The 70,414-nt window shown below is 42.1% G+C and overlaps 4 protein-coding genes and 1 long non-coding RNA gene across 11 annotated transcripts in view; 3 read left to right on the forward strand and 2 right to left on the reverse strand.

Moving 5' to 3' along the window:
* The first annotated feature begins 605 nt into the window (after positions 1 to 605).
* Positions 606 to 19,466, forward strand: LOC139423023 (transcription initiation factor TFIID subunit 1-like). Of its 3 annotated transcripts, none has more exons than XM_071174587.1 (39): positions 606 to 854; positions 1,110 to 1,224; positions 1,502 to 1,625; positions 1,799 to 1,915; positions 2,081 to 2,206; positions 2,408 to 2,649; positions 2,743 to 2,964; positions 3,209 to 3,451; positions 4,252 to 4,453; positions 4,667 to 4,777; positions 4,949 to 5,116; positions 5,253 to 5,383; positions 5,495 to 5,602; positions 5,758 to 5,931; positions 6,072 to 6,245; positions 6,436 to 6,540; positions 6,670 to 6,870; positions 7,019 to 7,160; positions 9,655 to 9,785; positions 9,893 to 9,973; positions 10,074 to 10,223; positions 10,425 to 10,550; positions 10,657 to 10,832; positions 10,935 to 11,158; positions 11,257 to 11,464; positions 11,562 to 11,733; positions 12,048 to 12,259; positions 12,461 to 12,569; positions 12,705 to 12,803; positions 12,988 to 13,165; positions 13,268 to 13,335; positions 13,492 to 13,614; positions 13,839 to 13,931; positions 14,131 to 14,283; positions 15,525 to 15,641; positions 17,217 to 17,312; positions 17,433 to 17,649; positions 18,220 to 18,394; positions 18,518 to 19,466. In XM_071174587.1, the coding sequence occupies exons 2-39, from the start codon at positions 1,111 to 1,113 to the stop codon at positions 18,723 to 18,725; spliced, it is 5,820 nt and encodes a 1,939-aa protein (XP_071030688.1). In that variant the 5' UTR covers positions 606 to 854; position 1,110; the 3' UTR covers positions 18,726 to 19,466. The 3 variants fall into 3 exon arrangements, with proteins under 3 accessions (XP_071030688.1, XP_071030690.1, XP_071030691.1); XM_071174589.1 differs by having other exon boundaries at positions 628 to 854; positions 11,562 to 11,727; XM_071174590.1 differs by having other exon boundaries at positions 628 to 854; positions 11,287 to 11,464.
* A 1,256-nt stretch (positions 19,467 to 20,722) lies between these two features.
* LOC139421976 (uncharacterized) lies at positions 20,723 to 30,527 on the forward strand. Its single transcript, XM_071173119.1, has 9 exons — positions 20,723 to 20,829; positions 21,247 to 21,355; positions 24,892 to 25,074; positions 25,692 to 25,782; positions 27,659 to 27,735; positions 27,861 to 27,932; positions 28,110 to 28,181; positions 28,649 to 28,802; positions 28,996 to 30,527. Exons 1-9 carry the CDS (start codon positions 20,754 to 20,756, stop codon positions 29,107 to 29,109), a joined length of 948 nt encoding a protein of 315 aa, XP_071029220.1. The 5' UTR covers positions 20,723 to 20,753; the 3' UTR covers positions 29,110 to 30,527.
* Positions 30,528 to 33,273: 2,746 nt separating this feature from the next.
* On the reverse strand, positions 33,274 to 40,934 carry LOC139423024 (zinc finger protein 711-like). 4 transcript variants are annotated; one of them, XM_071174593.1, is made up of 8 exons: positions 39,928 to 40,181; positions 39,354 to 39,448; positions 38,802 to 39,248; positions 38,237 to 38,395; positions 37,999 to 38,136; positions 37,729 to 37,863; positions 37,427 to 37,570; positions 33,274 to 37,332 (listed from the first exon to the last, which is right to left on the reverse strand). In XM_071174593.1, the coding sequence occupies exons 2-8, from the start codon at positions 39,430 to 39,432 to the stop codon at positions 36,155 to 36,157; spliced, it is 2,280 nt and encodes a 759-aa protein (XP_071030694.1). In that variant the 5' UTR covers positions 39,433 to 39,448; positions 39,928 to 40,181; the 3' UTR covers positions 33,274 to 36,154. The 4 variants fall into 4 exon arrangements, with proteins under 4 accessions (XP_071030694.1, XP_071030692.1, XP_071030693.1 ...); XM_071174591.1 differs by lacking the exon at positions 39,928 to 40,181 and adding an exon at positions 40,710 to 40,888 and having other exon boundaries at positions 35,302 to 37,332; XM_071174592.1 differs by lacking the exon at positions 39,928 to 40,181 and adding an exon at positions 40,710 to 40,934 and having other exon boundaries at positions 35,383 to 37,332; positions 39,354 to 39,444.
* A 6,843-nt stretch (positions 40,935 to 47,777) lies between these two features.
* Positions 47,778 to 66,371, reverse strand: LOC139423026 (ribose-phosphate pyrophosphokinase 1-like). Of its 2 annotated transcripts, none has more exons than XM_071174598.1 (7): positions 66,015 to 66,371; positions 63,876 to 64,059; positions 59,462 to 59,560; positions 59,108 to 59,232; positions 58,623 to 58,796; positions 58,240 to 58,399; positions 47,778 to 52,249 (listed from the first exon to the last, which is right to left on the reverse strand). In XM_071174598.1, exons 1-7 carry the CDS (start codon positions 66,134 to 66,136, stop codon positions 52,157 to 52,159), a joined length of 957 nt encoding a protein of 318 aa, XP_071030699.1. In that variant the 5' UTR covers positions 66,137 to 66,371; the 3' UTR covers positions 47,778 to 52,156. The 2 variants fall into 2 exon arrangements, with proteins under 2 accessions (XP_071030699.1, XP_071030697.1); XM_071174596.1 differs by having other exon boundaries at positions 63,870 to 64,059.
* Positions 65,587 to 70,414, forward strand: part of LOC139423027 (uncharacterized) — a 10,248-nt gene continuing 5,420 nt past the window's right edge. The window contains exons 1-2 of the long non-coding RNA XR_011635788.1: positions 65,587 to 65,713; positions 69,657 to 69,716. This is a non-coding gene — a long non-coding RNA (uncharacterized lncRNA). The remainder of the gene's footprint in view (positions 65,714 to 69,656; positions 69,717 to 70,414) is intronic.

Here is a 70,414-nt window from a genome sequence, read left to right on the forward strand (position 1 = left end):
TGTGTAGTTCTAGTAGTTAGCTATACCACTACATGGCAACAAAAAAAAAGTTATTAACCTACTGAAAACACTACCAAGATTTGAATTTAGTTCAACTATAACCAAGCTACTGCAAAATGTAGTTAAATGGCTATTTGAACTATGTTAATCTAGTTCACTACTCCCCAACACTGCTAACACCTAATTAATTGGATGACCATGATAAATGTAGCAAGACAACCCAAGCCATGGATGTTCACCGAAATTCTCAGACCAGTGAGTTTGGTTACTTAAGGCCTATGGGCTAGGAGTCAGGTCAGGTAACATCAGGTAACACCAACTTGTTTCATCACGTATTAAACAACACTAGTCTTGTTATTGAGATAACATCGCGTGGCCAGTGTGCTACTGTGCCAGTGTGCTACTGCACTTTCACACAGTCTGTGGTTGCATTGAATGGCCTTGTGCAAAAATAATGAAAAATAGCTCATGAAATACACTATCCTGTAGGTGGCGACAAAGTAGGCGTCAACGGTAAAAAAATAAATAATAATAATAATAATAAAGCGGGAGGGCCATCCGTCACTTGCCATCCTTCATGGAGCGGAAATGAACTATGCGCACGCGCATTGCTCAATGTTGGTTGGTGTTGTCTGCATCGACTACATTTGAAAACAATGAAGCCCATATATTTTCTTTCGAAATAACGGGTCGGTGAGATACCCACCCTTTTACAGCGTGTGGATACTGGCGTAGTGAACGGAGGTCGCATAGGGTACTAACGTTAATTTGCCAAACTAGCGGCAAATTGGGTCCGAGGATATTATCAAACTGGCCTTAATCCGAGGACAACTGGCCTTCCCAACTGTGTAAAAGTAACGCAAGTTAATAAGATCAAACCTTCAACATACCTATTTATTTAGTTTGTATGTTTTGCTGTCTGTCATTCCATCCCGTTTGTTTTGATTATCATGGGTGGGTTTGCCACCCCCTTTGTCACAAAATCAGGATTGGTATTTTAAAATGTCTAGTTTCACTTTTGTTCAGTTAACTGCATTTAATCTACTTTGAGGACTATATAAACAAGAGAGAATAGATTAATCACACATTGACATTCATTGCTCTCTCAGGATGTCGGACTCAGACAGTGATGAAGACCAAGACCGCCCCTTCTCTCTCACTGGCTTTCTCTTCGGGAACATCAATGAAGATGGTCAGCTGGAGGGAGACAGTGTGCTGGACACTGTGAGTGACTATATTTTGTTAAAAGAATAAAGCATTCTGCATAGTGTGGAAATAAACACAACTGTTTTGAACACACACTAAAATATGCCTAACAACAGGACTGAGATGTACATTTGCTGAATATGGGTTTTGTATTATTATGTTGCTCACTTGTCCACTATGTCTTTGGTGCAATGTTACTTATTAAGTCAACAGACATTTTCACACCTGGTATATTCCAATACACTTTGGCATATCAAATGCGATGTTTGTTTGACAATTTCCTTCCACTTCCCAGGAGTCCAAGAAGCACCTGGCTGGCCTGGGCTCTCTGGGCCTGGGCAACCTCATCACAGAGATCACAGCCAGTGAGGAGGACGATCCTGACGAGGATGGAGACACAGGTGGCACAAATGCAGAGGGTAAGACGAAGGGCATGAAGTAAGGCTGTGGGTGGGGTAGTACCGTGGCTGGGAACTGTTATTTAACTGGCTCAACATGACAGTCAATATGCTCCTTAGTTGTGTTTGTAAGTTGTGTGTCTGTAAATACTGTGATAAATGAGTGACTGTTTCATGTCCTTTTTCTTATGCAGGATGGGTGAAGAACGATGCCGATGCAGTTGATTATTCTGACATCAACGAGGTGGCTGAAGATGAGACTAAGAAGTATCGTCAGGCCATGGGCAGCCTGCAGCCTACCAGGAGAACAGGTGCAGTAATACCCATGCATACCCATGTATATACTGTACACAGCCATCTAGGAGTGCACGTACCCTAGTGTACCAGAACAGATAAATGCATGGTATTTAATTTCCACCCTCTTTATCAGAGACTTTGCATGGCCGATAACTGGACACTTTCTCTCTCTGTCTCAGATGATGAGGATGACTATGATGCGGATTGTGAGGATATTGATGCCAAGCTTATGCCCCCTCCACCTCCTCCAAGTCTCCCCACGCCTGGTGGCAAGAAAGAGGATTCCTCTCCTACGGCTGCAAGTGGTAAGGAATGGATGAGGAAGGGCCAAAAGTGCCAGTGAAAAGATACGTTGTACTTATATTGAACAAGCATGATTCTTCACAATCTGAAAAGAAGTACATGGATATTGATGTATTTAATGTCAAGAATACATGCTAGTAATTTAGCACTCAGAGTCAGAGGGGCTCTAACCCCAGCGTCTGCTATTGTTGGTTTCTCCACAGTTGGGGATGAAGGAGACGGGATCATCCTGCCCTCCATCATCGCTCCCTCCTCTCTAGTAGACAAAGTGGACTTCAGCAGCTCCTCAGATTCTGAGTCAGAGACGGACCGCCCCTCCACAGGCTCTGGGTCTGGGGGTCCTCCAACCTGCCTCAGCCTGCCCCTGGCTGGCATCATGCAGAAGGATGCTGCCAAAGCCCTGCCTGGCGTCACACAGCTCTTCCCAGAGTTCAGGCCTGGAAGGGTGAGCTGTCCTCCTTGGACACACTGTATAGGTCACCAAATATCAGAGAGCATAAATTAACGTCTATCCATCCACTCCTCTGATCCCATCCAGGTGCTGCGGTTCCTTCGACTGTTTGGCCCTGGGAAGAACATGCCGTCGGTGTGGCGGAGTGCACGACGAAAGAGGAAGAGGAAGCACCGCGACCCCCAGCCAGAGACACCCCCACCAGAGGGCGCTGAGCCCATGGAGCAGCAGGGACCAGAGAAGAAGTCTGGCTGGGACTATGAATACGCCCCACCTCCACCCCCAGAACAGTGCCTGTCTGATGATGAGGTCAGTGTGCATCAATCTCTTAGTCAGAGATATGTAGAACTGTGAAAACTTGTTTGAAATCCCTGTGAAACTGTGTGGTTATTTACCTGTATATTTTTCACAGCTTATTTATGAGAGCTTACAAGGTTTAGTAATGGGATTCAGTCGCAGTATAATTCTGAATGGGTTTTCTCTCCTTAGAAAATGAAATACTCAAAAAGATAATCTCAATAATTAATTCCTTGTCCCTCTCTCCTTCCCCCAGATCACAATGATGGCCCCAGTAGAGTCCAAGTTCTCCCAGACCGCTGGAGACGGGGACAAGGTGACAGAGTCCAGGCCTAAGGTGGCAGAGTGGCGCTATGGTCCGGCCCAGCTCTGGTACGACATGATGGGGGTCCCTGAGGATGGAAGTGGTTTCCACTATGGCTTCAAACTGAAGGAGGAGGAGGAAGATGAGCAGGAGAGGCCAGAACCACCACCACCATTTTCACAACCTCCCAAAGAGGTTGACAACTCATTCACTTCACTGATGCTTTAGGATTAGAGCTGAACTCACTCATTTTGCCTCGCTTTTCCACATCCTCATTAAGAAATGCTAGAAGCAATGAGTTTTAAGTGGGTGTGTTATGTTCAATACCGTTTTGTGTTCCTCTTTTCTTGAAATATCCCAAACAGCCACCATACGTGTGATGAATGGCTTAGCAACCGCGTGGCGCAGCATGACAACGTGAATGTGATTGGTCAAGAATCCCAAGCTCAGAGCATTTCCTGCATTCTAGAGTATCAGAATCTTTAATGAAAGTTGTGTTTGTGATGCTAAAGTTCGCACACGAATGTGAGGATGTTTGAGTTGGGAAAAAACCAAGTCGTGTATAACAAACAAGTCTCATTCTTTCAAAATAACATTGCCGTCGATATTCGTCTCATTCATTGTCTCATGATATGTCGCAGCTGTGCTCCAAATCAATGATTATTTGGGTGCTGCCAGCCGTGGGCATGTGGGCAGAATTTAAATCTAAACCCAGCCCAAGGAAAACTGACGTACCCTAGATTCCTTAAATCTTGCAAATTATGACCATAGTTCTTACACTTTTTAATAAATGTTGCAACTAGTACAATTTTTTAAGAACACTATCGTTGCCACATAGGCCGTTTTCAACCAGAGAAGTTGGTTTTTGAGTTCAGCTCCTTTTTGATTCTCAATCTTCCATTTCTAGCTACACCTTCTTCCAACTCTTAGTTAGAAGAGAACCGACAACATTCTATAAAGACTTACCATGTTCTTTGTGGGGTTTTTTTGTGTAGGAGGGAAGTGGTGACGAAAAGGATGAACAGGCCCTGGAGAACGAGCTCTTTCTGATGGTCACCCAGCTTCAGTGGGAGGACGACATCATCTGGAACGGAGAGGACGTGAAACACAAAGGCACTAAGACCCAGCGAGCCAGTCTGGCAGGGTGGCTGCCTTCCAGCATGACGCGTAATGCCAATGCCTACAACGCACAGCAGGGTGAGAGACCCACCCACTCCACTCCAGTACCAATAAACACAGACTGACCTGCATACTGGAGATTCCTACCTCATTGAAATCCCATCACCAAAGCATAAACCCCAACCGTGCAGGGGTTTTAGGACTACAGTGGCAAATATAAACTGATATAATTGTTGTGTATTTGTCTGCTTTGGGTTATCTAGGTATTCATGATGTCTATCTACACTACAGGTCTGTGTAGGAGTAACTCTCAGCTGGTGCCCCCCACTCCTCCACCCATGCCCAAAGCCCCCTCCATCGGCTCTGGCTCCAAGAGAGACAAACACCACCATGACCATTATGGTACGAGGAGGCTAGTTTACCTGGTATCTGTTGTCGAGTGTAATTGACTGTTATAATGATGAACAATGTGAGATTACAACATATTCTTTCTTATCTCTGTTAGTTGTCATGGTGAACGTACCACTAAAGAGTACATCTATCACTACTGATTCCCTATTGGTCTCGCCACAGCCTCTCATGAAGATGACGCCCCCTGGTTCTCCATCTTCCCCATTGACAATGAGGAGCTGGTGTACGGGCGCTGGGAAGACAACATCATCTGGGACGACCAGGCCATGGACCGCATGCTCTCACCCCCTGTCCTCACCCTGGACCCCAACGATGAGAACATAATTTTAGGTACTGCCCCTTTCTTAGTGAACTGTGTGTCCACCATTTGTCAGTCAGTTTCAACATATTATGAAATATCTTGATGGTCTGTAACCTTTTGAATGCTTTGATCTATCCACAAATCTCTGAACTTGGCCTCTTGCAGAAATCCCAGATGAGAAGGAGTCTGAGCGTACGTCCCACTCCCCGTCCAAGGAGAACAAGAAGGAGTCGGCACTGAAGAAGAGTCGCATCCTGCTGGGGAAGACTGGGGTCATAAAGGAGGAGCCTCAACAGGTACTACAGGACTGAAACAGAGAACATAACGTAGATCTGTATCTTAAATGTAATTCTGCAGTCCCTGAACTAGCCTGTTAACTCCTTTTCTGTTTGGTCTGCTGCCTACAGAACATGTCCCAACCTGAGGTGAAGGACCCATGGAACCTGTCCAACGATGAGTTCTATTACCCCAAGCAGCAGGGCCTGAGGGGCACCTTCGGTGGCAACATCATTCAGGTGGGCACTAGATTCTCTCCTGTGAGCTCTCTTCCTTTACAGATTGATCAGCAGTTAAAGAGGAGAATCTTAACTATAGCGTAGGATAAACTTAGCTATGTACTGAATGTTCACAGTAGTTGTATGTAACCTTCTCTGTCTATCTTTCCCTCCAGCACTCCATCTCTGCAGTGGAGCTGAGGCAGCCGTTCTTCCCTACTCACATGGGACCCATGAAGCTGCGTGGGTTCCACCGACCCTCCCTGAAGAAGTACTCGTTTGGGACGTTGTCCCAGCCCGGTCCCCACGCAGCACAGCCCCTACTCAAACAGATCAAGAAGAAGGCCAAGGTGAGGCCCCAGAACTTACCTCATCCACCTCCATCCTTCTCTATGTCTTAACACAAGTCATCAGGAATGCGTCTGTCTGTGTGTGTTGATAACCCTGTTTGTGTGTGATTTGCGTTAAATGTATTTTTCTGTGCCCATAGATGCGAGAGCAGGAACGCCAGGCTTCTGGTGGCGGTGACATGTTCTTCATGCGGACAGCTCAGGATCTGACAGGGAAAGACGGAGACCTGATTCTGGCAGAGTACAGCGAGGAATACCCTCCGCTCATCATGCAAGTCGGCATGGCAACCAAGATCAAGAACTACTACAAGAGAGTGAGTCACTGCACTAGTCTTTCAACTACCATTTCCCTTGTATCAACATTGATTAGCATTTACTAAAAACAGAACCACCTCAGTGGTTATTTTCCTTCCTCTATTGTCTATGAGTTGTGTTTTGTTATTAACATATGTGTAAATGCACTTTAAAATCGAATAAACGTGAAACATGGCTGTTTCTCCTCAGAAACCAGGCAAGGACCCTGGAGCTCCAGACTGTAAGTACGGAGAGACGGTGTACTGCCACACCTCTCCCTTCCTGGGCTCCCTGCACCCCGGGCAGCTGCTCCCGGTCAGTACCATGTTCATTACAGTAATTTACATGACAATTTATTGATGTTTGAAAAATAATTTGCTCTGAATGAACCTGATACCCAGAAAGAGAAAATGTAGAGCTCTGTCATGTCTTTCTTTCTTTTAGGCTTTTGAGAACAACCTTTTCCGCGCCCCCATCTACCTCCACAAGATGCCAGAGACAGATTTCCTGGTGCTGCGTACACGGCAGGGCTACTTCATCAGAGAGCTGGTGGACATCTTTGTGGTTGGACAGCAGTGTCCGCTCTATGAGGTCCCTGGACCCAACTCCAAACGAGCCAACACCCATATCAGAGACTTCCTGCAGGTATACCTTGCGATACACACACACACACAGCATCTGCAAATCCACACACACTCTCTCTCTCTCACACACACACACATTGTCACACACAAGAGAAAGCACACTTAAAGAATGCATTCTTGCCGATACTCATGTCTCCTCTTCTGTGCAGGTGTTTATCTATCGACTGTTCTGGAAGAGTAAAGATCGCCCCAGGAGAATCCGCATGGAGGACATAAAGAAAGCCTTCCCCTCACATTCAGAAAGCAGCATCCGCAAACGCCTAAAACTCTGTGCTGACTTCAAGCGTACAGGTAGAAACAGCTAACCTTACTTACCCTAGCCTCATCGAGAATCAGGCTTCCCTAAAACGGGAAGCCTGGGGAAGTTTTAATGGCAGAAAAATGGATAAATATGGGTGGAGACTTGCAATCAGTGACGCTACGCAACACGTCAAACAAATCAAATGCCTAGTGTTGTAGGTGTAACAGTGCGTGAGGATGGTTGGGAAATTGCAGATTAAAACCCATCAAAATATGTTGATGTATGTTGATTTTGTGCATAGAGCACATTTCTGGCAAAACAGACAAACAACAAGTACCACCAACGGGCATGTGGGGCGAGGGTTCATGAAATGTAACATCCAATCAAAGTCTTGCTACTGGGAGCCAGCGGACCATTCAAACCGCTTTTGCAATAAAAAGTCTTCAGACCTCCAAGGGAGGCGTGAAAGCGATGGATTTTGGACGAATGTCAACCCCAATGACTATGCGTACCCCAATACTACCGTATAGCCTCATGTTTGTCAGTAGTACAGTATGACACACTGTCCTTCATTGTTTGAAGGACAAACAATCCTGATTTCCTCTTAAAGGGATACTGCGAAATGTTTAGGTCATTTTTCTATGTACGCAGAGTCAGACAAACTGATGGATACCATTTTGTATCTCTGTGCTGAGTGATTACCCAAAATGTCTGCTATTTTTCTGTTTTTAAACAACTGACTGATGTCGGTTCAATTATTTGAATTCCATTTCGTTCTGTTTTTTTCTGTGAGCTGGATATGCAGTTTCTGAAGAAAGAAATCGGACCAAGCCCAAACTATGCAGTGTAGTAAGGAGTTGTAGTTTCCAACAGGCCAATATTCTGCATAGTTTAGTGCAGAAAACGTGGTAATTAACTACAATTACCATAATCCATTGCGCGTCCATCTATGTGTCTGGTCTGTGTGGAGCAGACAGGGGGACAGAGAGAAGAGAGAACTCGCGATCATCAGGGATAGAAAGCAGTTGCTTTGCTATTTATTAATTATTTTTTTATTTAACTACTCAAGTCCATTAAGAACAAATTCTTATTTACAATGACGACCTAGGAACAGTGGGTTAACTGACTTGTTCAGGGGCAGAACAACAGATTTATACCTTGTCAGCTCGGGGATTCGATCTAGCAACCTTTCGGATACTGGCCCAACGCTCTAACCATGCTATCTGAAAATACATGGTCTAAGTGATTGATAGTTGGTATTCAGCAGTCATAAAAGTATGCCTTATTTACGTTGAAGAACTACTAATTATAGGTATTTTGTCAGACAGCATAGGCAGCAGCTCGAAAGAGATGAAATGAAATAATAAAGTAATGAAGTAAAGCAAATATTTAATTAAAGTAATGTGAATAAATGATGGTTAATAAGTGATAAGCAGTAATGGGTAGTCACTACCTTCATTGGAGTTTTAGTAATTGTTTTATTCTGTTACAGCATTCAACCCACATTATGCATAGTAAAAAAAAAATTATGAAAACGAAAACCGGGATTATTTTTTAATCGAACCGAAACTGAACCGACCTCAAAAAGCACTAATCGCTTAGCACTACTCTGTGTGCAGTTTGGATATTATTGAAGTTATCATATTGTTAGCAATTGCTGGAAGTCTCCCGGTACAGTAGCCAGCTCCTCTCAAAATGCTACTGATAATCATCAACGAGATCCTCATTCTCTGTTCCATTGTCGCATAGAGATGTATAGAGATCGCAATATTGTATCTGTCTCTTTTGCACTGCCCAACGGGACAGAGAATGAGGAAGTGGATAGAATCTTGTTTCTTAAGATTATCAGTCAAATTAACACAATATTGATTACTAGGTATAGCTTTCTAAGACTATAAATGATCAACCACCCAGCTTTGGAGTGGTTAGGTCAATTTCTCTGCTTTTAAGAGGAGCTGCCTACTGTAACTGGAGACTTCCAGCAATTGCGATATGCTGATTTAAACTTTCCCCAAACTGCGCGCAGAGACATAAAAATAGTATCCATGAGTTCGTCTGACTCTGGGTAAGTAGAGAAACAACCTAAATCTCAATCTCGCAGTATCCCTTTGACGTTTCTACTCCCGTGTGATCTCAGCGAAGTGTTGAAGTGTAAGAAAGAGCAGTGACTCTGATGCTTAGCTGTGTGAGCTCAGAGATGGTGTGCCTTTGACTGACATGCGTCAGGAAAGAGAGATGTCAGAATATTCTGGATGTGGAGTTTACTGTGGAAGTAAGGTGTGGTCTGAGGAAAGCATCAGTAAGGTACCAGAGGTTTTCATGGTCCTTCGTTAATATCTGCTGTTCTGCTCCTGCAACACCTCGGCTTTTGAGCCTACAAGACGCTTCAGTTGATGAAATAAAAATAAATATCCAAAGGGTATAAGATCTTTGGAGAGGGGGAATTCTCATGTGACATGCGTCCATTAATCTTACAAAGCTGTAATTTGGGTAATAAGGGTGGAGTTAAGAGAATGTGGTTAATATTTGTTATATGATTTCCAGGGATGGACTCTAACTGGTGGGTGCTGAAGCCTGACTTCAGGCTGCCTACTGAGGAGGAGATCAGGGCCATGGTGTCTCCAGAGCAGTGTTGTGCCTACTACAGCATGCTGGTGGCAGAGCAGAGACTGAAGGTAAGACTGACAGTACCTAAACAAAGAGCCTATCTGTCATATTGGTATTCGTTTTGGCACTGTGTGAACTATACCATAACTTTTCTCTCTCTCTCTCTCTCCACCAGGATGCTGGATATGGTGAAAAGTCCTTCTTTGCTCCAGAGGAAGAGAACGAGGAAGACTTCCAGATGAAGATTGATGATGAGGTTCAGCGCTACTCTGCTTCCTTTTCATAAAACATTGATTTTGATGTTGAAAAAAAGGATGATCCGTGATCTCACCAGTGTTCTCTGTGGTCCACCCTAGGTCCGCACGGCCCCTTGGAACACGACTCGAGCCTTCATCGCTGCCATGAAGGGGAAGTGTCTGCTGGAGGTCATGGGGGTGGCCGACCCCACAGGTTGTGGAGAGGGATTCTCCTACGTCAAAGTGCCCAACAAGCCCACTCAACAAAAGGTACTTCCTCTTTGTTTTACCCCAGTGCACTGAAACACTTCTGCCAGATCCGTACTCAGATCAGGGGGCCATAATTCCAGTCATGCGTTCGTAGCCTTTCTGACAAAAATATTTTCTGTTATAACCATTCAAATGTTTTTTGATGATTATTTAATAATTTATTACTGAGCTAAAGGTTATTTTGTTATTTGTCGTGTTTAGGCCCAGGATGACCGGGAGCCACAACCCGCTAAGAAGACTGTGACAGGGACAGACGCTGATCTGAGAAGACTATCACTAAAAAACGCCAAGCAGCTGCTGCGCAAGTTTGGTGTTCCAGAGGAGGAGGTATTATTACATAATAATAATGTCTTCAGTTCCCTCATTTCTACCACCAACCTAAGTATGAAGGTCAGATCAATCTCTTAAACCTGTGTGTATATGTGCGTTTCAGATAAAGAAGCTGTCTCGTTGGGAGGTGATTGACGTGGTGAGGACCATGTCTACAGAGCAGGCACGCTCTGGCGAGGGGCCCATGAGCAAATTTGCCCGCGGGTCCCGCTTCTCTGTAGCCGAACACCAGGAGCGCTACAAGGAGGAGTGCCAGAGGATCTTTGACTTGCAAAACAAGTGAGGCCATCTCATCCTCCATTCCCCCTTTATCCAGATAATCATAATCCACCCATTTCCTATAGGGATGATGTGATGTTCTACCCTCTACTTGTTCCCCAGAGTATTAGAGTCCACAGAGGTCCTGTCCACAGACACAGACAGCAGCTCAGCGGAGGACAGTGACTTTGAGGAGATGGGGAAGAACATTGAGAACATGCTGCAGAACAAGAAGACCAGCTCCCAACTGTCCAGAGAGAGGGAGGAGCAGGAAAGGAAGGAGCTGCAGAGGATGCTGATGGGAGAGGAGAGCGACCACAAGGGACGCAAAGCACGCAAGGGCTTCTGTAAGTGGCGTGTGTGTGCATGTGCGTTTCAGGCTTTTTTCATGTGTGTTTACTGGAGTGTGTGTACAAGTCAAATCTCTCTCTGTGTGTCCCTACAGCTAGTGCTTTGTCCACGGGCTCCCATAAAGATGACGACACGTCCTCGGTCACCAGCCTGAACTCGTCCGCTACGGGACGGCGCCTCAAAATCTACCGCACCTTCAGAGACGAGGACGGCAAGGAGTATGTCCGCTGTGAGACTGTCCGCAAACCCTCCGTCATAGACGCCTACACCAGAATCAGAACCACCAAGGACGACGACTTCATGTAAGTTCGTCCGTGTGTGTGTGTTTAATATGGGTGTTTGGTCTGTGTGTAGTGTACCCAACCTCACACGGTCTTTGTCTGCCTTCTGCCAATGTAGAAAGAAGTTTGCGCTGTTTGACGAGCAACATAGAGAGGAGATGAGGAAGGAGCGCCGGCGGATCCAGGAGCAGCTGAGGAGGCTGAAGAGGAACCAGGAGAAGGACAGGTTCAAGAGCCCCCCTGAGAAGAAGGCCAAGAAGATCAAGGAGAGGCCAGACCTCAAGGTAAAAGTAAGCTTGCCAGCCCATAATGATTCATCTCCAAGACTATCCTCACCTGCTTTTCCATAACCTGCCGTCTGTTTTCCTGCTGACCTGCTGTCTCGAAAATAGGATAATTTAGTTCAAGATAAACCTTCCTCACTTTTTTCACACTTTTCTTTATTAGCAATATATTATATTGCTTATAATAAGCATGATAACGTAGTGTTTGGTGTACTACGGTGAAGGTAGCATGATGTGATGCAGTGACTTGCAGTCCACATTGTTATGTACAGTGTTTGTCTGGTTGTTAACTACATCTCTTCTTACCCCCTCTGCCCTAGCTGAAGTGCGGAGCTTGCGGTGCCATCGGGCACATGCGAACCAACAAGTTCTGCCCACTGTACTACCAGACCAATGCTCCGCCCTCCAACCCGGTTGCCATGACGGAGGAGCAGGAGGAGGAGCTGGAGAAGACTGTCATCCACAATGACAACGAGGAACTCATTAAAGTGGAGGGAACCAAGATCGTTCTGGGCAAGCAGCTCATCGAGAGGTACACACCACACGCACACTGACAGGAGAGGGGGATAGTTCTAATTTCTTTCTAAATCACGACTGAATATCAGTGGTCTTTTCCACTTTCTTTGCGGACTAAAAGCTCCTATAGTGTTCATTATGCTCTCAACGTCTGTCTAAATGTTAGGGATATTACCTTGTGCTGCTGTGTAAAGGACCATGTTGTCTCCTCTCACAGTGCTGATGAGGTGCGCAGGAAGTCCCTGGTGCTGAAGTTCCCCAAACAGCAGCTTCCCCCCAAGAAGAAGAGACGTGTTGGGAACAATGTACACTGCGACTACCTAAATGTGAGCCTGGTTGCCAGTTACCATATTTTGCATTGGTTGCGTGTGACTATTCAGTTAAAGCGAGCTCTGGAGAATATATTTATATAGTTATGCCTTAGCTCTCTGTGGTTTTTGTTTTGTTTCATCCTCTCACAGAGGCCCCACAAATCCATCCACCGCAGACGCACTGACCCCATGGTCACCCTGTCCTCAGTCCTGGAGAGTATTATCAACGACATGCGGGATCACCCCAATGTAAGACACACACACCCACACACCTACAGCACACTGCAAGACCCACACACACCCACAACCCACTGCTTACAGACAGACAGTGCCTACACTCCTCCGACCACTATATACGTTTCTCTCTCTCTCACAAACACACACACATACACTTTTTTCTCTCTAATTGGGTTGTCTTTACCTCTTGTCACAGACATACCCCTTCCACACACCAGTCAATGCCAAGGTGGTGAAGGACTACTATAAGATCATCCCTCGTCCCATGGATCTGCAGACGCTACGGGAGAATGTGCGCAAGCGTGTGTACCCCTCCCGGGAAGAGTTCAGAGAGAACGTGGAGCTCATTGTCAAGAACAGCGCCACATACAACGGTACAACTCTAAACCACTTGAAGCCTTAGAGAATGACTCATATTTTACTGTGACCGACTGTTCTGTAACTTATTGAGACTGTAATTGTTGCGGTGTATTCAGGTGCCAAGCATCCAATAACCCAGGTGGCTCAGACTATGCTGGACCTTTGTGATGAGAAACTGAAAGAGGTATGTGTGAATGTTCACGCTGATGGATTCTGGATGGGTTTTAGACACCGTCTCATTTCTGGAGGAGGAGGATCATGTTCAGCAACTCTTGGAAGACAATGGAAGTGGCCTTCAATAGTACGTAATTAAACGGGTACATTCCTTTGTCCTGTGCAGAAGGAAGACAGGCTGGTGAGACTGGAGAAAGCCATTAACCCCCTGCTGGACGATGATGACCAGGTGGCCTTTTCCTTCATCCTGGACAACATCGTCACTCAGAAGATGATGGCCGTGCCTGACGTGAGTGGAGCTCCACCCAATCATCAGGGTGTCTGCTTTCTTTCGGGCGCTCTGGATGTCACTGAGACTATCTGCTATTTGTATTTTCTTTGTGACTGAAGTCATTTCAATGAGCAGTTACTTCTTTGCTCTTAAATGTACAAAAATATTGAGAATTCTGCCAGTAGTTCAATCAAGCGCACAGTGTGATAACTGTCCTTACTCTGCCTCTGTCTCCTCTTCAGTCTTGGCCGTTCCACCATCCAGTCAACAAGAAGTTTGTTCCAGATTACTACAAAGTGATAGTCCAACCCATGGACCTAGAGAATGTCCGCAAGGTGAGTTATGGGAAGGAGACTTCAGTGTTAGCCTTGAGGAAAACCACAACAAGACCCCTTTTGGATCCCTATGATGCCAAGATGGATCAAACCTATATGTAGTTGATGGTAATATTTGTATTATACAGGTAGATGGTCATATGTATAATATAACCATTAGTGTTATTTAAAAGTCTCCCTGTGTGCTGTGGTCCAACAGAACATATCCAAACACAAGTACCAGAACCGGGATGTGTTCCTGTTTGATGTCAGCCTGGTCCACACCAACAGTGTCAAGTACAACGGACCAGACAGCCCTTACACCAATACGGCCCTGGAGATAGTCAACGTATGCAAGCAGACCCTGGCAGAGGTGTGTGTATGAAAGATAAACTATAAGAGAAGGTCATAATGAAACTACACTGAACAAAAAATGTAAATGCAACATGTAAAGTGTTGGTTTCATGAGATGAAACAAAAGATCCCAGAAATGTTCCATGCTTAATTCGCTCAAATTTTGTGCACGTATTTGTTTACATCTCTGTTAGTGGACATTTCTTAGGCGTGGCATATCAAGAAGCTGATTAAACATCATGATCATTGCACAGGGCTACCTTGTGCTGGGGGCAATAAAAGGCCACCCTAAAATGTGCAGTTTTGTCGCACAACAGAATGCATCAGATGTCTCAAGTTTTGAGGGAGCGTTCAATTGGCATGCTGACCACAGGAATGTCCACCAGGGCTGTTTCCAGAGAATGTAATGTTAATTTCTCTACCATAAGCTGCCTCCAATGTCGTTTTAGAGAATTTGGCAGTACGTCCAACCGGCCTCAACCGCAGACCGCGTCTATGGCGTCGTGTGGACAAGCAGTTTGCTGATGTCAACGTTGTGAACAGAGTGCCCCATAGTGGCGGTGGGGTTGTGGTATGGGCAGGCATAAGATACAGACAACGAACACAACCGCATTTTATCGATTTGAATACACAGGGATACCGTGACGAGATCCTGAAGCCCATTGTCGTGCCATTCATCCGCCGCCATCACCTCATGTTTCAGCATGATAATGCACGGCCCCATTTCGCAAGGATCTAAACACAATTCCTAGAAGCTGAAAATATCCCAGTTCTTGCTGAGGATCGACGTGTACGACAGCGTGTTCCAGTTCCCGCCAATATCCAGCAACTTTGCACAGCCATTGAAGAGGAGTGGGACAACATTCCACAGGCCAGAATCAACATTCTGGTCAACTCAATGTGAAGGAGATGTCACGCTGCATGAGGCAAATTAATGGTGGTCACACCAGATACTGACTGGTTTTCTGTTCCACGCCCCTACTTAAATTATAATTTTTTTAAGGTATCTGTGACCGATTCCCAGTTATGTGAAACCCATAGATTAGGGCCTAATGAATTTATTTCAGTTGATTGATTTCCTTATATGAACTGTAACTCAGTCAAATCTTTGATATTGTTTCATGTTGTTTATATTTTTGTTCAGTATAATTAATTGACATCTTTATGCCTTGTCAGATAATGAATCATATTTATGGCTTCATTATGTTGCCTCTGCCAAGGATAGTTTGATAATTTGACTGTTGCTTGATATCTCCCCAGTATGATGAGCACCTGACCCAGCTGGAGAAGGACATCTCCACAGCTAAAGAGGCAGCTCTGGATGCAGCAGACCTGGATAGCCTGGACCCCATGACTCCTGGAACCTACACACCACAGGTAGCAATGTTCCTGTCCCATGTATGGCCCAGAAACAACCCAGATACTAACAGTAAGACCTTAGAGTCACCACTTAAAGTACCTCAACACGCCCTTCACCTGCTCCAGAGTTGGGGAATGCCACTCTTCTCCAAAGACCTACTTTTTAACCTCTGTCTGCTGTCGTCTCTCCCTCCATATTACATATACCTCTTCACATTCTAGTCTTTCTCTGCCTTGTCATTCCACTTTAGCACTCTTGTATGTGTCAATTTAGTAGCTGTTTCTATAGTTTATCTATGCCTTAGTCTCTACAGTGGCTTGTGAAAGTATTCACCCCACTTGGCATTTTTCCTATTATGTTGCCGTACAACCTGGAATTAAAATGGATTTTTGGGGGGTTTGTATCATTTGATTTACACAACATGCCTACCACTTTGAAGATGCAACATATTTTTTATTATGAAACAAACAAGAAATAAGACAAAAAAACAGAACTTGCCTTTCACCCCCCCCAAAGTCAATACTTCGTGGAGACACCTTTTGCAGCAATTACAGCAGCAAGTCTCTTGGGGTATGTCTCTATAAGCTGTGCACATCTACCCACTGGGATTTTTTCCCATTCTTCAAGGCAAAACTGCTCCAGATCCTTCAAGTTGGATGGGTTCCACTGGTGTGCAGCAATCTTTGTCATACCACAGATTCTCAATTGGATGAATACATACGCACGCACCACTTTTCCGTTTTTATTTTTGATAATTTTTTGAAACAAGTCATTTTTTCCATTTCACTTCACCAATTTGGACTATTTTGTGTATGTCCATTACATGATAAATAAATAAATTTAAATAACAAAAAAAATACATTTTAATTACAGGCTGTAATGCAACAAAATAGGAAAAATGTCAAGGGGGATGAATACTTTTGTAAGGCACTGTATATTCTCCTTCCTACCATGTGTTTATCTCTTCTCCCTCTTTCCTTTCTCTCTGTGTGTGTGTGTGGTGGGGGCGGGGTGGGGGGGGGGCAGCCTGCTGATGTGTTTGACAGCAGTGCCTCTGTGAGCCTGCACAGAGAGACCAGCCTTTTCTCTGAGGTTGAGGCATCTCTAATGGCTGTTCCAGAGAAGAGGGGGGTAGGGCAGGTACGGAGAGAGATCACCCAGGAGTGCAACGGGCATCTGTCTCATCCAGGGGTCACCTGGCTTTTAACCACCCTCTCCCCTCCCATTCCCCCCGTTCCTCCTTGCACATTCACCTGGTCCTCCCTTCCAGTTCTTCCCTCTGCATTCCCACAGTGTGGATCCTGACTGGTGCATGCTCCTCCTAACTAGGAGCCATTCTAAGATCCCTTTGTGCTTTTCATTCCTAAGACAAAGATGGTTCCTTCCCATAACTAATTTGGTTCATTTGTCTGCCAGTTTCGCTTGTATGTTACTTTTGCTCCTAATTGTTACTGCCTGTCATACTAGCATTCTGTTTGCCTGGCCAATTATACATTTCCAGGCATCTCCATTGCTTCACAAGTTATCACTGTCTTTCCCCAGAAGTATCTTTTCCGGTCTTAGTGTTGCTTAACTTCTCTGTGTGTCTCCAGGGTCGTCATAGAAGGCTAGGAGAGGAGGAGTCGGACGTGGACATCGAGGGCTTCGAGGAGGAGGATGACGACGGGAAGCCCAAGACACCAGCTCCTGTAAGACTAAGATCATGAAGAAACAGCGAGATGGTTTTTGAAAGAGAGAAATGGCAGATTTGAAGACAGTCTGTAGTTCAGGCAAATTAGCTATTTTGATGATGATGACCTGTTCCGCAGGCAGAGGATGGTGAGGGAGACCTGGAGGATGAGGAGGATGAAGAGGAGATGCTGCTGCTGCCGCCCCGCAGAAGGCTGCAGGGCCATGAGGATGATGATTATGATGAGGATGAAGGCTCCAGTCGGCCAGCCCAGGCCAGCGTGCTGTACCAGGACCTGCTCATGTCAGACGGAGAGGATGACGCCAGCGAAGAGGAGGGAGACAACCCGTTCTCTTGTGAGTCACACTAGGGTGGAGGTTGTCATAGGATGGAGTAAGATGGTGAATAGAGATGTGCTTTGGGTAAAAAACTTTCACCCAAATGACAAAATGACACATTGGTTTCCTTACCCTGTAAGCAGTCTATAGACACGGTATAACATCAATCCATGCTTTGGTTTAGTTTCCCTGGCACTGTTTCCACATTTCTTTTTTAGCATTTGCCATGGGACCGATATCATGATAAAATGATCTGTGACTTTGTTGAGCTTCACAATCAATTTTAGATGCTTTCGGACGATTTGGACATGATGCATGAAAAATGCTAATATCTGTCCCATGACTTTAATGGGATTTGTGCTACAAATGTGGAAACAGTAGCAAGGAAACTAAACCAAAGCATGGATTGCTGTCATACCCTGTCCATATTCTGCTTACAGGGTAAGGAAACCAATGTGTCATTTTGTCATTTGGGTGAACTTTCCCTTTAAAATCTACATCCTATGATTGGAGGATTTCTGGAGTACATTAGGGACTGTGTTTGAAATGTGAGGTTCTAACAGTGTTGCCTCTCCTGTCCTGCCCCAGCTATCCACCTGTCAGAGAGTGGCAGTGACTCAGACAGAGAGGTCGAGGTGCGTCCCCCGCCCCCTCCCAGACCCCACCATGAGACGGCCCGCATGGGCCTGGAGCAGGACGAGAGCATGATGTCATACGGGGAAGAGTTGCCGGATGAGACCCACCTGGAGGACAGTAATGTCAGGTACAACACCATGGCCGACACATTATATACAGTACAAGGTGTATTTGCATCGTTGTTTGGATCTTGGGCCCTATTAACCCATACTTTACCCTTCCCTCTCTTTCTCTCCCCGCTTCCCCATAGTTATGGGAGTTATGAGGGTCAGACCCACACCCAGACCTCCAGCATGGGCAATGGAGAGGGCTACGGCATAAGTGAGGAAGAGGAGGAAGAGGCAGCTCGGAGGAGAGGTCCCAGTGTGTTGTCCCAGGTGCAGCTGAGTGAGGATGAGGAGGACAGTGAAGAGTTCAGGTCCATCGGGGGAGAAAGTGACTTAGATTCAGACAACTAGAAGTGTTCCTGCATACATATACACACACACACACACACACACACACACACACACACACACACGCAGACACAAATGCTCTTACAACCATAAACACAGACAGAGAGAGCCACACCTATACACAGGAATAGATGATCTCAGGCTCAGTAAATGAATACACCCTGAAGTTGCAGGCTGAATTACATTCACGTACTGTCATAACTTTATCTGGTGTCAGTCAATCCCTCAGTGTTAGACTTTGTTTGCTGCCCAGTCATTAACACACCGATAACGTCTCTACAATTAAACTTCTCTGTGAGATCAATATTGTACAAAATATTCAATCAATTGAAAGTGAGCTCTTCTATTATGGCAGGATTACATTGTAGTTGATGCTTTTAGTCCATGTTTTCTACTGGTTATGCTTTTTTCAATGTACCAACACGTGTATGTATGTATGTATATATATATACTTTTTTTTTTTTTTTACAATGATTTACCTTGAATAGCATTTTATTTCATGGTTGTGCAAAAGTTTGATTGTTGAATATTTGAATAGTCAACTTTAACCATTGTCTGTTAGCAGTGCCAGGTCTCATCCTAACCTTGTGTCTGTGAGACAGAGTTGAGTGCTTGCATGATACTCTTATTCCTCATTAACTATTATGATTGCAGCCTGGATGTTCAGGCATTTGAGATGTTTCCTAACAATTAGGAAACTCTCAAACTTTTAAGGAGATCCTAAATAAATGCTGTAAAACCAGATATGATGCCTTCATCTTTTCATGACTAAATGTTAACAGTATATTAAAGTTGTCATGCATGTCTTGCTTATCAAAAGAAAGTATGACTATATTAGGGAGCCACCTACAGTTGCTATCTGCTCCCACAGTGCATTGTCCAAAGACTGTGTTGCCATGTTGAGTGTTCTATTACCAAGGTGTTTCATTTTTTCCTATCCTGCCACACCTTTTTCCTATCCTGCCACATTTGTATCTTATTCATGACAGTGGTCATTAAAGCTGGTGCATTTATTATTTTTACCTTTAACTTATTTTTAATGATGTCCTAGGAACAGTGGGTTATCTGCATTGTTCAGGGGCAGAACAACAGATTTGTACCTTGTCAGCTAGGGGATTTGAACTTGTAACCTTTCGGTTACAATGCTCTAACCACTAGGCTACGCTGCCGCCCCAACATGAACTCTGCTCCACAGTAAACAGATTATTATTGTAGGGAGTCACATAGATGACGTGTCAAGTATAAAGTTTCCCTCCTTGAGGACTTTGTGTGTGGACAAAATATGCTAAACTCAGCAAAAAAAGAAATGTCCTCTCACTGTCAACTACGTTTATTGTCATGCTGGAGGATCATGTCAGGATGAGCCTGCAGGAAGGGTACCACATGAGGAAGGAGGATGCCTTCCCTGTAACGCACAGCGTTGAGATTGCCTGCAATGACAACAAGCTCAGTCCGATGATGCTGTGACACACTGCCCCCAGTCCATGACGGGGGGTTCTGCTAGAACCGAAGGGGCTCTGGTTTTTCCCCCAAAGGGGACAGTAATACCCCGGAGCCCAGAAGACGGTAACCCGGAGGAGGTCTCCTGGAGGATACCTATTATTTTCTTTTTCTTTATTGGTTTAATAAATACGCTTGAAACTGAGCTATCACACTTGTGTCCGTGTCTAATCAGTGTAAACCTTTTGATCAAACCCCCCTGGTCTGCCACACACCAGAAAATGGCCAAAAATAGTAGAACCAGCTCACCTGCTTTTATAATATACTTTGACTATTAGATGTTCAATGTCTCTTTTGAATACCAAATGGATGCAAAAGGCACTAATTTCACGGAACTACCCCACTACATTGGGAAGAACCACTCTAATCATTACGATAGTACTTGTGATCATACCCTGCCTAACCATAAACTTTACATTGTCTCATTATCTGAACATGAGTATAGCTCTGACGTGGGAGAAGGCTATAAATGTTTGACTGGTATTACTTCTCTCATACACATTTGGTCATAGTACAGTAAGAAGAGTGAAGATGAAGGGCTATATTCTGCTGGGTTTAATATTTCTGCTCCCTGTCACAGTTATTGGACAATATACGACACCAGATCGTGAGTAGCATCTTTTTCTGCAATGCAATCTTTTGAAGAAATCTGGAACGCAAATCTGTGTTATATAGCATCTGTAGCTCAGTTGGTAGGGCATGATGCTTGGAACACCAGGATAGTGGGTTTGATTCCCGGGACCACCTGTACATAAAAATGTATGCATGTATGACTAAGTTGCTTTGGATAAAAGTGTCTGCTAAATGGCATATTGTAACATTACTGATGGCACTTCTAAAATGGGCATGTTAAATATAGATTTAAATCAATGTCCTGCTGCTTTATAGGCTCTTTGTTGGCTAGGCCCTTTGATTGGAGGTAGTGTTCTTTATCAAATTGTGTCTTTAGTTGCTCATGATGTTGTTTAGCCAAAACAATTGAAAAATGTAATGTTTCAATCACATGTTTTGTTTTTACATCCAGTGACATTGTGTGTAGGAATAAAGGACTTTGAAGTGTGCAGGACACATTTACCACCTAAATGCAGTGACAAGAGCAAATGCTACTGTAAGGACAATAAAGCATTTTGTAGGTATGTTTCAGCATTTCCCACAATCTTTTCCCTCAATATTTGTATATACACTGCATATATCAAACATTAAGAACATCTTCCTAATATTGAGTTATTTTTGTTTACCCTACACTCTCTGAACGCTTTTAAAAAAAAGTAACCCTGCCATATACTAATTAAAACATAAAGTTGAGAGCAGAGAACATGCCTACCATTTACCTTCACTCCTACGACAGACCAGAGTCATAGATATGCAGTTTTACATGGCAAAGTAACAAGAAGGTTGTGGATTCGCAGACCACCGTGGACAAGGGTAGGGGTGAAAAGATATCTATTACACTAAAAGCACTGCATGAATCTACCATCTTATTTGCGGTCCTTGAAAAAAAATGCTTTTTATAAATGCATTTCATACAATTATATGTCCTTTTACATGAGTGGAGACAAGTAGAGTCTGTTTTAATACTACAGCAGAGCATGACAACGAATTAGCGCATGCTGCAGCACCAGAGACATTTTGATTTCTATACAAGCTGTTGTTCAAAAATAGGAGTCTAAGATTGTAACAGTGCTAAAGTTGTCTGTCAACTGCAAAAATGGAGCGCAACAGAACTAGTTACAACTGAAGTATCATGCAATGAATTAGAGAGAAAGCCAATCAATGTTGAATACAGCAGCCGCATATCATCAGGTAGGCCTGGTTTGTCTCTATGATATTCAGTGTTTGCCCTTAGACCCTACTTCCCAAGAATATCACAGTCAACACAAATCCAGTTTGTAACAACAATATCATGGAATACAATTGAATAATTTTCCCAAATACATTTTTATGCATATTATGCAGACACAGAAAATAATATATATATATAATATATATATACAGGGACGTTTCTTTTTTTGAAGAGTTTATATATATATTGCCAGGGCAATGAATTGCAATGTCTGTACTGTGAGACGCCTAAGACAGCGCTACAGGGAGACAGGATGGACAGCTGATCGTCCTCCCAGTGGCAGGCCACGTGTAACAACACCTGCACAGGATCGGTACATCCGAACAGCACACTTGCGGGACAGGTACAGGATGGCAACAACAACTGCCCGAGTTACACCATGAACGCACAATCCCTCCATCAGTGCTCAGACTGTCCGCAATAGGCTGAGAAAGGCTGGACTGAGGTCTTGTAGGCCTGTTGTAAGGCAGGTCTTCACCAGACATCACCGGCAACAACTCCACCTATGGGCACAAACCCACCGTCGCTGGAGCGGGATCGATTTGGATGTGGAGGGTCCGTCATGGTCTGGGGCGGTGTGTCACAGCATCATTGGACTGAGCTTGTTGTCATTGCAGGCAATCTCAACGCTGTGTGTTACAGGGAAGACATCCTCCTCCCTCATGTGGTACGCTTCCTGCAGGCTCATCCTGACACGACCCTCCAGCATGACAATTCCATCAGCCATACTGCTCGTTCTGTGCGTGATTTCCTGCAAGACAGGAATATTAGTGTTCTGCCATGGCCAGCGAAGAGCCCGGATCTCAATCCCATTGAGCATGTATGGGACCTGTTGGATCGGAGGGTGAGGGCCATTCCCCCCAGAAATGTCTGGGAACTTGCAGGTGCCTTGGTGGAAGAGAGGGTAACATCTCACAGCAATAACGGGCAAATCTGGTGCAATCCATGAGGAGGAGATGCACTGCAGTACTTACTGTAGCTGGTGAACACACCAGATACTGACTGTTACTTTTATTACCTTTCTGTTAGTTACATGTCTGTGGAAATGAGTTTATGTCTCAGTAGTTGAATCTTGCTATGTTCATACAAATATGTACACATGTTAAGTTAGTTGAAAAGTATCGCTGTTGACAGTCAGAGGGCGTTTTTTGTTGTTGCTGAGTTTATATACAGTACCAGTCAAAATAGTACTTGTGCTCTGCTGGCCTCTCTTCTTACAAAAATGATATTTAGCTCTTGGAGACGCAGGAGAAGCTAGACTAGAATAGCTTTGCTGGACATTTATACTAATATTCGATGAAAGATGCAAGCTCTTATTCTCTGAATGTTAAACACAGCAGTCACGGGTAGTTTGAAAGAAGAGCCAACGCGTGATGGCGGTAGGCTATAGCAGTTATTTATTCAGAAACCATAACGATTAAATCTTAATGAAGAGAAATGAAAGCCGTCTGCATCTTATTCTAGTCCTATATTATTTATTACAATGATGAAGATAAGGACAACAAAGCGTATTTATTTTAACTGTTAAAGCCAGGAAGGAATGAAGCAACAACAGAGAGAAAACGAGTCGGTTGGCTACGGGAAATATTATGAAAGGTGTATATGCTCCGCCTACTAATTATATAAATGTAAAACAGGCCCTATTATATTTCAAAATTAAAATCAAATTCACTAGCCTACATGTATAATTGTAATTTTTTTAGGCCACATGTCCTGCACCATGATCGCATGTTCTCTCCCAGCATCATGGTTTGAACGAGGAGCGTAAGTCCAGTCCATATATTACAACTACTGGAGCTTGTTTCATGTATTTGCCCAAGAGAGCATAGCTACATCTATGGGCTATTATGTTTGGATAGTAGACTATCATTTTGTCTGTCAAACAGGTAGGCTTTTCGATAATTTATTGAATAGGAAGAAATATTCTCCAACACAAATACCTCTTGTTGTTAATAGCCTAAATTACAATCGAGTAATTTACCTAACTTAAACTACAATATGAAGACTGTTTAAATGAATTAGGCCTTCTCGAATTAGCCTATTCAGCACCCATACACTGTCCATCTCCACGGCTGCCGCTTCATAGTAATGCAAGTTTTGTAAATTACTCGAATATGGCTTATGTGAGGTCAATAACTCTGATAAATAGCTTCATTATGGCCAAAGAAACATTGTTTTTATTCAAATCAATTATAGCTGTAGCAAGCTTACCTACGGTCCCCCTTCTCACCTTCATGCTCTCCCTCTCAAACTGAACAGGACATCAGTATGCGTAGTCCGTGCTCACATATATGGCTTTTTTCTCTCTCTCGCCTCCTGAAGTGCCAACGTACACAGTACAGTCATCGGTTAGGCAGTACAAAAGGTTTTACATCAGCAAGAGCAGGGCAGGCCGGGCTCATGATTGGGAAAAAAGAACATTAGAAATATAACTTCACCCCGTGCTTTTCCGAGCATGCTTTTCGTAAAGCCATGAGATAGCCTACTATAATAATTTAATCAATTAATAATTACATGACCCTCCCCTGGACAAAAATAAATAAATACTAAACCCTCCCCCTGCCTGAAATTGAAAAAACATGACCCTCCCTCATTTTTCTCTGGGTAACTATTGTGTACATTTCGATCTCTGCCTTAACAAGTGACATCAATAAGGGATCATAGCTTTCACCTGGATTCACCTGGTCAATCTAAGTCATGGAAAGAGCAGGTGTTCTTAGTGTTTTGTATACTCAGTGCATATTTGTATATATTTTTATATTTTGGGTTTTGGCATCAGACCTAATTAGAAAAGTAGTCAGAATTTGCTGTTGTGTTCCTTTTCAGGTGTAACAACTACATAAACACGTGGTACATAGGGGAGAATTGTGACTTTGAGTGGACCATCTTGACTTTCGCCCTGGTAGCAACTCTACCAGGATTGGCCCTGGCTGCTATTGTTGGTGTGACGGTCCAGTGTGTCCATTACTCAAGGAAACCAGCTGAGAAACAAAAGGATCGGACAGAGGGGTGAGAGGGGGAGAGGGTTTGGACAAGGCTAATTATTTCCATGTGTTTTGCACATTGTATGGCACCTAGTATCAGGAAATAAGCTTGTTAAAAACATTTAACAGAATTGATTCAGATCAAATCAAAATCAAAGTTTATTTGTCACGTGCGCCGAATACAACAGGTACAAAGGACCTTACAGTGAAATGCTTACTTACAGGCTCTAACCAACAGTGTGATTTTTAAGTAAAAAATAGGTATTAGGTGAACAATAGATAAGTAAAGAAATAGTCCAGGTAGCCATTTGATTACTTGTTCAGGAGTCTTATGACTTCGGGGTAAAAACTGTTGAGAAGCCTTTTGGTCCTAGACTTGGCGCTCCGGTTAGGGTTAGGGTTGCCATGTGGTAGTAGAGAAAACATTCTATGACTGGGGTGGCTGGGGTCTTTGACAATTTATAGGGCCTTCCTCTGACACCGCCTGGTGTAGAGGTCCTGGATGGCAGGCAGCTTAGCCCCATTGATGTACTGGGCGTATGCACTACCCTCTGTAGGGTACATTTGTCCACAGTCTTGTTTCAGGTTTGAAATGACTAGACACTTATCATATATTTATCATGTATATTTCACTCTTTTCAGTTACACAAATAATGCAATGTCACCAACAACATATGATAGAAATAACCAAGATGACATGTTCACCAACACTGTGTTTGCCTCAGACATGCCGGTGAGTAGCTTGAGTCCTTTACTTAAATCTCCACATGGTATTTGACCAACATATAGTATAATGATATTTCCAATGGTGATGACACATCCAGAGATCTTGCTAAATTAGGGATTCTTTATCTCCCAGCAATTATGAGTTAATCTTTTACCTCAGATAAATTCAACTGCAGGTATTCTTCTAAGGTCATAAAACCAACCAAATCACAGGGTACTAAACTCTAGTGACCATAGGAGATGGCGAGAAACAGCCTTTGCACTGGTACAAATCACAGGATGATTTACATCGCTATGGCTATTGTACATAGCTGAATAGTCCAGAATTCCTTAGTCTGAAATTTTTTTAGTCTAATTTGTATTTTTATAATTAACCCCCTCTTCGGAGGACAAAAATAACTTTTGTTTTTACAGCTTTTTTTGCTACCAATACATACATTTTACATATACATTTTACATATTACATACATACATACATACATACATACATGGCACTTTTTTACACAGTGTTCTGGTAACAGAAATATATATATATATATATCTTTTTTTATATATATAGATATCTACAGTAAGTACCAGTGAAATATTTGGACACACCTACTCATTCAAGGATTTTTCATTATTTTTAGTTTTTTCTACATTGTAGAATAATATTGAAGACATCAAAACTATGAAAAAACACATAAGGAATCATTTAGTAACCAAAAAAGTGTTATACAAATCTAAATATATTTTAAATTTGAGATTCTTCAAAGTAACCACCCTTTGCCTTGATGACAGCTTTGCACACTCTTGGTATTCTCTCAACCAGCTTCATGATGTAGTCACCTGGAATGCATTTCAATTAACAGGTGTGCCTGATTAAAAGTTAATTTGTGGAATTCCTTTCCTCCTTAATGCGCTTGAGCCAATCAGTTGTGTTGTGACAAGGTAGTGGTGGTATACAGAAGATAGCCCTATTTGGTAATATACAAAGTCCATATTATAGCAAGAACAGCTCAAATAAGCAAAGAGAAATGACAGTCTATCATTACTTTAAGACATGAAGGTCAGTTAATCTGGAAAATTTCAAGAACTTTGAAAGTTTCTTCAAGTGCAGTCGAAAAAAAACATCAAGCACTATGACGAAATTGACTCTCATGAGGACCGCCACAGGAAAGGAAGACCCAGAGTTACCTCTGCTGCAGAGAATAAGTTCATTAGAGTTACCGGCCTCAGAAATTGCAGCCCAAATAAATGCTTTACAGTGTTCAAGTAACAGACACTTCTCAACATCAACTGTTCAGAGGAGACTGTGTGAATCAGGCCTTCATGGTCGAATTGCTGCAAAGAAACCACTACTAAAGGACACCAATAAGAAGAATAGACTTGCTTGGGTCAAGAAACACGAGCAATGGACATTAGACTGGTGGAAATCTGTCCTTTCGTCTGATGACGGAAAAAAAACCCTTGAATGAGTAGGTGTGTCCAAACTTTTGACTGCTACTGAAAATATAAATTGTAATCATACTTTATCAAAAGCCTTTTCAAAATCTGCTATGAAAACTAGGCCCGGTTTCTTTGATTTTCCATAGTGTTCTATTGTTTCAAGTTATTGTCGTATATTATCTTCAATGTATCGTCCATGTAAAAAGCCTGTTTGATCAGAATGAACAGTTATCTAGTGAAACCTGTTTAATTCTATGTGCTTTGCATTTCACCAGGAGTTTCGCACCACAATATTGAAGCATTTCCTTGTCTTTGTTATTGTACATTATATTGCCCCATTAGATTATGTAGCAACAATCTCTGTTTTAGTTTATTACACTGTCAAGCAACATTTTTACATTTTGAACAGTAAACATTGCCCTGAGCAACGGTCTCTATTTGTCTTATTTCTGAAGAATCGGCCAAAGCCCTCCAGTATTCAGCCCACCCAGGAGAGGTTTCCCATGGCCAACTTACCCAACAGCCCTTACAGGTTAGCTGTCTGAACAAAATTCAACATGCCACTGGTTTTCACTTTCACTCATTATGGGGATCCTTATTTGGTCTGCAATGTTATAATGTGCTTTAATTGAAATTTTGATCTCTCTACTCTCTTAGCCCCCAACCAAACGGCATGCGGCCCACTTTAGATAGATCGTCTTTGACAAACCTTACAAGCCAGCCGTACAGGTAAGCCCATGTAAGACTGTCAAATGGAATGTATCCAAAAGGCATTCTAAGCAAACCATTTTTTAAACTTAGTTAAATAAACCCCCAAAAGTAATCAGGAATTACTGTGGTCCTCTTTTCAAAAAAGAAAAAAATGATCCCTTTTACTATATTGTTCTCTTTATTCTATTCTCTTAGCCCTTCACCAAACAGTATTCAACCCTCTTTAGATAGATCGTCTTTGGCCTATCCTCCAAGCCAGCCATACAAGTAAGCTAGTTTTTGTGTTTTTCAGTGTAATACTTTGTTCAATGGCAGTGATGTTGTACACATTTTGTTTGTGTTAACATACAATTCTCTGTGATAGACAAAAAGTTCAACAAAATTAGAGACGACAACAGGACAATGCTCTACACAGTATTAGTAGTCATCCAGTGCTTTGAGGAGCATGACACTGACGTTATCCATACCCATTTCCAGCATGTTATTTTATCTTTTGTTTTTGACAAAAAAAATCTACTGTTGAAATGTTGATCTCTATGCTCTCTCAGCTCTTCACCAAGCAGTATGCAACCTACTTTAAATAGATCATTTTTAGCCAACCCTGGGAGCCAGCCATACAAGCCCGTTTCTTTTGATTTGTGTGCTTTCAATCGGCTACAGTACTTTGTTCCATGTCAAGTTATATGATCATGTGCCCTTTCAACAACATTATAAGTATTGTTTTGAACTGTCAGCTATGCTACAGGTATGACACAGCCCCTGGGTAACCCCTATTCCAAGTCTCCATCACCAAGGAACCCGTATGAAGACAGAGCTCCACCTCCAGACCGTTATGACGACCAGCATATGAGACCAACACAGCCCCCACCTGGATACAATGGCATGATGGTGAGTGATTGCTTCCCTCTATTGAACAGTATGATACATTCAACTGATCAACTGGACAAGCAAACTGTAGGGTGAAACTGTGGCTGAAACATGGCTTTAATCTTAGCCTAAAGGTCCATGTTAGTTAGCCCCTAGATGACCAGGCTGATATAGAAAGCAGTGTTTTGACATGAGATCTGTTTCTATCTTCTAGAGAGAAGGCATGTCTGGGTATCCTGTGCCCAGTTCACCTGCTCCCCTCTACTCAGCTCCGGAGTACAACCCCAGATCCCAGTTTCCCCGAGCCCAGATGGGGAGACTCTACTGAGGACAAACAGAGGGACCCTGGACTGAACTAGGAAGGAAGTGGAGCTCCACCAATTTCACTATTACAATAACCAAAATAGAATTCATATCTAATTTCAACTTTCATTTAACATAGTAAACATTTTAAATTTAAAGGCAATGTTCCCACATTCACAGAAAAATTACCTTTAAATGTTAATCGCGCAATAAGATGGATCTTCTGTGCTACGGATTTAATCTAGGCCTTAGTAACAGGTTTGGGGTCAATTCCAATTTAATTTGAAATTCCAATTCAATTCTTGAATTCACTCATGAAGTGGAGAATTTACATTGAATTCAATTCCAATTCAACAATCTTCAAGTTATGGAATGTGACTGTTTGGAATTGTAAAATAAAAACAAATCTTTGGAATTCAATTGGAATTCAATGTGTACATTTCCCAGTTAATTTAATTAATGCACAAGTATCAAAAATTGACTGCAGGATTTGTTTTAAATCATTCCAGCTCGTATTTCTATATTTCCAGTATAGCTAGGCTGTCTGAACGGTGACATTATCAGCCTGAAAGCCTGATGGAATTGAATTCAAATGAGAATTTGTGGCATTGTGGATAATATGAAATTGGTAATTGAATTCTTGGAATATACCTAACACTGGATTGAGAGGAATTGAATTATCTAAACTGACATGGAATTTGAATTTAATAAATGGAATTTACAGGGAGGGAATTTAATTTTAATATAATTTGTGGAACTAACCCCAACCCTGCTAAGTAATACCCTTTTTAGACTAGTCTGATTTGTAACAAATTAATTATATATATATATTTCCACACAGTACCAGTCAAAAGTTTGGACACCTACTCATTCAAGGGTTTTTCTATAAACTATTTTCTACAAATATGCTGCGCACTTGTTGGCTGCTTTTCCTTCACTCTGCAGTCCAACTCATCCCAAACCATCTCAATTGGGTTGAGGTCGGGGGATTGAGGAGGCCAGGTCATCTGCACTCCATCACTCTCATTCTTGGTAAAATAGCCCTTACACAGCCTGGAGGTGTGTTGGGTCATTGTCCTGTTGAAAACAAATGATAGTCCCATTAAGCGCAAACCAGATGGGATGGTGTATCGTTGCAGAATGCTGTGGTAGCCATGCTGGTTAAGTGTGCCTTGAATTCTAAATAAATCACTGACAGTGTCACCAGCAAAGCACCATCACACCTCCTCCTCAATGCTTCACGGTGGGAACTACACTTGCGGAGATCATCCATTCACCTACTCTGCATCTCACAAAGATGACGGTTGGAACTAAAAATCTCAAATTTGGACTCAGACCAAAGGACACATTTCCACCAGCCTAATGTCCATTACTTGTGTTTCTTGGCCCAAGCAAATCTCTTCTTCTTATTGGTGTCCTTTAGTAGTGGTTTCTTTGCAGCAATTCGACCATGAAGGCCTGGTTCACTTAGTCTCCTCTGAACATTTGATGTTGAGATGTGTCTGTTACTTGAACTCTGTTAAGCATTTATTTGGGCTGCAATTTCTGAGGCTGGTAACTCTAATGAACTTATCCTCTGCAGCAGAGGGAACTCTGGGTCTTCCTTTCCTGTGGCGGTCCTCATAAGAGCCAGTTTCATCATAGCGCTTGATGGTTTTTGCGACTGCACTTAAAGAAACTTTGGAAGTTCTTGAAATTGTCCGGATTGACTGTCTTAAAGTAATGATAGACTGTCATTTCTCTTTGCTTATTTGAACTGTTCTTGCCATAATATTGTCTTGGTCTTTTACCAAATAGGGCAATATTCTGTATACCACCCCTACCTTGTCACAGCACAACTGATTGGCTCAAAAGCATTAAGGAAAGAAATTCCACAAATTAACTTTTAAAAAAGCATACCTGTTAATTGAAATGCATTCCAGGTGACTATATCATGAAGCTGGTTGAGAGAATGCCAAAGCTGTCATCAAGGCAAAGGGTGGCTACTTTGAAGAATTTCAAATTTAAAATATATTTTGGTTTAACACTTTTTTGGTTACTACATGATTCCATATGTGTTATTTCATAGTGTTGATGTCTTCACTATTATTCTACAATGTAGAAAATAGTACAAATAAAGAAAAACCCTTGAATGAGTAGGTGTCCAAACTTTTCACTGGTACTGTATATATATATATACAGTGCCTTGCGAAAGTATTCGGCCCCCTTGAACTTTGCAACCTTTTGCAACATTTCAGGCTTCAAACATAAAGATATAAAACTGTATTTTTTTGTGAAGAATCAACAACAAGTGGGACACAATCATGAAGTGGAACGACATTTATTGGATATTTCAAACTTTTTTAACAAATCAAAAACTGAAAAAAATTGGGCGTGCAAAATTATTCAGCCCCCTTAAGTTAATACTTTGTAGCGCCACCTTTTGCTGCGATTACAGCTGTAAGTCGCTTGGGGTATGTCTCTATCAGTTTTGCACATCGAGAGACTGACATTTTTTCCCATTCCTCCTTGCAAAACAGCTCGAGCTCAGTGAGGTTGGATGGAGAGCATTTGTGAACAGCAGTTTTCAGTTCTTTCCACAGATTCTCGATTGGATTCAGGTCTGGACTTTGACTTGGCCATTCTAACACCTGGATATGTTTATTTTTGAACCATTCCATTGTAGATTTTGCTTTATGTTTTGGATCATTGTCTTGTTGGAAGACAAATTTCCGTCCCAGTCTCAGGTCTTTTGCAGACTCCATCAGGTTTTCTTCCAGAATGGTCCTGTATTTGGCTCCATCCATCTTCCCATCAATTTTAACCATCTTCCCTGTCCCTGCTGAAGAAAAGCAGGCCCAAACCATGATGCTGCCACCACCATGTTTGACAGTGGGGATGGTGTGTTCAGCTGTGTTGCTTTTACGCCAAACATAACGTTTTGCATTGTTGCCAAAAAGTTCAATTTTGGTTTCATCTGACCAGAGCACCTTCTTCCACGTTTGGTGTGTCTCCCAGGTGGCTTGTGGCAAACTTTAAACGACACTTTTTATGGATATCTTTAAGAAATGGCTTTCTTCTTGCCACTCTTCCATAAAGGCCAGATTTGTGCAATATACGACTGATTGTTGTCCTATGGACAGAGTCTCCCACCTCAGCTGTAGATCTCTGCAGTTCATCCAGAGTGATCATGGGCCTCTTGGCTGCATCTCTGATCAGTCTTCTCCTTGTTTAAAAGTTTAGAGGGACGGCCAGGTCTTGGTAGATTTGCAGTGGTCTGATACTCCTTCCATTTCAATATTATCGCTTGCACAGTGCTCCTTGGGATGTTTAAAGCTTGGGAAATCTTCTTGTATCCAAATCCGGCTTTAAACTTCTTCACAACAGTATCTCGGACCTGCCTGGTGTGTTCCTTGTTCTTCATGATGCTCTCTGCGCTTTTAACGGACCTCTGAGACTATCACAGTGCAGGTGCATTTATACGGAGACTTGATTACACACAGGTGGATTGTATTTATCATCATTAGTCATTTAGGTCAACATTGGATCATTCAGAGATCCTCACTGAACTTCTGGAGAGAGTTTGCTGCACTGAAAGTAAAGGGGCTGAATAATTTTGCACGCCCAATTTTTCAGTTTTTGATTTGTTAAAAAAGTTTGAAATATCCAATAAATGTCGTTCCACTTCATTATTGTGTCCCACTTGTTGTTGATTCTTCACAAAAAAATACAGTTTTATATCTTTATGTTTGAAGCCTGAAATGTGGCAAAAGGTCGCAAAGTTCAAGGGGGCCGAATACTTTCGCAAGGCACTGTATTCTCAACAACAAAAAAATATATACACAGCTCTGGAAAAAATTAAGATACCACTGCAAAATGATCAGTTTCTCTGGTTTTATATTTTATTGGTATTTTTTTGGGTAAAATTAAATTTTTTGTTTTATTCTATAAACTACTGACATTTCTCACAAAATCCAAATAAAAATATTGTCATTTAGAGCATTTATTTGCAGAAAATGACACCTGGTAAAAATAACAAAAAAGATGCGGTGTTGTCAGACCTCAATTAATGCAAAGAAAACAATACTAATGTTTTAACTTAGGAAGAGTTCAGAAATCAATATTTGGTGGAATGACCCTGATTTTCAGTTACATCTTTCATGCGTGTTGGCATGCTCTCCACCAGTCTTTCACATTGATGTTTAGTGACTTTTTTTTATTTTATTTTTTATTTCACCTTTTTTTAACCAGGTAGGCTAGTTGAGAACAAGTTCTCATTTACAACTGCGACCTGGCCAAGATAAAGCACAGCAGTTCGACATATACAACAACACAGAGTTAAACATGGAATAAACAAACATACAGTCAATAATACAGTAGAAAAAAGAATGCAAATGCAAATTAGGTAAGATAAGGGAGGTAAGGCAATAAATAGGCCATGGTGGCGAAGTAATTACAATATAGCAATTAGACACTGGAATGGTAGATATGCAGAAGATGAATGTGCAAGTAGAGATACTGGGGTGCAAAGGAGCAAGATAAATAAATAAATACAGTATGGGGATGAGGTAGTTGGATGGGCTGTTTACAGATGGGCTATGTACAGGTGCAGTGATCTGTGAGCTGCTCTGACAGCTGGTGCTTAAAGCTAGTGAGGGAGATATGGGTCTCCAGCTTCAGTGATTTTTGCAATTTGTTCCAGTCATTGGCAGCAGAGAACTGGAAGGAAAGGCGGCCAAAGGAGGAATTGGCTTTGGGGGTGACCAGTGAAATATACCTGCTGGAGCGCGTGCTACGGGTGGGTGCTGCTATGGTGACCAGTGAGCTGAGATAAGGCAGGGCTTTACCTAGAAGAGACTTGTAGATGACCTGGAGCCAGTGTGTTTGGCGACGAGTATGAAGCGATGGCCAGCCAACGAGAGCGTACAGGTCGCAGTGGTGGGTGATATATGGGGCTTTGGTGACAAAGCGGATGGCACTGTGATAGACTACATCCAATTTGTTGAGTAGTGTTGGAGGCTATTTTATAGATGACATCGCCAAAGTCGAGGATCGGTAGGATGGTCAGTTGTTTGGCAGCATGAGTGAAGGATGCTTTATTGTGAAATAGGAAGCCGATTCTAGATTTAATTTTGGATCTGAGATGCTTAATGTGAGTCTGGAAGGAGAGTTTACAGTCTAGCCAGACATCTAGGTATTTGTAGTTGTCCACATATTCTAAGTCAGAACCGTCCAGAGTAGTGATGCTGGACGGGCGGGCAGGTGCGGGAAGTGATCAGTTGAAGAGCATGCATTTAGTTTTACTTGCATTTAAGAGCAGTTGGAAGCCACAGAAGTTTTAAAAGTTTTGAAGCTTGTCTGGCAGTTAGTTAACAGTGTCCAAAGAAGGGCCAGAAGTATACAGAATGGTGTCGTCTGCGTAGAGGTGGATCAGAGAATCACCAGCAGCGAGTGACATCATTGATGCACTCCTGGTGCATCAAAATTCAAGCAGCTCGGCTTTGTTTGATGGCTTGTGACCATCCATCTTCCTCTTGATCACATTCCAGAGGTTTTCAATGGGGTTCAGGTCTGGAGACTGGGCTGGCCATGACAGGGTCTTGAGTTGGTGGTCCTCCATCCACACCTTGATTAACCTGGCTGTGTGGCATGGAGCATTGTCCGGCTGGAAAAACCAATCCTTAGAGTTGGCGAACATTGTCAGAGCAGAAGGAAGCAAGTTTTCTTCCAGGACAACCTTGTTAGTGGCTTGATTCATGCAAATCTGCCCGATTCCAGCTTTGCTGAAGCACCCCTAGATCATCACCAATCCTCCACCAAATTTCACAGTGGGTGCGAGACACTGTGGCTTGTAGGCCTCTCCAGGTCTTGCACCCACTGAAATTTGGTGGAAGATCAGTTGTCATTTTCTGCAAATAAATGCTCTAAATGACAATATTTTAATTTGGGAGAAATGTTGTCAATAGTTTATAGAATAAAACAAAAATATTCATTTTACCCAAACACATACCTATAAAATAGTCAAATCAGAGAAACTGATCATTTTTGTCATGGGGGGGAAGGGGGGGTATCTATACCCCTCAAAGATATTTCAAAAAGTACATTTCCACAAATCAGATGTTCATCATTCTAAATCAATAACATCTTGATTTCACCTCTCTAGGTCAATCACGGGATGACTTGATGTCAGTAGGTGCCCATGTAAGATGCAAAGCAGTGTCATCTTAACACAAATCCACCTGTTGCTACATTATTTATTACTGAATGAATGATGACAAAAAGTTCATATGAAGAGTGAATGAATGGTTGAGGTGAACAATTTATCAGGAGATGTCTTTATTTACTAAAGGAGCTCCTAACATTTCAGTTGAGACATGAGAATAGATGACACTGATTTTGTCTGATGCATGAGAGACAGTCCTAATAGTGAGCATGATGTTGTTGGCTCTGAGCAAAATAATTTTAGTGCACACATGGGAAAAATTGAAAACCCCTGATTGTCTGACAAGCGATTATTTCAATGCATAATGGACACATACGAGTACAAAGCCGAGTCGTCCACATCCCCTTTCCATCCCTTTGAATACAGAGAAAACTGACACAGACGACTGTTTACATTTGCAATTATAACTGGGTCTTTAAAATGCATTATTTTCACAATTTATTGCTAGCAGAAACAGTACTAAAAATCATACAATGACTTGTCAGAGAACAGTTATCCCAAGGTCAAAATGAGAATAGTCAGCAGTCAATCAAACATGGCATTAGTTCAAATCAAATTATCTTAGCACTGATACTGCATATAACAAGTGTTGTGCTATTCATACAATCCAGGCATGCACAAGCATATTACTGAAAAAATGTGCTTTCAGCAATGTTCAGGACTTGCCTGACGAAGTTTGTTTGAATAGCACCCTAGGTTTGAGTACTAATGGTGATGTGAGGATAAGGTTAATAAATAACTAATAAAGTTGTAAGAAAATGTGACAATTGTCATCCTTTACCACATTGAAACCATTGTATTTCCTTGCTCTATAGTGAGTGAGAATAGGATTGTACTGAATATGGGAAAGGGTGTGTGAAGTGGAACTCTACATTAAAATGTCCTTGTGATGCCGCGCAATGTGCTGGCTCTTTTCAGAGGGCCTACGGAAGCCTTTAGTGCAGTAGTCACAACGGTGGGGATAGTCCTTGGTGTGGATGGATATGACGTGCCGTTTGAAACCAGAAGCGTCAGAGGAGCTGTACTCACAGTACTGGCACTGGTACACTTTCCGTCCACTGTGGGTCTTCATGTGCTTCTTCAGTTCCAGCTGATGCCTGAAGCCCCGTCGACAGCGCTTGCATTTGAATGGCAAGTCTTTGGTGTGGACGGACAGGATGTGGCGGCTGAGTATGAACGGGTCTGGCGTCTTGAAGTCACAGTGGCGGCACTGGTGTAGCCTGGCACCTTTGTGAGTCTCTGCATGTTTTTTGAGCTCCGAAGGCCGGTGGAAGCCCTTCTCACACACATCACACTTGTGAGGGAAGTCTTTGGTGTGCACAGAGATAATGTGGCGCTTCAGGTCACTGGAGTTGGTGCTCTTGTGCTCGCAGTGCGGACACTGGTGCGTCTTGTGGCCCTGGAAGATCTCCATGTGCCTCTGCAGCTCCCGCTCGTCAGGGAAGGCCTGGGGGCAGTGTCCACACTTGAAGGGCAGCTCAGCGCCGTGCTTACTCTTTATGTGGGTCTTCAGGTTGGACTGGTCGGCACAGCGGAACTCACAGTGCTGGCAGTGGTAAGGCTTCTCACCTGTGTGGGTCCTCATGTGCTTCTTGAGCTCTGAGGGGTGGCGGAAACCCTTAGCACATTCCACACATACGTGGGCAAAGCTCTTGCTGTGCACAGCCAGCAGGTGGCGGTTGAGCAGACCCTGCTCGGCTGTCTCATAGTCACAGTACTTACAGTGGTGCAGCTTGGGTTCCTGGTCACGCAGGATGAGCTTGTTGGAGCTGAGGGGGCTCTCCACACAGTAACGCCGCGTGAACTCAGTGAACTCTGGTACCCTGTCACTCTTCACTATGAGCTTGTGGCCCTCCAGGTGGTTGTGGAAATTGACCTTCTTGTTGGTGGTAAAGTCACAGTCTGTGCACTGGTACTTCTTCTTGAACATGTGGTCCGGGTGGTTCTTCATGTGGATTTTCAGGAAGCCTCGTGATCTGAACTTTTTCCCGCAGATGTGACAGGGGTACACAGTCAGAGGTTGGCCATCTGGACCAATGATCACAGCTGGGGAGAAGAGTGGAAGAAAAAGACCAGGCAGTGTTAGGAAAAAAACTAATATTATAAAATTGTATGGTTTAATGAACATAGAACCCCATACCTGTCTGACACTGACGTGTCTCTCCCTTCTTCTTTTTCTTGATATTCTGTTTGAGAGCTCTACTTGTACTCAGGCTGTCGCTGATCTTCAGGTAATGTGTACCTGTGTTGTTCTTGTTCTCCAGCCTGGAGTCCAGACTGTTACCTAGAGAAAATTATTTTGAGCCTATGTCATATACCACATCCACCAATTCAACACTCAAAAATCATGATGTGAACAAAATCGAAATGTAAGGCTAAATGTAGAATTATATCTTACAGCATACCGAATGCATGCCTATGAAGGAAAGGAGTCAGCTTTACCATAAGCTGCAGCCCAGGCTATGGTGCCAAAGTTCTTATTATGGCTGGAGTCTTCCAGGGAGTCCTGAATGGTAGGGGCATCCTCCTCTCCCACTATCACCTCCATGTACACCTCATTTGCCATCTCAGCACAGTCTGCTCAGAGACAAGCAAAATGTAGTCATTATATTTAATACTACAACCACTTATTGGGACAAGAAGAATAAGACAGACATATGATCTGATGTGTATAAGGGATTGGAGGAAGTGCTGGTAATTCAGGGGACTCACTGATCTCTGAATCCTCATGGGAAGGGTCTTTCACTGCCATGTAGACCATCTTCTCTCGAGACAGCTTGCCAATGCCCCCAGTCTCCAGCACTGTGTGGCCGTTGTGGAAGTCACTCTCAGCTACAATCTCTGTGCCACCTGCACTCACAGTAAACGTCTGAAGTCAGGAAAACTAAACAGAGGTGTGCCTTTCAAATAAGTCGTAACTTTCAGAAAGCCAAATAATAGCAGTCCTCGCCTATGTTAACATCATCATCAGCCTCTGCCTTGAAGATGTAGACTTTGATGCACTCAGAGTCGTAGTCGCCCTCTTTGGAGCCATCCTCCTCAGGCATCACCTCAGAACCCATCTTAAGGGGCGTGTCCTCCATGTCCAACTTCTCCTCAACATCATCCACTGCACAAACAGCACAATTATTGTTCACTCCCCTACGTATTTATTTAGACAGCGAAGCTAAAACTTATAATTTGGCTCTATAATCTAGCATTTTGGATTTGAGATCAAATGTTTCATATGAGGCGACAAATAAAATACCTTCAAATAAAAGGTGAAATTCTGTTTTTTCGCGTCATAAAACATTTGATCTAAAATCCAAAATGCTGGAGTATAGAGCTAAATTAATCGTTTAAGCTTCACTGTCCAAATAAATATGCAGGGGTGTGTACATTCTCTGATCCATCCTATTGAAGGCAATTATTCTGTCAGTCTTGGACCAAATCAAATCGTATTTGTCACATGGGCCGAATACAACCTTACCATGAAATGCTAGTAGTTCTAAGAACAGAAGATGTATGCGACTTACAGGAGATCACCAGGTAGTCCTCAGAGACACTCCCCCCATCCTCATCGTCCTGCTCCTCGATGGTGACTGCAGAGTCTTCCATCTCCTCCACATATGTCTCTGAGTTGCAGTTAGAGACCATGATCTCCTCCGTGACCATCTCAAACACCCGGTCAGGAACACTGTCAGATTCCTCTATGAGCTCTGCTGTCAGCACATGTTGATGGTGGTCTGAGTCCAGCACCTCATCGATGGCCACCTCGGCCCCCAGGACCGACTCAGTCATGATCATGCCGTCAGGGTCGTCACTGCAGCAGATGTCTGGCCCCTCTACAACCTCTGAGCCCAGGTCATGCTCAAATGTGATGCCCTCCTCATCAGTCACCACATCTGACACCAGCACCGCCTCTGGCACAGACACCACAATGTGGTCACCGTCGATGTGAGCCATGCCACCCATACCTGCCACTGGGGAAGTCAGGAGGAACTGTTAGACTCATCTTATCAGTTCGAACATACACAGACACAGTCAAATGAACAAAAGGCCATGGAGTATTGATAGAGATGACATACCAAAATCTTGCATTATCATTGTGTGTTGCATCTTTGAGTTCTGCATCTGAAAGTTCAAGACCCCTCCACCACGGTCCATTCTATTTGTATCCTGTCTGGTACAAACACAAAAGAGGAGAGGATTAAGTTGATCTCATTTTATTCATTCAATCACGACCTCTGTCAATGCATAAATAAATACAAATGTGTCAACACAATTGATTCAATTAAATAATCAACAGACTGATCTTCATCAATGCTGAATAAACATTGACATAAAAACTACTAAATGTTAAGACTGAAAGATTAAAAACACATTGCATTTCAGCATTCACATTTGATGCTGAGCACTCAAATCATCTGTGAAGTGTTATGCTTTTTGTTGTTGTCATAAGCAAGGGAGGAGACACTTGAAATAGATAAATCAGTTTCCATTATATTATCTATCCTGAAAAATAATTGTTTTGTGGAAATAAAGCAGACAGCTATAATGCTTGATTAGGTTAGGAGAATTAGGTTAGGAGGTTAGGAGAATGTCAGGTTAGGAGAATTAGGTTAATGTTAGGAAAAGGGTTAGCTACAATGCTCTCCAAACCTGCTAGGAAATGTCCCTTCCGGTTGTAGCTGTACTGCATCTAGTCACAGCCGCGTAAATTATCCTACCTGGGTGGAATACCGTTATGACAGGAAGTTTATTTTTCGTAGCAGGTTAGGATCATTAACGTAGCAGGTTAGGATAATGAGGTTAAGGTTAGGAAAAGGGTTAGCTAAAAATGCTCTCCTAGCCTGCCACGAAAAGTCACTTCCGGTCGTAGCTGTACTCCATCTAGTTACAACCCACTGACAGACAGCAGAGAGAGCGCCCAGACGCAATAAATATGGCGGCTTCTGTTTACATTGTGGGCACACAACCCCGCCAACAATGACGTATAGCGCGAGCGCACAGGTGACTGTAGCAAAAATAATGAATACACATGAATAATATGCTAAATGATATTTAAGCATACGTCGAATCTATTATTTTTTTCAGGACTCCAACAAGTGTGCAATACTGATGCTTTGCAAATGTTTTTCTGTTCTGTGCTAAATTAGCGAGCTAACTAGTTAGCAATAGCATTCCCAGCAATTGTAATCAATATTAGTAAAATAAACGCAGTAACCCCACAACTGTGTATATACTTTAGAAAGTGTGCACTGAAAGAAAACACAAATGAACATCGGCTTGCAAAAGTCACGATATATTTCCGAGCTAGCTATTCCGTTAATTAGCTTGGCTAGCTAGCCACCATTGTTGCTTTTTTCGACTGGGGTGGAGGCCCGTAGGCCTTCGTGACAAGGCCCCGTTGTCATATTGCATTAAACGTAATACATACTTACCAAACCAAGTCACTGGTGTCTTTTTTAAATGACACTTTTCGGGTTCAAACAGTCTTTTCGTAGTCTTCTTGTTAAATTAGGTTATATTTATCATGGTGCAAATGAGAGGCCTGTACAACATTCTAGATCCTTAAGGCTGTTTTCAGGCCTGGACCAATCACGTAGCTCCCTGATAGCTCGGAAGGGTGGGGGCGGTGGGGGAGTAGACTGCGCTCAGTCTTCAATATTTTATTCCAAAACTGCTGGTCCCTGTCTCTACAACTACGTCATGTAACTATTGTAAAGTTTAGAAATCTTAAACATGTTTGTATGAACTAACTAATAGGTGGAAGTGCAGTGTATACCACAACTGCTCATTCACTTTGCAACAAATTGCTATGACTATCTGAAGTTAGAGCTCCTAGGCCCAATACTGTAACTGTCCTCTAAGTGTTAAATTCTGAGTTTTCAACTGAAACGTGGTATAAATTGTTACAATTTTTGTCACATGCACAGAATAAAGTATGTGTAAAACAGTACAGTGCATAACTTGTGAGCTCTTTTCCTATAATGCACAATAGATATAGTAAAATAGATAAGAAATACAACAAGTGAAATGGAGAGAAGAAAAAAATGAAACATGAATGCAGTTATATACAGATTTATATACAGGTCGTGCAGTACCATTATTTCAATGTGCAGGGGTACTGGAGTGATTGAGGAAGACATTTACATGTAAACTAGTGTAAAAGTAGTATGCAGAAAATAGTTTTTTTTATGACTGAGGCCTGTGTGATACTTTATGTTAATAATGATATATTGTATCGGTTCTAAGTATGTGGATTTGTGTGTCAAATCAAAACATTTGAATCAATTAAGATGTATTTGTGCAGCACCTTGCATGTATAACTGAGAAAGGAGGGATGTGTCCAGTTCCAGTGGAAGGGATCGTGAAGCCACACTAAATAAATCAGTACTGTATGATCGGCAGAAGAAAATAACAACTCAAATGAAATGCACAGAAATCAAACCTACTGTTTAATGTACTTTAATACATGAAGTGAAAATATTTTAAGTGAGAGTTTGTTACAGATTACTAAGGAATGTTGAGTACACCGTTTTGCCTATGTGCATTGGCAGGCTGCCCCATTCTGTCCCAAATCAGGGTAGTGGATCTCTCAGGGGAGGCATAGACACGACCATGACTTGACAGGTACTCTCCAACTGAGATGTCCTTACTGGGACAGGGGTTCCTCAAACCAGCGGGGCTAAGGGACTGGGGTCTCTGCAGCCCTCTGATGGAAGAGGCCTGAAATGATTCTCTCAGGGACTGACGTACTGCTCCAGTCGCAGGGTCACTGGAGCTCAAGGTTTTGGCAGGGACAAATGAAGATTGGCCACCACTCCTAAGCTTGACTGAAGACTGTAGGATGTAATAATAAGTTTGGAAATATTATGGCCTACACATGTGTATGAAATAAAAGCAAGTACAAAATTCTGTTCCTATGGATTTCTATACACTTGCTGAGATGCAATCAAATTTTATTGGTCGTGTACACATATTTTGCAGATGTTATCGCAGGTGCAGTGAAATGCTTTAGTTTCTAGCTCCAACAGTGCAGTAATACTTAATACACACAAATCCCCAAAATATCAGAATAAACTATGTCATAATCCGGAATATAAATATATATGTACATGATGGTGTGTATAGACATTATGGTTTAGTATATGCCCCCCCTACTAAAATACTAACCCACCAGGTGGAGACCTGGTTCAACCTGCGATAGGGGTCAGGCGGGAGGTGGGGTGGTTTGTGGGGAGCTGGCCATTAGCCTCCAGGATGCGGCTGTTCCTGACTGCCTGGAGGGAGTGGAGGCTGGTGCAAGTAGGTGGTAAATTCACGTTGGGCATGCTGCTTGTCAGCTCCTCTACAACAACAACCTACATCTGGGTCAACTCCCATTTCACATATACAATTGGTCAAACACACACAGCAGATCATGTTAAACTGGTAGTGTCGATTTGTTTTTGTTTTCAAGTAAAAGTCAATATGTGAATTTGTGTGGCAAATTGGATTTTCTATTCAGGTGCTCTTTTTTACTTATGCTCCTTGTGAGTTTAAGCAGCTTAGATTGAGTGGTGGCCTGACTGGGAGGCCTTGGCTGCTGTGACCAGGCTGGGCTATGGATCTGGATGACTGGCCCAATGGGGAGGGCCAGTAGTGGGGCAGCTGGCTGGGAGGAGGTGTGTATGCGACTGTGTCCTCCAGACTATACTTGTCGAACTCCAGATCACTGTAGCCATAATTACAAGGTGACAGCATGGCTGTACCAACACTCCTGAATGGTGTGGCAGCAGCAGGGATGGAGGAATAGTCCATTCTTAAACCTTGGGAGAAGAAAAACACTGTCAAACTTCACAAGTAAAGTAATTATGTATAGTATGTGGGTCATTCTTGGGCTCAGGTAATATTTCAGTCCCTCTGACTTTTTATAGAGAATTGGGTCACCAAAATCATATGTTAAAATATTTTGTATATACATTGAAATGTCCAATATAATGAATTGAAATAAATATAGCATTAATTTAAACTTTATTATTAAAAAATCATATTTTTTAACTGACACTGAGAATTGTGTCATGTCCCCCAGGCATTTCACTTAAATTTTACTTGGGAAATGTATGTTAAAATGTGCACATAATTAATAACTTTTGCCATTAATGCAAACATATATTTGTGTTCTTTTGTTGAGAAAGTATTTTTATCAAATCAATTCCTGATGATTGATTAAAATCACACAATTTAGCTCTGTCCCTCAGTCTACACTCAACTCCGTCACACCAAACAAACTGACAATAAAAATGGTCAGTCCATCCTTATGTCCCATCATTAACAGGAAGTGACATCTTCAACATCATGGTACAGAAACAGGCAAGTAATCACATTTTTGTATATCTGTACTTTGTTGTTTTTTAAAGTCATTTGGGGATAGTTGAGTTGACCAACTCAACTCCGTTACATGGAATAAAGATGGAAAACTAGTACTTGCCAAAATTATACTTTAACCCATAAAAATATACAATCTATTAATTTCATGCACAAGATGTGGTCTCATGTCCTTCACCACATGAGGAGCAGAGGCCATTTTGAGCCAAAAAACTCAACCCCCGTCACACTCAACCCTGCCACGCTTCATTGTAACGGGGTTGTAAACCTATGACAGAGTTGAGTTATTTACTTTATTTATGGACCCGCTCCAGAGTACAGGCCTCGGTGTAACGCTCAGTCCTTCGACGATAAACGCGAATGTGACCATCACCCCTGGTGAGACAAAACCGCGACTCGTCAGTGAAGAGCACTTTTTGCCAGTCCTGTCTGGTCCAGCGACAATGGATTTGTGCCCATAGGCGACGTTGTTGCCGGTGAGGTATGGTGAGGACCTGCCTTACATCAGGCCTACAAGCCCTCAGTCCAGCCTCTCTCAGCCTATTGCGGACAGTCTGAGCACTGATGGAGGGATTGTGCATTCATGGTGTAACTCGGGCAGTTGTTGTTGCCATCCTGTACCTGTCCCACAGGTATGATGTTCGGATGTACCGATCCTGTGCAGGTGTTGTTACACGTGGTCTGCCACTGCCAGGACGATCAGCTGTCCGTCCTGTCTCCCTGTAGCACTGTCTTAGGCGTCTCACAGTTTGGACATTGCAATTTATTGCCCTGGCCACATCTGCAGTCCTCATGCCTCCTTGCAGCATGCCTAAGGCACTTTCATGCAGATGAGCAGAGACCTTGAGCATCTTTCTTTTGGTGTTTTTCAGAGTCAGTAGAAAGGCCTCTTTAGTGTCCTAAGTTTTCATAACTGTGACCTTAATTTCCTACTGTCTGTAAGCTGTAAAATCAAATTAAATGAATTTATATAGCCCTTCTTACATCAGCTGATGCCACAAAGTGCTGTACAGAAACCCAGCCTAAAATCTCAAACAGCAAGCAATGCAGGTGTAGAAGCACGGTGGCTAGGAAAAACTCCCTAGAAAGGCCAAAACCTAGGAAGAAACCTAGAGAGGAACCAGGCTATGAAGTGTGGCCAGTCCTCTTCTGGCTGTGCCGGGTGGAGATTATAACAGAACATGGCCAAGATGTTCAAATGTTCATAAATGACCAACATGGTGAAATAATAATAATCACAGTAGTTGTCGAGGGTGCAACAGGTTAGCACCTCAGGAGTAAATGTCAGTTGGCTTTTCATAGCCGATCATTAAGAGTATCTCTACCACTCCTGCTGTCTCTAGTAGAGGTCGACCGACTATGATTTTTCAACGCCGATACCGATTAATCGGACGATTTGTATTTATTTATTTGTAATAATGACAATTACAACAATACTGACTGAACACTTATTTTACCTTAATATAATACATCAATAAAATAAATGTAGCCTCCAATAAATAATGAAACATGTTCAATTTGGTGTAAATAATGCAAATGTGCAATATGTGCCATGTAAGAAAGCTAACGTTTAAGTTCCTTGCTCAGAACATGAGAACATATGAAAGCTGGTGGTTCCTTTTAACATGAGTCTTCAATATTCCCAGGTAAGAAGTTTTAGGTTGTAGTTATTATAGGAATTATAGGACTATTTCTCTCTATACCAGTTGTATTTCATATACCTTTGACTATTGGATGTTCTTATAGGCACTTTAGTATTGCCAGTGTAACAGTATAGCTTCCATCCCTCTCCTCGCCGCTACCCGGGCTCGAACCAGGAACACATCGACAACAGCCACCCTCGAAGCAGCGTTACCCATGCAGAGCAAGGGGAACAACTACTCCAAGTCTCAGAGCGAGTGACGTTTGAAACGCTATTAGCGTGCACCCCGCTAACTAGCTAGCCATTTCACATCGGTTACACCAGCCTAATCTCGGGAGTTGATAGGCTTGAAGTCATAAACAGCGCAATGCTTGAAGCATTGCGAAGAGCTGCTGGCAAAACGCACAAAAGTGCTGTTTGAATGAATGCTTACGAGCCTGCTGGTGCCTACCATCGCTCAGTCAGACTGCTCTATCAAATCATAGACTTAATTATAACATAATAACACACAGAAATACGAGCCTTAGGTCATTAATATGGTCAAATCCGGAAACGATCATTTCGAAAACAAAACGTTTATTCTTTCAGTGAAATACGGAACCGTTCCGTATTTTGTCTAATGGATGGCATCCCTAAGTCTAAATATTGCTGTTACAGTGCACAACCTTCAATGTTATGTCATATTACGTAAAATTCTGGCAAATTAGTTCGCAATGAGCCATGAGGCCCAAACTGTTGCATATGCCCTGACTCTGCGTGCAATGAACGCAAGAGAAGTGACACAATTTCACCTGGTTAATATTGCCTGCTAACCTTTCTTTTAGCTAAATATGCAGGTTAAAAAAATATATACTTATGTGTATTGATTTTAAGAAAGGTTGTTTATGGTTAGGTACACGTTGGAGCAACGACAGTCCTTTTTCGCAAATGCAACGCAGGACACGCTAGATAAACTAGTAATATCCTCAACCATATGTAGTTATAACTAGTGATTATGATTGATTGATTGTTTTTTATAAGATAAGTTTAATGCTAGCTAGCAACTTACCTTGGCTTCTTACTGCATTGGCGTAACAGGCAGGCTCCTCGTGAGGCAGGTGGTTAGAGTGTTGGACTAGTTAACCGTAAGGTTGCAAGATTGAATCCCTGAGCTGACAAGGTAAAAATCTGTCGTTCTGCCCCTGAACAAGGCAGTTAACCCACCGTTCCTGGGCCGTCATTGAAAAAAATAATGTGTTCTTAACTGACTTGCCTCGTTAAATAAAGTTGTAAAAAAATATATTTTAAAAGAAGGCAAAATCGGTGTCCAAAAATACCGATTTCCAATTGAAATCGTCCCTAATTACCGATTAATCGGTAGACCTCTTGTCTCTAGAGAGTTGAAAACAGCAGGTCTGGGGCAGGTAGCACGTCCGGTGAACAGGTCAGGGTTCCATAGCCGCAGGCAGAACAGTTGAAACTGGAGCAGCAGCACGGCCAGGTGGACTGGAGAACAGCAAGGAGTCATAATGCCAGGTAGTCCTGAGGCATGGTCCTAGGGCTCAGGTCCCCCGAGAGAGAGAAAGACAGAAAGAGAGAGAGAATTAGAGAGCATACTTAAATTCACACAGGACACCAGATAAGACAGGAGAAATACTCCAGATATAACAGACTGACCCTAGCCCCCCGACACAAACTACTGCAGCATATATACTGGAGGCTGAGACAGGAGGGGTCAGGAGACACTGTGGCCCCATCCGATGCTACCCCCGGACTGGGCCAAACAGGCAGGATATAACCCCACCCACTTTGCCAAAGCACAGCCCCCACACCACTAGAGGGATATCTTCAACCACCAACTTACATCTTCAACAACCAACTTACCATCCTGAGACAAGGCCGAGTATAGCCCACAAAGATCTCCGCAACGGCACAACCCAAGGGGGGCGCCAACCCAGACAGGAAGACCACGTCAGTGACTCAACCCACTCAAGTGACGCACCCCTCCTAGGGACGGCATGGAAGAGCACCAGTAAGCCAGTGACTCAGCCCCTGTAATAGGGTTAGAGGCAGAGAATCCCAGTGGAGAGAGAGGAATCGGCCAGGCAGAGACAGCAAGGGCGGTTCGTTTCTCCAGTGCCTTTCCGTTCACCTTCACACTCCTGGGCCAGACTACACTCAATCATAGGACCTACTAAAGAGATGAGTCTTCAATAAAGACTTTAAAGTTGAGACCGAGTCTGCGTCTCTCACATGGGTAGGCAGACCATTCCATAAAAATGTAGCTCTATAGGAGAAAGTCTTGCCTCCAGATGTTTGCTTAGACATTCTAGGGACAATTAGGAGGCCTGCGTCTTGTGACCGTAGCGTACGTGTAGGTATGTACGGCAGGACCAAATCGGAAAGATAAGTAGGAGCAAGCCCATGTAATGCTTTGTAGGTTAGCAGTAAAACCTTGAAATCAGCCCTTGCCTTAACAGGAAGCCAGAGTGGGGAGGATACCACTGGAGTAATATGATCAAAGTTTTTGGTTCTAGTCAGGATTCTAGCAGACGTATTTAGCACTAACTGAAGTTTATTTAGTGCTTTATCCTGGTAGCCGGAAAGTAGAGCATTGCAGTAGTCTAACCTAGAAGTAACAAAAGCATGGATTAATTGTTCTGCATAATTTCTGGGCAGAACATTAGATTTTTGCAATGTTACGTAGATGGAAAAAAGCTGTCCTTGAAACAGTCTTGATATGTTCGTCAAAAGAGAGATCAGGGTCCAGAGTAACGCAGAGGTCCTTCACAGTTTTATTTGAGACTGTACAACCATCAAGATTAATTTTCAGATTCAACAGAAGTGTCTTAGTGTCTCAATGACCGTTCCACAGGTGCATGTTCATTAATTGTTTATGGTTCATTGAACAAGCATGGGAAACCCTTTACAACGAAAATCTGTGAAGTTATTTGGATTTTTACAAATTAGACAGGGTCCTTAAAACGGGACGTTTCTTTTTTGCAGAGAAAAACACAGTTGAAGACGGAAGTTTACATACACCTTAGCCAAATACATTTAAACTCAGTTTTTCACAATTCCTGACATGTAATCCTAGTAAAAATGCCCTGTCTTAGGTCAGTTAGGATCACCACTTTATTTTAAGAATCTGAAATGTCATAATAATAGTAGAGAGAATTATTTATTTCAGCTTTTATTTCTTTCATCACATTCCCAGTGGGTCAGAGGTTTACATACACTCAATTAGTATTTGGTAGCATTGCCTTTATATTGTTTAACTTAGGTCAAAGGTTGTAGGTAGCCTTCCACAAGCTTCCCACAATAAGTTGGGTGAATTTTGGCTTATTCCTCCTGACAGAGCTGGTGTAACTGAGTCAGGGATTGAGGTCAGGGCTTTGTGATTGCCACTCCAATACCTTGACTTTGTTGTCCTTAAACCATTTTGCCACAACTTTGGAAGTATGCTTGGGGTCATTGTCCATTTGGAAGACCCATTTGTGACCAAGCTTTAACTTCCTGACTGATGTCTTGAGATGTTGCATCAATATATCCAAATAATTTTTCATGATGCCATCTATTTTGTGAAGTGCACCAGTCTCTCTTGCAGCAAGGCACCCCCACAACATCATCCTGCCACCCCTGTGCTTCACGGTTGGGATGGTGTTCTTCAGCTTACAAGCGTCCCCCTTTTTCCTCCAAACATAACAATGGTCATTATGGCCAAACAGTTCTATTTGTGTTTCATCAGATCTTTGTCCCCATGTGCAGTTGCAAACTGTCGTCTGGCTTTTTATGGCGGTTTTGGAGCAGTGGCTTCTTCCTTGCTGAGCGGCCTCTCAGGTTGTTGATATAGGACTCGTTTTACTGTGAATATAGATACTTTTGTACCCGTTTCCTCCAGCATCTTCACAAGGTTCTTTGCTCTTGTTCTGATTTGCACTCTTAGCACCAAAGTACGTTCAATCTCTAGGAGACAGAACGTGTGTCCTTCCTGAGCGGTATGACGGCTGCATGGTCCCATGGTGTTTATACTTGCGTACTATTGCTTGTACAGATGAACGTGGTACCTTCAGGCATTTGAAAATTGCTCCCAGGGATTAATCAGACTTCTGGGATGTCCCCAATATTTGAGATCTTGGCTGATTTCCCCATGATGTCAAGCAAAGAGGCACAAAGGCCACAGGTACACCTCCAATTGACTCAAATGATGTCAATTAGCCTATCAGAAGCTTCTAAAGCCATAGCATCCTTTATCTGTAATTTTCCAAGAGGTTTAAAAAAAAAAAAAAAGGCACAGTCATCTTAGTGTATGTAAACTTCTGACCCACTGGAATTGTGAAATAATCTGTCTGTAAACAATTGTTGGAAAAATTACTTGGGTCATGCAAAAAGTAGATATCCTAACCAACTTGCCAAAACTGTAGTTTGATAACAAGAAATTTGTGGAGTGGTTGGAAAAACAAATTTTAAATGACGCCAACATAACTGTATATAAACCTCGGACTTCAACTGTAATTAATTATATACACACTCTCCTATTCTAACAATAGAAATTGCTAGCTACACGTTTTATATGTATAACAATCAAATATATGGCACCATTAGTAAAAACAGTGTTTGTGTTTGATAGCCATTATTTGATACTCCTCACCACACAAGACCAGTTGATAGCGGTAGACAACCGGAGTCAGCCAACGTCCCCCTCCCCCCTCCAGATTGTTCCATTTTTGTGTGGTGCATCTACCCCAAAATAAATGGTTTATTACAGCAAAGGAATATAATGCATACATATAAAAACAGCAACTTTAGACTGATCTCTGCTGACTGACAAGTTCCCCAATCACAGTTTCACTTTGAATTGCATAGAAAAAAAACATAAATAATGAAAACGATTCAAACTTACAGATATCATTTTATTGTTCCAAGATCATAACCCAATAAATCCATTTCAAGTATCCATGTTGTGGAGGGCAGGATCTCTCATATCATGGAAGCAATGTTAAATCCTGCACATTTTCCACGTAAGGCAACAAGGATCCTCAAATCAATCTGCAGATGTCTTTCTTAGAGTTGAATGGGTTTTAAAGGGAGTTAGTTTCAGCTCAAAAATCAGACTAATTTAAACAGTAAAAACATCATAAAGATTTGATTCTGGGGTATAACGGCCTTGCAGTGTATTGCGCTTACCAGTTATTAAAGCAGATAGTCGTGTTTGAGAGTTATATGGCTGACAACACTTTATAAATCAATCAAAAAGAGAAAATATTAGGCCTTACACATACACAGGATTTTGAGCTGCGCAAGCAGTCGTTTTCTAAATGGACGAAGACTGAACTGAAGTTGAAGGGGGGCATGCTACCCCAAGCGGCGAGTGCCCGAAGACTTCCCGAGTTTGAGCGCTGAAGTTCCTTTAATAATTTGAACTTTCCAATACCTCGCAAAACCACTTGGGTTAGTAAAGCTAAATTAATATGACAGCAACATTAGAAGCTCCATGCATTAAAGGCCTTATTGCTTGACGAATAAAAGATGGCAGATGTGCACGAGACATTGAATCACATTCATTAGGTATACACGGTGTACAAAATCTTTCTATGACAGACTAGGGGGTTTCAAATTGATTCCACGGAGTGCCTAGTGTCCGCAGGTTTACGGTTTCCTTTCAACTAATCCCTAGATAACCAGGTGTGGAAAGTTCCTTGCCAATTAGTGACCTTAATTCATCAATCAAGTACAAGGGACGAGCGAAAACCAGCAGACACTTTGCCCTCATGGAATGAGTTTGACACCGGTGACATACTTGCCAGGTGAAAGCTAGTTCTTCTTGAGATCACCTGTTAAATCCACTTCAAAATCAGTGTAGCTGAAGGGGAGGACACAGGTTCATGGATTTTTAAGCCTTGAGACATGGCTTGTGTGCCATTCAGAGGGTGATTGGGCAAGACCAAAATATTTTAGTGCCTTTGAATGGGGTATGGTAGTAGGTGCCAGATGCACCGGTTTGAGTCAAGAACTGCAACGCTGCTGCGTTTTTCACACTTAGCAGCGTCCCGTGTGTATCAAGAATAGTCCACCACCTAAAGAACATCCAGCCAAACTTCACACATGGGCCAGCATCCCTGTGGAACACGTCACACCTTATACAGTCCACACCCAGACAAATTGACTGCAAAGGTGTTCCTAATGTTTTGTACAGTGTGTTCACACAGCAAGTGATGCTTTGATTACAATTACATAAAACCATGCAACTAAATATTTAAATCATGGTATCAACATGCCAAGGCATAGAATTAAGGACACTAACGGAATTGTGAACAGCAAGAGCTTCCTAGAATATCGCATGAAAAACAAGCTTATTTAGCATAAAGACAACTGAAGACTAGCTTAACTAAAGCAAGGATGTAAACAATACACACTGCTTTATTCTTGAACAACTGTGCCAAAAGCACCTTTGTCGTAAAATTAAAAATACTGTCTAGGAAATGCAAGTGGGTAGCTTCACATTTCAAGTCCCCCCAATATAAAAAAATATCAGTGACAAAAAACAAACAAGCTCATAAAACAGAACTAGCCATCTTGGAGCGTTTCTCTCAAATGGGCGTCAGCAGCAATGTAAACTACAACTTTCAATCTTACAATAGACAATGCTTATATGTAACAACAACCTGGCATATTATTACACCAAGTAACTCAAATCTGCATTTGACAAGTCAAAAAGGTCAAACCTGTAGATAGCCAGTGCAATAACAGAATATTGGAAAAAGTAGCCTACCCCACGGTAGGAGTATTTACTAACTACTTCCATCCCTTCTCTTGACACGGGAAATTAATAAATGGGATGTGATTGTGGTGCTCCAGACATCCCTCCTTTGGTACAGGTTCACCAGGTTCACCTTGTTACAAGGGAACATGGCTGAAGAGATACGACACAGACTCCCCGTTGTGTGTCCGGCGAATAGCCTCTGCCAAGATCATGGCGATGTCAATAACCTGAAATGAGAAAACTAATTAACAAACCAGAATCTCACTCAGACTTCTTGAATATTGCCTCACAGATAACTTCAAACCGCCAAAGATAAAACAATTGGTCAACTAAACACCAGTATATGTGTAATATACCACTTGACTTTTCCCCCCATTTTGTTATGTTACAGCCTTACTCTAAAATGGATAACAAATAGTCCCCACCTCATTAAAATATACACACAATGCCCCATAATGACAAAGCAAAAATAGGTTGACATTTTTGCTAAGTAAACCTGATATATCATATTTACATTAGTATTCAGACTCTTTACTCAGCACTTTGTTGAAGCACCTTTGGCAAAGATTACAGCCTCAAGTATTTTGGGGTATGACACTACAAGCGTGGCACACCTGTATCTGGGCAGTTTCTCCCATTATTCTGTGCAGATCCTCTCAAGCTCTGTCAGGTTGGATGGGGAGCATTGCTGCACAGCTATTTTCAAGTCTCTCCAGAGATGTTTGATCAGGTTCAAGCCCAGGCTACTCAAGGACATTCAGAGACTTGTCCCAAAGCCACTCCTGCGTGGCTGTGTGCTTAGGGTCATTGTCCTATTGGAAGATGAACCTTCACCCCAGTCTGAGGTCCTGAGCACTCTGGAGTAGGTTTTCATCAAGGATCTCTGTACTTTGCTCCATTCACCTTTGCCTCGAGCCTGATTAGTCTCCCAGTCTCTGCCACTGAATAACATCCCCACAGCATGATGCTGCCACCACCACGCTTCACCACAGGGATGGTGCCAGGTTTCCTCCAGACGCTTGGCATTCAGGCCAAAGAGTTCAATCTTGGTTTCATCAGACCAGAGAATCTTGTTTCTTATGGTCCGAGTGTCTTTAGGTTCCTTTTGGCAAACTCCAAGCGGGATGTCATGTGCCTTTTACTGAGGAGTGGCTTCTGTCTGGCCACTACCATAGAGGCCTGATTGGTGGAGTGCTGCATAGATGGTTGTCCTTCTGGAAAGTTTTTGCTCTGATATGCACTGTCAACTGTGGGACCTTATATAGACAGGCGTGTGCCTTTCCAAATGATGTCCAATCAATTGAATTTACCACAGGTGGACCAATCAAGTTGTAGAAACAAAGGATGATCAATGTAAACAGGATGCACCAGAGCTCAATTTCAAATCTCATAGCAAAGGGTCTGAAAACAAAGTTCTGTTTCTAATTTTAATAAATTTGAAAACATTTCTAAAAACCTGTTGTTTTCGCTTTGTAATTATGGGGTATTGTGTGTAGATAATTATTTCAATCCTATTTTAGAATAAGGCTGTAACGTAACAAAATGTGGAAAAAGTCAAGGGGTCGGAGTACTTTCTGAAGACACTGTAGCATAGTTTCAACACAGTAAAGAGACGAGGACAATGCAATATACAGTAAGAATTCATCAAGCAGATACTGTAGTTAAGGCAACGTGCTGAGCCATGGAAATGAAGATTGACAGCCTGCTGCTTAGATAATCATTGGACATTGTTTAAAGAGGTTGCTATGGAGTGGAGGGAGGTTGGTATGTGTGCTCTGTACTGGTGTCATGTGATCTGCTATGTGAAAGCAAAACATTTGTCCAAACTTCAGCCACTTTCAGTGAACTTCTTACAGCTCAGAAAATGAACTACAATTAAATTATTTTAGAAAATATTATGTTTAAATTCCCGAAGTGATCTAAACCCTGCAACAACAAGTAAAGCGTTAGTTGCTGAGGCAGGGATTCCCACCTAGGGCTGGGCGATTTATCAAATGAATTATGTTTTAGCGCGATATTCCAAACGCCTACATCACAAGAATCTCTATTTAAAAAATTCTCATGTATAAGCGCTTAAGCCCACTTGTTCTCATGTCTATATGGTCTTGTCGCTTTCACTTCTGCGATGGTGCACATTCCTATTATCACACACACCCTCCCATGCACAACAAAGATGAAAGAAAACCACTTGTCAGAGAAGGTTTCAATTTGCATTTGAGGTTTGGTCCAACAGAATCGGTCATTTGGACACCAAAACACATTGAGAAATTATTTTACTGTAATAGACAAGAACTTAAAAAGGGTATCATTGGAAAGGTTGTCTCTCAACTCCTCAAATTCCTCGATGAGCAGACACTGGAAAAACAGGAGTATCAATGAATATTGAGTCTGGAAAATGAATGCTCAGTTTGTCAAGTGCGGGTTACCCCTAGCAGCATTTTAGCCAGACTTATTTTCTAAAATGTGCAATGAGCATAAACAATTATATAAGGAATTGGCAACTCGTTCTCATTCTGAGAAATAAGGTAGGCACTTGAATTCAACATCTGAACAAAGTGGATAGTCTGTCATGCTGTTCAAACAGTTGGAGACTGACAGAAGGGTGTGTTAATTATTCAACTGTTCTACCTTGTTAGCAAGCAAATTGATCCAAATTAGCTAGACTTTAAATATAAAGATTAGCTGGCTACTTCCTAGCACATGGGCTTGTGCTTGAGAGATGTTTATGAGGCCCGTGTTCATTTTCTATACTGCCTGCTAAGTTGGTCATTATTAGTGAATGTGCATTGTTCTGGTTAAATTTGTAACCAAAAGCCATTTTCAGACTTGAAAGCCAGATCAGTGATTATTGGGGGAAAAAAAGCAAGTTAACCTATTTTGATAAAATAATTAAATTATTAGTAGTACTGCTGAGCTATTAGTGCTTCGAGGTCAGTACGATGATGTAAATAATCAGTTTGATTGAATGCTGTAACAGAATAAAAAACAATTAAAGTCCCATGATGGTAGTGATTGCTTATCACTTAATTTAGTCACATTACTTTAATAAAATATTTCAGTTATGTAAATTATGTTTTATTTGATGACTTTTTCCCATTCTGAGTCATCTCATCTCTATAGCGCTACTGCCAAGAGAATTCTCTTCGGTTAGTCACATCCGTGTATTTTCCCCCTCAAGCCGATACCACGACGGCCCTCAAATAACTACACTGGATACTATGCAAACTGGAAACCACAGAGGTTGACCGATTAATCGGAATGGCCGATTAATCAAAAGAAATCAGCCAAGACCTCAGAAAAAACATTGTAGACCTCCACAAGTCTGGTTCATCCTTGGCATCAATTTCCAAACGCCTGAAGGTACCACGTTCATCTGTACAAACAATAGTACGCAAGTATAAACACCATGGGACCACGCAGCCGTCATACTGCTCAGGAAGGAGACGCATTCTGTCTCCTAGAGATGAATGTACTTTGGTGCGAAATGTGCAAATGACTCCCAGAGTAACAGTAAAGGACCTTGTGAAGATGCTGGAGGAAACAGGTACAAAGGTATCTATATCCACAGTAAAACAAGTCCTATATCAACATAACCTGAAAGGCCGCTCAGAAAGGAAGAAGCCACTGCTCCAAAACCGGCATAAAAAAAAGCCACACTACGGTTTGCAACTGCACATGGGTACAAAGATCATACGTTTTGGAGAAACGTCCTCTGGTCTGATGAAACAAAGAACTGTTTGGCCATAATGGCCATCATTATGTTCGGAGGGAAAAGGGGGAAGCTTGCAACCCAACCGTGAAGCACGGGGGTGGCAGGATCATGTTGTGGGGTTGCTCTGCTGCAGGAGGGACTGGCACACTTCACAAAATAGATGGCATCATGAGGTAGGAAAATGATGTGGGTATATTGAAGCAACATCTCAAGACATCAGTTAAAGCTTGTTCGCAAATGGGTCTTCCAAATGGACAATGACCCCAAGCATACATCCAAAGATGTGGCAAAATGGCTTAAGGACAACAAAGTCAAGGTATTGGAGTGGCCATCACAAAGCCCTGACCTCAATCCCATAGAAAATGTGTGGGCAGAACTGAAAAAGCGTGTGCAAGCAAGGAGGCCTACAAACCTGACTCAGTTACACTAGTTCTGTCAGGAGGAACGGGCCAAAATATACCCAACTTATTGTGGGAAGCTTGTGGAAGGCTAAACAATTTAAAAGGCAATACACTCAATTAGTATTTGGTAGCATGTAAACTTCTGACCCACTGGGAATGTGATGAAAGAAATAATTCTCTACTATTATTCTGACAATTCACATTCTTAAAATAAAGTGGTGATCCTAACTGACCTAAAACAGGGAATTTTTACTAGGATTAAAATGTCAGGAATTGTGAAAAACTGAGTTAAATGTATTTGGCTAAGGTGTATGTAAACTTTGACTTCAACTGTATATATTTGTAATAATGACAATCACAACAAAACTTAATGAACACTTATTTTAACTTAATACATAAAATCCATTTAGTCTCATATAATGAAACGTTCAATTTGGTTTAAATAATGCAAAAACAAAAAAGTGCAAAAAGTAATATAATATAATAATGCAAAAAGTGAAATATGTGCCATTTGAAAAAGCTAACGTTTAAGTTCCTTGCTCAGAACATATGAAAGCTTTTTCACGAGTCTTCAATATTCCTCGTTAAGAAGTTTAGAGTTGTAGTTATTATAGGACAATTTCTCTCTATGCCATTTGTGTTTCATAGACCTTTGACTATTCAATGTTCTTATAGGCACTTTAGTATTGCCAGCCTAATCTCGGGAGATGATGGGCTTGAAGTCATAAACAGCACTGTGCTTCAAGCATTGCAAAAAGCTGCTGGCAAACGGAGGAAAGTGCAGTTTGAATGGATGCATACGAGCCTTGCCGCTGCCTACCACCACCTCAGTCAGACTGCTCTATCAAATCATAGACTTAATTATAATATAATAAACACATAGAAACACGAGCCTTGGGTCATTAATATGGTCAAATCCGTAAACTATCATTTCGAAAACAAAACGTTCATTCATGCAGTGAAATACGGAACCGTTCCGTATTTTACTGAACGGGTGGCAACCATAAGTCTAAATATTGCTGTTACATTGCACAACCTTCAATGTTATGTCATAATTATGTAAAATTCTGGCAAATGAATTACGGTCTTTGTTAGGAAGAAATGGTCTTCACACAGTTCGCAACGAACCAAACTGCTGTATATGCCCGGACTCTGCTTACAATGAACGCAAGAGAAGTGACAATTTCAGGCAACGCATTGATTATATGCAACACAGGACAAGCTAATTAAACTAGTAATATCGTCAACCATGTGTAGTTAACTAGTGATTATGTTAAGATAGATTTTTAAAAACATTTTATATAAGATAAGTTTAAATGCAAGCTAGTAACTTACCACAGCTCCTTGCTGCCTGCACTTGCATAACAGGTGGTCAGCCTGCCACGCAGTCTCCTCGTGGATTGCAATATAATTGGCCATAATCGGCATCCAAAAACGCTGATTACCGATTGTTATGAAAACTTGAAATCGGCCCGAATTATAATCGGCCATTTCGATTAATCGGTCGACACTGTCATTGATTTATTTAGAATTCAAAGCACACTTAACCAGCATGGCTACCACAGCGATACGCCACCCCATCTGGTTTGTGCTTAGTGGGACTATAATTTGTTTTTCAACAAAACAATAACCCAACACATCTCCAGGCAGTGGAAGGGCTATCTGACCAAGAAGGAGAGTGATGGAGTGCTGCATCAGATGACCTGGCCTCCCCCAACCTCAACCCAATTGAGATGGTTTGGAATTAGTTGGACCGCAGATTAAAGGAAAAGCAGCCAACAAGTGCTCAGCATATGTGGGAACTCCTTCAAGACTGTTGGAAAAGCATTCCAGGTGAAGCTGGTTGAGAGAATACCAAGAGTGTGCTAAGCTGTCATCAAGGCAACGGGTGGTTTTTTAGAAGAATCTAAAATATTTTAACACTTTTTGGTTACGACTTGATTCCATGTGTTATTTCATAGTTTTGATGTCTTCACTATCATTCTACAATGTAGGAAATAGTCATTAGATTATTGCTGACTGTTTGACATGCAGTGTCTTTTACCTTTAATTGTACAAAAAAATATATATTGCGAATCTCCATATCGCCCAGCCCTATTCTGACCTGTATTTTTGAACAGTGTTTCATCTTGTCCTCCTGTGGGATGGTATTCGTGACAACCACAGCCTCAAAACAGGCATTGTTAATGCGGGTGATGGCAGGGCCTGAAAAGATCCCATGGGTCAGGATAGCGTAGACCTTTGTAGCTCCAGCAGAGACGAGCCTGGATGTCCAGAAGGAAAAAAAGACAAACAAAAAAGGAAACTAAAATAGGTTGAATTCACCCCTTTTTGTTTGTAAACAACCTTGCTATCCAATTTATATTTTCAGAGACTGTTCCCTAAACAAATGTAATAGTTTGTCAGTATCGGTTGTACATTTAAAGATTGAATATTCAGTCTCTGCTCTGTAAAGATCTATGCAGCTAAAACACAGTAGTGACTCACTTATCTGCAGCATGGCAGATGGTGCCGCAGGTGTCTGCCATGTCATCAACCAAGATGGCCACTCTGTCCTTCACGTCCCCCACCAGGACCATGCGGTCCACCTCATTAGCCTTCTTTCGCTCTTTGTGGATGAGAGCGAAGTCCACATTCAGCCTGTCTGCTATAGAGGTGACCCTGCAAGGGGAATCCACAGATTGGTGAGGTTATGGTACTACAGATGATGTCAATTATTCCACAAAGTTACATCACATTACAATTAACATAGAATTATAAACCAGTTTCTTACTATATGATAAATTGCAAATTACAAACACATGCATTGATGAGTATCAAAAAGATTGTTGTAATAATGAACGAGGTGAAAGTAACAAACACGTTAATGAATTGATCCACAATCATCCTTTCAACATACTGATATTTCTAACAACTAAAATCTGTCCCTTTGAATTGATGAAGCATCTGTAGGCCCATTGGTACCTGCTTACCTTTTTGCTCCTCCGGCATCAGGAGACACAATGGTGCAATTCTTCCACTCATTGATGTTCTCTTTTATCCATTTCAGCACAGCTGGCTCAGCGTAAAGATTGTCCACAGGGATATCAAAGAACCCCTTCAGAGGCGTACAGAGAGCAAAATCATGATAAGATACAGGATCATTAGTCAGTGTCCTCAAACTTGCTTACTTGCAACAGCTTTTTGGAGAAAATGTAATGTGGCTCATTATAGTATGTAACACAAGTATAGTCTAATGAATAGTTTGTACATCTTACTTGTGAATCCTACACCAGTGACTGCAATATACTGATGGAATGAGACAACTAATGTGCCAGATTGCTCACCTGTATCTGCGAGGCATGCAGGTCCATGGTGATAATGTGATTGGCTCCTGACACTGACAACATGTTGGCCACCAGCTTTGCAGAGATGGGTGCCCGACTCTGTGAAGAAGAACATTGTTAACCTCTATGCTTATACAATGCCTGAAGGACCATTGAGCCGCTGTAATTCTATATTTTTTTAAATATTAAAAAGGAGGAATACCCATCTCCTTTCTGAATTAGCTTTGTCAGTAGGGTTGAAAAGGGTCGGAAACTTTCCGGTAAATTTCTCATGGGGAAGTTAAGCACTGGAATTCTGGAAATGTTGCTTAAATTCATCAAAATAATTAGCTTATAACAGTGAACCATTTTTTTGTGCAGCACACAAGTTAATTATAGGTCTTGTGGCATATTTTGGTTAAACTATCCCCAATTCAATGGAATTGTAACCCTCTGCATGCACAGTGCACTCTTCCATCACATGTACAGCTGATTCTCAAGATCTTGCACACTAATGAGATGCTATTTAGCCCACACTACTACACTGTCTGAGCCAAGGACTTACATGCTTTCTGGTCAGTTTTGATTACAATACTGGGTGGGGTGAATATATTTTATATCACATTTTTTGTTAACAAGTAAATAGTAGCCTACAGCAAAGTGTTAAAATAATTTCTAACTTGCTCATTTTTGCTAGTTAGTTTTTTCTACCATGGTTTTAGCTTGCTTGAGCCTGCTAACTGAAGTGTTAATTCACCTGTTTCCATACATGCTTCATTCAAAAAAATATATCTTAGAAAGGAGTTGTTTAATCTAACTGCTAAACTATTTCTGTACATCGAGTTATATTATTACTTTTTTGCTCATTTTTTTCCTAATCTTTACAGGAAAATGCCACAGGCACTATCTGATGTGTGGAGACTTTTCACTGCAGCTAATGTAGAAGGAAAAGCTGTGTACATTTGCAAATACTGAGCCAAATCATATGTGAAGAATGCAACAAAAGATGCAGAATCATCTGGCCATGTGCATAAAGTTCCCTCAGCTCTCACAACAAGCAACCTCTGACAAGAGTCCCTCAACTTCTATTTGAAGTGAAAATTATAAATCAGACACCGTATCGATAACAACAGCTCATGGTCTTCCTGGAATCAGAAGTTTTTTGGACTGGAGGAATGGAGGAACGTAGTCAGAAATGCTGATGAATGTCTTGTTCGAGCTGCGTATGCAACTGGTTCACCTCTGATGCTCACAGGCAATGTGTATTGGAAGAGATTTCTGAATGTTCTTCACCCAGCATACACCCCTCCAACCAGACATGCTTTATCTACTCATTTTCTGGATGCAGAGTTAAAGTGAAGGTCAAGCAAATCATAGAGAAAGCAGACTGTTTTGCAATCATCTCTGATGGGTGGTCAAATGTTCGTGGGGAAGGAATAATTAACTACAATAATTAAATGTTTGACAGTCTCCCGGAGGGGAAGGAGTCTCTCCAAGAAATGGCCATATCACAGTCTGCCATCAAGAAGACCCTCCTGGATGATGTATTTTGGGAGAGAGTGGTAAGCAACCTGAAACCTATAGCAGTTAGCCATTGAACAGATTGAGGGAGACAATGCTATACTGTCTGATGTTCAGACTCTGCTTGCAGATGTAAGAGAATAAATCCATACTGCCCTGCCCACTTCACTGTTGCTCCAAGCAGAGGAAACTGCAGTTCTGAGATACATCAAAAAGCGTGAAGACTTCTGCCTGAAGCCCATACACGCCGCAACGTACATGTTGGACCCCAAGTATGCTGGCAAGAGCATCCTGTCTGGTGCAAGGATCAACAAGGCCTATGGTGTCATCACTACTGTGTCTCTCCACCTTGGCCTGGATGAGGGCAAGGTTCTTGGCAGTCTGGCGAAGTACACTTCCAAGCAAGGGCTTTTGGATGGAGATGCAATATAGCAGTCGTGCCAACATATCTCATCAGCCACCTGGTGGAAGGGACTTTGTGGATCGGAGGCTCTTCCCCTGTTGCCTCCATCATCCTCCAAATCACACCAACATCAGCCGCCTCAGAGCGCAACTGGTTCTTGTTTGGGAACACACACACACCAAAGCACACACCTGGTTGACCAATACAAGGATAGAAAAATTGGTAGCCATCCAGGAAAATTTGAGCCAGATAATGAGCCATTCTCAAAAAGGTTGGAAAGTGACAGTGAAGATGAGGCCTCAGAGTCTGATGTTCAAGAGTTGGACATTGAGGAGGTCCAGGGAGAAGACATGGAAGCCTCAGAGGAAGACAGTAAAAACTAAAGCTTTGGTTTTCATTTTACAGATACACATTGAAAACGTTCTTGGGAGATGCGATGAATCATTTGAGTCATTGGGATCATTCAATATTCCCTTTCTTTTGACGTTCTGTGAAATCATCCCATGTGAAGAGTCAACTCATTTAAAGTTCAATTCATAGCATTTTTTTTCTATTGGAAGGATTTAATCATTTGCAATTGTCTACTTATGATAAACCTTTTACCTTATGTTTCCATATAATAATGGTAAATGTATGCAATGCAAGACACCTAAATGGTATTAATTTGCATATATTTCCATTAATTCCCATAAAAAGTTTCCACCTCAATATTCCCCAAAATGTGCAACCCTAGTTAGTCCATTCAACCAAAGTGGTTCGGCCAACAGGGCATTTTTGAAAAGCAGTCAAATATTTGCTGAGATCAATCAAATCACTCACCGATTGATATTGATAGTGCAGAGCAGCGGTTCCCAAACTAGGGGTTACGAGCCCCATTTGCGGTCTCCTGATATTAAAAATGGGGTCGCGGGAGAATTTCATTCCCACTGAATTGCTAGGCCCGCTACGCTATGAAACCACACACTATTGCAGAGACGTTCATGTCACAGGACGCAATTGATATAGTGAAAACAATGTGTTGGGAGGCAGAGGTGCAGAAACTCACATCAATACCTTTGTCAGATAACACTGTTAAACTAAGAATTAATGCTATTGCTAGCAATCAAAAGAAAACTGACTGAATGACAAACTCCCCAGCTTATGCTCTCCAAATGGACATTAGCTGTGAGGGCCGAGATGCCCATGTACTGACTTTTGTTCGCTACACACGTCAGGGAATGCTATTTACCAGGACCGATTGCTCGGTCTCACGATTCAAGAGCATAAAACGGCAGAGGAGATGTTCAGTGTGCTGCGTGGCCATATTGACAAAAAACAAATTCCATGGGCTCAAACGGTGGACTTTTGCACAGATGGTGCTCAATCTATTGGGGGCAGGGCAAGCCTCTGCACTCTAGTTATGAATGTCTCCCTCTCCCATATGGATATACTGAGAGCAACTGGCGGCAAAAGAGCTGAGCACAGAACATTGAGATAAATTGCAGCAGGTAACTTTGATTGTAAACTACATCCACTGCACACACACCTGTTTGCAAAACTATGTGGAGATATGGGATCAGAGCATGACAATGTTCAATTTCACACCAAGGCGTGGCAGTTATCGAGAGGGAGTGTTGGAAAGATTTTTTCGCATTGAGAGATGAACTGTTGTCATGTAACAGACATATTTGGGAAACTGAACGCAAGCACGGAGGGGAAATACAAAAACATTTTACAGATGAGTGAATCAGTGGATTCAGAGGATAGAATTCTTATTGGAGAGTCTTTCCAAAGTGAACCATGACACCTTTCCTCAGCTGTGCATGTTTCTAACAGAAAACAGAATCAGTAAGTGTCCCACACGAGTGATGGCTGCTCACCTCCAACACTTGGAAGAGCACTTTCTGACCTACTTCCCAATCCTGACTCAGTTGACATGCCGGTAAGTGAAATCAAACAGCTGATCAAGCAGTCATGTGACCGAATGCTGCAGACAACGGAGGCGTTTTTGTTCCCGACTCAAAGGGAATAACCTGCAGTCTCCCTCTAAGCATTACAACTCATGGTACCCTTCGCCAGCTCATATCTGTGTGAAGCTGGATTCAGTGATCTTGTCTGCATTAAAACCAAATATAGATCCAGGTTGGATGTGACAGCAGAGTTTAGGTGCGCACTTTTGACCACACGCCCTGACGCGACATGCACACCCATCTCATTAGTGGCAGTGAGAAGAGACATCAGACTAATTTGCAAATGACTGTCATAGCCCCATATTAAAAGTATGTGATAAGTTGAGAAGACAATCAGAAATAGTATTAGAATGTTTTTCAATTGACTGCCATAGCCCCAAATAAAATAAAAAGTTAACATTGGCAGTTAATTACAACAACAAAAATGTCCACATGGTTGGGTCCGTGAGAATTTTTAGACATCAAAATGGGGTCGTGGGCCAAAAAAAGTTTGGGAACCCCTGGTGTAGTGTGTTGGTGCTGTGAATAAAGAACAAACGATTTAAGTTTCCCTCACCCCCACCTTGTCCTTCTTGTCTTGTCTTGCATATGGGAAACAGGGGATGACAGCCGTGACTCGTGAGGCAGAGGCAATCTTACAGGCATTGATCATGATGAGGAGCTCCATTAAGTTATCGTTAATCTCACCACAACCACTCTGGACAATGTAGACATCCTCTCCTCTGACACTCTCCCCAATCTCCACGCTGCAGGAGTAAATCATGTGGTGTCAGACAGTAGACTATACATGGTGACAGGTCCACAACAGGTAGAGAACAATAAGATCATAGAATCATGGGCTTCCAGGTCAATGGATACAACGCAACGAATGAATGTTCTGTATATTCACAGTTATACATTTCTGCACTACCAACTATTCTGTGATCTAACATTATACCAACAACATAACTTGAAAAAGAAACAGAGAATATTGAAGAACCCTATGGATGTCAACACTCAGGATGAGGGCTATTATTACAAACCTCCAGGTAAACAATATTCTTAAGCTTTTCACATGTCAAAGGCACCTGCTACTTATACCCTGCAACAAGCAAGCAAGTCCCATGTCTACTGTCAAACAGGATCATTTTACAACACTAGTAAAAACACAGTACAACTCAGAAGTACTAATATGGTAATATGAAAATAATTTAAATTAGTTTGATAAGACTGAACTCCTGTGATGGATGGAAAATAATTTGTTGCAACTGAGTACATCACCTACCAACTTCACCTACTGCTAGAGGGTCAGTGTGAGTGCTAGCATCAAAAGGTTGTAGAGTAATACAATTATAAGCTTTTAGCCTGACAAATTGGCTAGAAGTCAATTAAGCAAAAAAAGATTTCCACTACTTGGAGGATGTAAAATTAGCTAGCCAAATGCCGCTTTCAAAACAACTGGGACCTCGGAAATCTACGACTTCAGAGCATTCAAGACAACTGGAACTCGGAAAACTGGGGGGGGGGGGGGGGGGGGGGGGGGGGGGTCGTTTAAAGGTCATTCAAATCGGAAATTCTGGTCTCTTGCCGTGTTCAAAACTGGGAACTCTGATATCTCAGAGTGCGTTCAACACTGGGAACTCAGAAAAAAACGATTTTAACGTTCATCCAACTCGGAAACTATTTGCAGAGCTCTGCATTTCCGACATGAAGATCACTGACGTCATGATTTGACCTCGTATTTTTCTGAGTTTACAGTTGTTTTGAACGTGGCATCTTTCTAGAGTTCCTACTTTCCGTCCTGAAGTACGAGTTCACAGTTGTCTTGAAACACCAACAGTCAACCTGAATAAAGGTGATGATGCCATGATCTCGTGCAGCGTTCAAGTAGTAGTCGGAACAACAACAAAAAACAACTCGGAAATGTCAGTAACTGGCTGTAGTTATACACGATCTGCAAGTTAACAAACCATACATTTCTGAGTTCCGAATAGCACGTGAACGCGGCATCCATGCAGAAGTAGCGCATACTATTCACACGTGAGGGACAATTAATGGTATGTGATTCACTGTGAATGGTATAATGGGAGAAGGTTAACTAGCCATTTATACATGTAAAGGGCCACGAAGGGGTTTCCACTAGATAGCAGCCACAACGTCAAAATCGGCTATATCGTAAAAATGACATCGTAAAATGTTAACATTTGCCGTTTGGTCTTAATGTAAGGTTAGGCATAAAGTTAAGTTTAGTTTTGAAATCACATTTGATTATGTATTTTAGAAATAGGCGGGGTTTGACATTGTGGCAACAAGTGACGATCCCATGAAAGGTCATTGAAATGACATCCCACGACTACAATCCAAACGGTTTTTGGGAGTTGAAGTTCGAGGCCTCCTTCCCTTACCCGGTCTCATTTGATGGTAAATATAAAATTGCCAACACAACTAGTTAACTAGATACAAACCTGTACCAGTAGTAGATGCCAACCGCCGTTAAACTCCAAATCACGGTTTGTGGTAAACTAATCTTAGCTACTATAGCTAGCAACAACGACCACTCACTCGCACTTTCAATTGGCCATGTGGGCTAACTTTAAACTCACCGTTATCTGACGTTGGCAAACAATTACTACAAAATTCACACATTTGTCAAAAATAACTAACGTTTGCTTGCAATATAACTGGTATCCGGTAAAATCTCAATTGCTTAAACACAACCTACCATGTCTCCTGATTGCTGAATTTTTTAGTCACAACCTTCCCCAGTTCAAGTCCCAGGCGGTCCGCAATTTTCTGGCCAAGGTCCGGATGAGAGCTGCCGCTGAATATCTTTATGTTAGGCATTTTGGACCTACGAGGGATACGATTGAAGTAGCCAAACACCCGTAATTACATAAATACACGGCTAACAAGAAAAAACATACATAAATGCTAGCTAGATTATCTTTAGCTAACCCACCAACAGCCAAGGAGGAGCGCCTGGTATGGTGAATGATATTTTTTTTGTCTATAGGTTGGCTACTATACGGTGCCCAAATTGATGACGGGGAAAGCTTGTGTGGTGAGAACTCGATCGGTTGAAATACGATAGGAGCGTTTACTTCTGAGAGCGCTCCGTAAACCACGCCCCAGTGGACAGAGCTAAGCATGTTGCACAGGGACACGTTTTATAGCCTGTAATTTTGCTATGGGTCCGCGGTGGTTCTGTGTAGACTAGTTATGCTAGTATATTTGAGACCAATGTATTGCAGTTCATTTCGTTTCTGATTTAAGTAAAATATATTTGAGTAGTAGTCCTAAATAGGGAAACAACGAGTCCCAAACAGTTCGCAACAGAACATACCAGAGGGGGCATCGTTTACTACCAACATTATTGGGATCATTTGGTTACAACCTGTGTTTGGAATACATTAGAAATACAAATAAAGATGTAATTAAATTTGCTTTGAAATGACGGGCCTGGCTGAGAATAACATTCCGTTTTCTGCCTGAGTGTGGCGCTGTTAACAGCAATTTTTTAAAGTCCATAATTAACCTATACTCTGCATCCATTGTCTTACATACTACTGCAACAACTTGTCAGTTATTTGCCCTTTTATAGAATACCCTTTTTTGTATCTTTACTAATGACTCAAAGTTGTGTCAGCATTAACATTGGCTGCATATCCCTTGTCCTTCTCCCTAAGTGTGGACTTGCACATTTCTTCTCATCTCAGGGATTTAATAATGGTATAAAGTATCTCAAGCCAATACTTACACCTGTCCAATGCTTGGATATCCACGAGGAGAAGGATAGACAATTGATATGCAGCCATTGACTTCATGTGGCTTCATCAACAGATGGACTGGACTGTGTCCCAAATGGCACCCTATTCCCTATACATAGTGCACTCATTTTTTTCAAGGGCCATAGGGCTGTGGTCAAACGGAGTGCATTATACAGGGAAAAGGATGCCCATTGGGATGCATTGAACCTGTTGAGTCCAACCCTACCTATAGGAAACCATTTCTCCATCCCATTCCCCCAATTAAGCAAATGAGGGGGAGAGGCTGCTACTATAAGTGATGTAGTAAATTACTTTTCCTGTCAATGACTTTGATTGATAAAATTCCATTATTGTGTTCGTGTGTGTCCCTTTTGAAGGTTTAATAAAACATTCTGTTAGAGCTGATATAGACATATGTATAAAAGACAGAACATTCAGAGCACCGTGTGTGTAAATATATGAATGTATATGTTGAAATATTAGGTACGTACCTTTTCTGATTTATATTTACCTGATTGAGATATATTCCTTTTGTTAATAGTGTAACTTAGATTTTGTCTCCCCCTTTTCCCATTCATTGTACTGTGGTAAGTGTGTTAGTGATAGGATAAAAGCAGGAAGTTGGGCCTTCATGGGTGTGGAGTTCCAGCTAGACACTGGAGCGGTATAGGCTTTTGACCATACATATCTACATATATATTCAAGACTGAACAGTCATGAACCAATGAGATGAATTAGTTGCTTTGCAGTTGTTGCCATTCAGCCCCATCTAGCCTTGATATGGAGTAACTGATAACTGACTAAATACTTCAGTCTTAGGAAGTCATTGGAGAAAGATGTCACACTTCCAGTTTGTTGACATCTAGTGGAAGGCATAGGAACTGCAATTTGAGTCCTAAGTCAATGGATACTGTAATGGCATTGAATAGAAAACTACAACAACAACAATCCTACTTCCTGAATGGATTCTTCTCAGGTTTTTGCCTGCCAAATCAGTTCTGTTATACTCACAGACATTATTTTAACAGTTTTTGAAACTTTAGAGTGTTTTCTATCCAAATCTACTAATTATATGCATACCCTATCTTCTGGGCCTGAGTAGAAGGCAGTATAATATGGGCATGCTTTTCATCCAAAATTTCAAATGCTGCCCCCTACCCTAGAGAAGTTAACAGAAAAAACGAACCTAGTGTTTATTCGCATTGCTGCGCTAGTATTGTAACTGACATGTTTCATCCCCTCTTGACTGAGGTAGATGAATAACCTACACTAGTGAGTAGCTACCACAGCCAGGTCAGCTCTAGCCTTGTCAGATATGTAGCGTTAAAGAGAGCTGGCCAAAAGTTGGCTCATTAGATCTTGTTTTTGCATCGATCAAACTAGATCTGAATCAAACGGTGAAAAACCATCGGCCAAACGATTGAAGATTGATATTCTGGCGTTTTTTCAGTGCAATGAGAGTTCTATTAGTCAGTATGTCAATGTAACATTATTGATCTGTCAGTTTACCTAGCTAATTCCCTACTTTTCCCACTGACACAATAATAAACAGCTCTAAAGTGTTACAGGCTTCAGTGTCATGGTGCACAGTAGAGGTCTGTACTGGACCGATTTCTTCATCCCTCCTACTCCCACCTGCAAGGACTGGTCCCAACTGCATTCCTGCAATGTTATTTTAGGCGTATGTGACGCAGCTCACTTGCCAGCCATGGTCCCAGCTTTTTTGCGCCCTATAGGCAAATACAAATCCGCAAAGATAACTTAAGAAATAGGTTAAATTACCAGAGATTCTCACATGGCCCTTACATTGTATTACAGGGCTATATCTGCCAATATGCTAGATGTGCAGATTGAAGAGAGCAGAGTTGGAGAGACTTGCACTTTCTATATTTATAGCCTACTTTTTAGAAGTGGGAAGATTTTCAGAAATATGGGTAATCAATATTTAGGCCTATTTCTAGGCAATGTAGTAGACTATATCATAATCATAGGCCTATTTAGGAAGTACATTTTCTTGGAAAGATAAAACTGTCCCGTGCTTCTCAGCCCATGTATACATAGGCTAGCCTACTCTATTTAATTGAGACCACACGCGCACCTGATGTCGCAGGTATGGCTACTTAACTGGAGGCAGCAAGAAGTTGGTTGAGCGCCCTCCACTTCTTTTCATGATCAATATTTATTTACAGACACATATTCAAGTTAACTGCCAAGTGATTCTCTGCCCATGTAAGCAGCCTACTCTATTTCAATGAGACCACACATACTAGGCGAAATTGAACTCTCACGCCCAACTAGGAGAGGTAGGCTACTTAAAGTGATGCAGCGAATTGTGAAAAATGCGAAACATATGTGTTTTTAATACAATAGGTAATCTAACGCATACAAAGCAGAAAGAGGACCATTTCAAAAATAATCTGTGGGACAACAAAAATATTGTAATCCCAAAATCATCAGTCTGACCCCTGCTCCCAGCATGAAACAGTCTGGGATCTGAGAATAATGGTTGTTTCAATTATTGAACCATTGATTCTATTATTGGATAATATAATGTATAAATGTACACCAAGTTAATTATTTGTCATGTCTCATTTTAGGAGGATCAGATGGTGACAGTGGTCTCAGAGTCAGGCAGCCAGGGAAGACCAGTCTGACAGGTGAGGTGAATTTTTGAAAATACAACACTTTATTCCTGCCAGATGCTATTTTAAGGCAGTCTGAAGGTTTGTCAAAGTTGATTTCCAAATTGTATCAAGGGTTGAGACGCAGCTTCAGACACAATCGTTAGGCAAGTGTAATTTCAGTGTAGGAAAGGATGTAACAGCGTCTGTTCCACCAGTAAGTACAGATAGTAACGTTAGTACAAATCCCCTAGCACGGTCCCCACAGCCGGACAACTTTCTCATGGCTTCTGGAGGGAAATGCTGTAGGAATGCTCAACCGGTGTCGCTCATTCAGCCGACAGAAACTTTCAACCGGTTTTCCCCGTTAAAAGCGAGTCGGAGTCTGAGGCCGAGCCTTCTCTGGTCTCTACTCCTCCTGTTACGGGGTCTGAGATGCCGAAGCTTCCCACCATTAGCTCTGACAAATTGAAAACCCTAGTCATTGGTGACTCCATTACCCGCAGTATTAGACTTAAAACGAATCATCCAGCGATCATACACTGTTTACCAGGGGGCAAGGCTACCGACGTTAAGGCTAATATGAAGATGGTGTTGGCTAAAGCTAAAACTGGTGAGTGTAGAGAGTAGAGATATTGTTATCCACGTCGGCACCAACGATGTTAGGATGAAACAGGCAGAGGTCACCAAGCGCAACATAGCTCCAGCCTGTAAATCAGCTAGAAAGATGTGTC

The sequence above is a fragment of the Oncorhynchus clarkii genome, chromosome 12, assembly GCF_045791955.1.
Source record: "Oncorhynchus clarkii lewisi isolate Uvic-CL-2024 chromosome 12, UVic_Ocla_1.0, whole genome shotgun sequence".
Lineage (NCBI taxonomy): Eukaryota > Metazoa > Chordata > Actinopteri > Salmoniformes > Salmonidae > Oncorhynchus > Oncorhynchus clarkii.

What these genes read in the sequence shown, in the direction of transcription:
- LOC139423024 (XM_071174593.1), bottom strand. Translation starts at nt 39,432, where the DNA reads ATGGACCGTGGTGGAGGGGTCTTGAACTTTCAGATGCAGAACTCAAAG. An exon ending in AATGATAATGCAAGATTTTG is followed by an intron (nt 39,249 to 39,353) that starts GTATGTCATCTC and finishes TGACTTCCCCAG; the next exon opens with TGGCAGGTATGGGTGGCATG. An exon ending in AGCCTGGGCTGCAGCTTATG is followed by an intron (nt 37,571 to 37,728) that starts GTAAAGCTGACT and finishes AATTTTCTCTAG; the next exon opens with GTAACAGTCTGGACTCCAGG.
- LOC139423026 (XM_071174596.1), bottom strand. Translation starts at nt 66,136, where the DNA reads ATGCCTAACATAAAGATATTCAGCGGCAGCTCTCATCCGGACCTTGGC. An exon ending in GATGCCGGAGGAGCAAAAAG is followed by an intron (nt 58,797 to 59,107) that starts GTAAGCAGGTAC and finishes TTCCCCTTGCAG; the next exon opens with GGTCACCTCTATAGCAGACA. An exon ending in AACACTGTTCAAAAATACAG is followed by an intron (nt 52,250 to 58,239) that starts GTCAGAATAGGG and finishes TTCTCATTTCAG; the next exon opens with GTTATTGACATCGCCATGAT.
- LOC139421976 (XM_071173119.1), top strand. Translation starts at nt 20,754, where the DNA reads ATGAAGGGCTATATTCTGCTGGGTTTAATATTTCTGCTCCCTGTCACA. An exon ending in ACAATATACGACACCAGATC is followed by an intron (nt 20,830 to 21,246) that starts GTGAGTAGCATC and finishes TTTTACATCCAG; the next exon opens with TGACATTGTGTGTAGGAATA. An exon ending in TGTTTGCCTCAGACATGCCG is followed by an intron (nt 25,783 to 27,658) that starts GTGAGTAGCTTG and finishes TTATTTCTGAAG; the next exon opens with AATCGGCCAAAGCCCTCCAG.
- LOC139423023 (XM_071174587.1), top strand. Translation starts at nt 1,111, where the DNA reads ATGTCGGACTCAGACAGTGATGAAGACCAAGACCGCCCCTTCTCTCTC. An exon ending in CAAAGCACGCAAGGGCTTCT is followed by an intron (nt 11,159 to 11,256) that starts GTAAGTGGCGTG and finishes GTGTCCCTACAG; the next exon opens with CTAGTGCTTTGTCCACGGGC. An exon ending in CTGGAGGACAGTAATGTCAG is followed by an intron (nt 18,395 to 18,517) that starts GTACAACACCAT and finishes GCTTCCCCATAG; the next exon opens with TTATGGGAGTTATGAGGGTC.